This window comes from Marmota monax, unplaced genomic scaffold (assembly GCF_021218885.2).
Source record: "Marmota monax isolate L192 unplaced genomic scaffold, Marmota_monax_Labrador192_F-V1.1 WCK01_AAM20220418_F8-fsc00029, whole genome shotgun sequence".
In the NCBI taxonomy this organism is placed as follows: domain Eukaryota; kingdom Metazoa; phylum Chordata; class Mammalia; order Rodentia; family Sciuridae; genus Marmota; species Marmota monax.
In genome coordinates, this window is record NW_026693024.1 from 9,502,154 (window position 1) to 9,574,242 (window position 72,089).

General features: G+C 36.7%; 1 long non-coding RNA gene across 2 annotated transcripts; it reads left to right on the forward strand.

Annotated features, from left to right (window-relative positions):
- Positions 1-36,252: 36,252 nt before the first annotated feature.
- On the forward strand, positions 36,253-55,736 carry LOC124098624 (uncharacterized). 2 transcript variants are annotated; one of them, XR_009227649.1, is made up of 4 exons: positions 36,253-39,560; positions 44,009-44,153; positions 47,462-47,647; positions 51,161-55,736. It is a non-coding gene; the product is annotated as an uncharacterized LOC124098624 (long non-coding RNA). The 2 variants fall into 2 exon arrangements; XR_006853641.2 differs by having other exon boundaries at positions 36,256-37,191.
- The last annotated feature ends 16,353 nt before the right edge of the window (positions 55,737-72,089 follow it).

Sequence of the window (72,089 nt, forward strand, 5' to 3'; positions counted from 1 at the left end):
GGGAAAGCCCCATGTTTTGCTGCCAATAACTTGTTTTCTTTGGAAAGTTTTTTTCTTTTAACAGCACAGCAGTACCGTCTTTTTCACATTCTTAGATTAATTCTTAAAGGAATATTGAGTTTTTGACTATTGCTCAATGGTGTATCTACTGCTTAAAACAAAAATGTCCTTATTCTTTACAAGTTGGACAATAGCTAAAGTAATGGAATCTAGTGAATACTCTCTTTGTTTTTTTTTCTAAGGATGTTTGAGAAACATTGACTTTTAAGAAATGTACAGCCTTGGGGTGTTCTGACAAGACAGACCATGGCATGAGCTGGGGTCCGGGAAGCAGGGGTCCTGGGCCCTTGATCAGCTCATGACTTTGATTGGGGCTGTGCACAAACTCATCATCTCTGTAATTACTTTTCCTTCAACTTCCAGTGAGAAGTTGAAGTTATTCTTTCTGGTTCTAAAGATCTGGGATTCTTGATGAAGTCAGCAAAGTGATTTCTGTTTTTGAATCCATGTAGCAAAACTTGCAAGCAGAGGTATGATAAGGAACTGCAATTACTTTTTCGTGATAGGAATGGTGATTGCTTTTTTTTATTACTAATTATTCAGAACCGAAAATCATATTTCCTCACTATGCACTTGGAAAAGTTGGCCTTTTTATGGACAGACATTGTGTGTGCTGCAAAGTGTCAGCTTGATAAGTGACTTTAAGTGTGTCCCAGCTTCCTTGGCCCTGTCTAGTATGACAGATGGCCCTGTCATCTTCTGGACAGATTCCCTAACGTTATCACAGAGACCTGGTTTGCAGAGAGGAGATTTCCTGGCCCTGAGAGTCATTGGTGGACTGAAAGTAGAAATAGTCAAATTAAGTGAACAAGAATCCAGTTCATCCCAGCTTTGCATCTAAGAGAGACCTGCTCTTCTGCTCCATTAAGTCTTGATTATAATTTTGGTATTTAGCAAATTATTTTGCTCAAAGAATAGATATCCTTTTTTGTGGTTCTAATTAGTTATACATGACAGTAGAATGCATTTTGACACATCATATATAAATGGAGTACAACTTCTTCTTTTGGTTGTACATGATGTAGAATCACAGTTGTCATGTAATCCTATATGGCAATAAGGTCATAATGTCTGATTCATTCTATTATCCTACTTACTTCCATACCCCCTTCTCCTTCCATCACTATCCTCTGTCTAATCCAAAGTACCTCTATTCTTCCCTCCCCTCTCTTATTGTGAATTAGCATCGGAATATTAGAGAAAACATTTGACCTTTGTTTCTCTGAGATTGCCTTATTTTGCTTACCTTGATAATTATCTTGCTCCATCCATTTACCAGCAAATGCCATCATTTGATTCTTCTTTAAGGCTGAGTGATATTCCATTGTGTATATATATCACATTTTCTTTATCCATTCATCTATTGAAGGGCATCTAGGTTGGTTCCATAGTTTAGCTATAGTGAATTGAGCTGCTATAAACATTATGTGGCTGTGTCCCTGTAGTATGCTGTTTATAAGTCCTTTGGGTATAAACCAAGAAGTGGGATAGCTGGGACAAATGGTGGTTAGATATACTTTTTTGATTATATTACCGCTTAGGAAATATCATTTCACAATATCAATAATGAGAACATAATATGCCATCTGAAGATAAATATGTGCTCTCTAAAGTAGTGGTCCTCCTGTTTGCATATGTTCCCAGGGTTTGTATTTCTTCCCCAGCTCTGTGTTTTTGTGTGTCAACACTGTGGAACTAAGTTCACAGTAGCAATGCAATTAGCAAGCTCTCTGAAAAACTACCTCCGTTTGTGGCCGCTAATGTATTTGGTATAGATTTTAGTGACAGAAATACTGATATTAATGTTGTCAACATCTATGTCACTGCTTGCAGGCATCATGTAAACCAAAAGGTTACATTTTAAATTATGAAAGGCTGAGGTAAAAAAAAAAAAAAGTCCTTCATTTTTCTGACTTGTCACATTAGAGTTTAAGATTATGTTATAGGTGCTCAAAATTAATCATAACACGTTAGTTTAGGTAGAAATAATATATAATCTGAAAGTCTATAGGACTGATATAAAGTATTTAAAATGTTATGTTATCATCTTGATAATAAGATAAAATTATCTTTTATGAATAGTCTCAACACTTATCCAGGTGATTTGTTTTACTATCAGATGTAACCTTATTTCTCTGTACATTTCTTTGCTTTGAAATAAAAAAAAATGCAAGAATAAAAGGGCAGATTTTAGGGAGAAAACTATTTAAATTTCACAGACACACACATGGTAGAAAGTGTATAAATTTTACACTTTCTAAGTGCCTGGCTATGTATGGAGTTGGTATTACTCTGCCCACTTAAAGTGAGGAAATCAAGTCTTAAGTAATTAAGTAACTTACTCAAGATCATGTGATTCTAATGTAGCACACTGGAGTGAAGTGAAGGATTATCAGTTTCCAAAGTCAATAGTCTTATTTATGATTTATATCTACACTCATGACTGTATTTATAGCTGTAGTTTATAACTATTATTTATATGGTTTTTGACACCGATTTCTCTTTATGGGAGTATACAAGCTTTTGCTGTTTTATTTGCTTCAGGATAAGGTTGAAAAGCAGTGAAAACAGATCTTTTCAGTGTTACCTGTGTGTGTGGTGGAAGAAGGGATAATCATCTACCGTGAATCCTAAAACTGATGGTCTTCTCTGTGTAGCTGCTGCCCATGGTCTTTGTCATATTAAGATGATGCTTTGAAATCAAAAGCATAGTGTCTTTCAGCTTCTTCCTTTTGGTAATCTCTCCTTAAACTATAGAGTACTAAAATAATTGGTTGGTGAGATTATGATGCTCAGAAAGATTGAATATTGGACCTAAATATTTTTTTAAATAGGAGAAATTTAAAACTCAGTGTTTGAAGTTCTGCTCTACATGGTTAGATTCCTGTTTTGCTCTTAAACTTATTTCTCTATCATGGATTAGTTTAAGTAAACCACTTTCCCATTCCCACATTAAATAGGGAGATCATATCCTCTGCATTTGTTAGAACGTCTTCTTTTCAAGGATGTGACTTTTGAAAAATCTGTCTATCACTTAATAATGACCAAGGTTAAAAGCAATGTTTACTCATTTACTTATATGCTTATTCATTATCAATTGGTACATACCAAGTACCAATTACAAGTCAGACACCCTCCTAGATCCCAAAAATACATAGCATTAAAACAAAAATGATCAGAGAAAGCTGGTTAGATGCATTTTGTTACTTAGAAGTACAAAGTTCTTTAAAACGTAAGTCCTATTTACTGAAACAGAGAGGAATTTCTGCAGCTTTGTACAGAAACCACTGAAAGACATGTTTTAACTGTAACTCAATGTCATCTCCAGTAGGCAGGCTCATTCCCACATCATTAGGGGATCTGGAAGGATTTATTATATTAGAGAGTGAGATCTGCATATATTTGCCTTTAAAATTGATGTTAAGTTCTGTTTTGATTTTTTAAAATAGAATATACACGAGAAAGCAGAAGTGCTTTTGGTTTGGAGGAAGATTACATTTAACTCAGGTTTCAAGTCAAACTTGAGGGAATGATGAAGATAGTTCAGTATACAGTTTGGATTCTTGCAGTGGATCCTACTTATTTTTAATGAGATTGGTTTCAAATAAGGTGATCATGGACTTCATACAATGAGATTTTTTTTGACTCTGTTGTTTTATTATGTAACTCAGCTATTAAAAGAATGTATGAATTTTGTGACTGTAATCACTCCATATTGAGAGAAAAATCATTTGTGGAACCATTCAAATGCCATTGATTTTAGTATTTTCCAGCTCTAAAATAAGAAACAAATACTATCAAATCACTAACTAGAATTTTTCTGAAATTCCCAGGTACTTAACAAGTGATATTTTATGGGTTACTTTGGAAGTCAAACAATAATGGAGATCATATCATTTGGTAACACAATGTTTATTAAGTTTTGGCTGTGACACAGATTTTACTAAATCAATAAGATTTTTTTATGCAGAACTTGCCAAAAAAAGTTAGCATGGAATTTATTCATTAGTTTTTATCTTCTCCCCTACACTAAAGATTTACAAATGCAAAGGTTGGTTCTGGTTGGAGTTGATTTGGGTACATTCCTTGGGATGGCGTCTGCATTGCTGAATGCCTAAATTTGGAAGAATTCAGCCTCATTGATTTTGTCTTTTGTTGATTTACACTGAGATACGGTGGTCTATAAGGCCAGACATACAAAAAAAATCATTTCAAGCCCTACTGAAGGGCCACAGCTTTCAATCAAGTCTAATCCACAGGCAAGTTACCAGAGAAATAGTTTTATTGCTTTGTAAATACTTATTTTGTTGTTGTTTGTTTGTTTTTACCATTTACCATGTACTGTTTTCTCAGTCATTGCATTTCACTCCTCATTAAATCACTTTCCACAAGGCTTTTGCCAACAATGAAGGGAAGTACCATATTAGTCTGGGTTTCTTTGTTTGAGTTAGAAATGACAAATTTCACTTTTTTTCCCTTCCTTTCTTTTTTTTGTTTAAGTTATATTGGTTGACTCTCAAAAATTATTATTTTTGAAAATGCTTTTCTTCTATCTGATGATTTCAGAAGTAGCCTGGGCAGTGGGGAGGAGAGGATCCTAAAGATATTCTTGATGTGTGTGGTTGAATGGAGGCTGATATCTGTCAGTCCTTAATTTACCAAATTCAATTTAAACTATTACATCCTTTCTTTTCTGGACTAACATCAATTCAGTAAAACCTTTCATTTTCATAGTGATAGTATGTTTAGTTTAGGAATGCTACATTTTTCTGGGAAAAAAAAGAGGAATGTTGTTAGATTTGTCTTTATACCTCAGTCTTATTGAGGGTGAAGGAGGGAAACATCAATAATTGCAGCCCATTTTATTTTATCATATTTTTTAGAAAACTTTTTTGCTGCTGGATATTGAACCCAGGACTTTGGGCATGCTGAGTACATGCCCTATCACTGAATTTCACTTCCAGCTCAATTCTACTTCAGACAAGTAGAAAGAGTAAGCCGTCCCCAGTCCAACTCAGTTGATAGATTTAGAAAATAGACCAGAGAGAATTAATCCCCAGTGGAGGCTCAGCCCACTTGGATCTTGTGGGCAAAGGCTTCATATTAGAAGATAGAAGCACAGTGCAGAGAAACTTACAGCTAAAGGCAGATTTCCATCCACCAGATGGAGTCAAAGACAGAGGAAAAAGGACCAAGAGGTTCGCCTCCTTCAGGGTTGGATCCTGGAACCCAGGCTTGTCTGGCCTGTTTTCTGACCTCACCGTACCCAGTTACCGGGAACCAGAGAAGAAAAAATGGAAAAGGAAATTGGGTGGGTCTGAAATTCCATCAAATGCAGTAGAGTTGGTCAGGATTGCAAAATCCTAGTTTTGAATTAAACGGAATAACAAAGAATTATTTTTCTTTGTACTTCTGTAACTGAAAATAGCTGTGTTTATTTGAACAAGAGTTGGTATGGGAGAACTTTCAAGGTCCTGGATCTTCTTGGGAATACTGGTGTGCTGTGGATTTCGGTGATTCAGAAATACAGCCTACTGTTCTCAGCCCCTTGTCTTCAATTTGTCTGCAGATAGTAACTGATGTAAATAATGCTAAAGTTTTAAAGGAAAGCCCATTTCACAAGAAAAAACAAACCAACCCCTAAACACTGAAATGACAGAAGAGTCCCCAAACAGAGTGGAAAGCCCCGGAGTGGTGGCCTCACTATGCTAAAACTAAATCATTGGTACCAGCAGGTTCTAATAAACCATTCAGTGTGATAAAGGGACACTATTATGTTACAAAGCCCAGAAGGCTCGGCCACTGCTACTACCATGAAGTGAATAGGTTAAAAGACTTTAAATGGGATTGCCATGGCTTTCTACAGCAAAAATGCCAGGATACCGGCAGATAATATGCCTTTATTAATGTGTACAATGGGACACTAATACAAATTACGAGTATCTATGATGTTAGACAATCTGGTTTGCTTCATCTGAAACATCAAGGAGCCATGGCCAGAAAGAAAACAAGTTTTAAAAGAAAGGATTCCAATAAAAGCCTTTTGGGATAATGGAATTAAATTTTCTTATTGAATAGAAGCATCAAAAAGAAAAGCTGCTGGTCAATTAATGTTCATTTAATAACATTTTTTTTGGGGGGGGTGCTTGTGATAGATACTGCTCATTACTCTTGTCCTTGAAAAAGTCACTGTGTTTGTTTTCCATGCAGTCTGCTAGGCACCACACAGTTATTCGGTCTCACATTCTTGGTATAAGAACCAAGAAAAGTTTCTAAGTAAAAAAGGCCACTCTTTAGAAAAAGTTTTACATTCACTCTTTTGATATTACCCTCATTTTTTTTAATCTGTATGATTCTAAGAAGTTTTTGACCTTTGGCTCAGGAAGGTTAAATAAAAAAGAAATAAAGTTCAAGAAATCATAACCCTGGTAAATCTGAGATGCTATTCTTACCAGCATGATGTGAAAAAATTGGTATCTCTTAAGCTGATTACTGATATTAGTAATGTTATAAATATCACTTGATGAATTGATGTGAGATTTAGTAACAACAGTTGAAAATGTAAATTTAAAAGGATGTGGAATACTCTATTATTTTTATATAATCTCTTGGCACTATATCCTTGACACTGTGTTCCTTTCATGCTTTCAATTATATTCATTTAAGTCTAATGGAAAATGAACATTATTCCCAGGGCACCCTGTTCTATTGTTTCCTAAATGGGAGTCAAGAATAAAGATGCAAACTTGAATGGAAAAAATATAATTTATGGTATTATACTCTTCTTTTTGTGCTTTCTCACATAAAGATAAATGCTGTTGTTTTTATGTCTTTTTAATTTGGGCATACTTTATTTTAATAGTTGAAATGCACTTCATCATAATGACACTTTCCTGGTGTGACTCATAATATTGTCAAGCTTCTCTTAGGGCAAAAGTTGGTACAACTTACCATTCCCCCTGAAGGCAGTCATACATTTATTTTCTTGGGGCATCTTAATGAGATTGGGTTTTGCAATGGATTGAATGTGTTAATAATCCTGGCTTTGTTGGATGAATTTGTAATTAACTCTAAAACTTGTTTGCCCAACTAATGGTGTTTATGTATGCACATGTGTGCTTTTGTATAGTTTTGTGTGTGTACAGGAGATGGGTGGGACCGGGGGAGAGGGAGAAGCCACCAGATCATTCTTGAATCTTAATCTTTTCCTAGAACTGGTATGAGGTTAAAATTCGACCATATGTTATGAAGTGATACAGTCAAAGGGTCTTTTCAAGAGCACACAAAGGTACAATCTAAGGGAGAAACATATTTTTATTACTTTCATCATAAGCCTTTAGCTTTGTGGGTTTGGGTAGTCATTGGACAGCAAGGTGCCTCCTGTATTTAGACCTGATTATGGATGGCTTTCAGAATGAGCTCTGTTCACACAAATTTTAACTAATTTATATATTAGCTTATAGTTAACAGGCTTTTTTCAATCACAAGAGTCAATGATGTTATTTTATATATATATATATATATATATATATATATATATATAATTTTTTTTGTTTTTCAGGTTTAAAATAGCACCTGGCTCCCAGCCCTTAGCATAACCCTTTATACATTTCTATCAAGGTATTGAAACATCAAAATTCCCAACAGAAAAATAATACACACACACACACACACACACACATGCACATACACGCACACACACGTACACACCACAAAAACAAGCAGACAACATATCAGCAACTCACTTTCAGAATCTGCAATGATGTTGTAATAGCTATAAAGATGATAGAAGTATACTGAAAGAAGCCACCATGGTCCAACCTTTATAGACACCATTCCTTCAAGATGGGAAGAACTATTTTCCTCCAATGGCTACTTCCTTGTTTGTGAGATGATTGTTCTGCAGGACCAGGACTCTTTCAGGAAGAGTATTGGCCAACTGTTTTGTTCATCTTCTAGTCAAAAATAGGGAGCCCCATAAAATTATCAGGTGAAAAGAAGCATGGGAACTGGAGAACTGGTGGCAGTACATTGTGTTCTGGGTGGTAAAGTTTCCTAAGAAAATATTGGGTGTGTTGGGTGGGTGACAATTTGTACTGACAATTACAGCTTTCTATGACCTTCATCTATCCATGGTGCAAAGAATCAGGCAGTGAATGTGAAGGATAGAAAGGCCTCACCCTCACTGGAAAGCCATTCACTGGAAAGCAGCAGTTGGTCCTCATTTATTCAAGAGGAGTATACAAGAGTCCATAAGTGCACACAGAGTTAGTTGCCTGGTAGGTAGAATACCTCTGCTATTCACTGGTACACAGTGAATGAGTCTGGCCAGATCTCTCCCAATTCCTGGATGAATCAACAGAAAGCAACAATAAGAAAAGTTGTAAGGACAGCATGAAAATGATTTGTGATTTGTGTGAGGAACTAAAAAAACAGAAACGAGTTAGGCGTCAATAATAAGATGCATAATGATTCAGCTTTTCTGGAATCATCAATGAACATTGAAAGAAAAGATTCCTTGAAAGGAAAATGGTGCAGGTAGGAGATGGAAAAGGTAGAGATGAATTTTGGTGCCGTGATAAATTCAAGAGGAGAGTTAAAGTCTGTACTGGAGGCTAGGAAGAGCAGAGCAGACCCTCGGAAAATCACCAGGGAGATAAGCACAAATTTAGAAGGAACTTCCAGAAAGCAGGTGAACAAGCAACAACAAAATACACACTCTGTACAATAGAGAACGGATAGTTGAATCTTAGAACCATACTGGTAAAGCAAACAGATGTTCCGTCATTGTTGACAACTTTACTAGCAGAAATATAATCTCAACAGGCAAGTCTGAGAGCTCTGCCTGTCTCAGTTAATTTTAACAAGGGAGATCATAGATAAGAATAGAGACTGGTCAAACTATCTCAGCTATATCAAGGCAAGTAAACGTTTAACAAGAAAAGTTGCATGTGTTAATCATGTACAGCATGATGATTTGGTATGCACAAATTAATTGAAAATAAATCTTTAGAGCATCCAGGAAGAATAACAACAACAAAAAACCAAACCAAACAACAACATAAAAAGGACCAAAATCAAGCTGATTTTGACATATCCGCAAGGCAAAGTAACCGAAGATTGAGACATATCTGTCATTGATCTTTATTTTTACTTATTTATTTACATGCGGTGCTGAGAATTGAACCCAGTGCCTCACACATGTGAGGCAAGCACTCTACCACTGAGCCACAACCCCATCCCCTGCCGTTGATCTTTAACCAGAAAATATTTGGCCCCAGCAATTGTACACTTGGCTATTGTTATTTTTTTGTGAAAGAAAAATTGTACACTTGGCTATTGTTATTTTTTTGTGAAGGATATCTTTTATTACACAAGTGTTTAAATATATTATCTATACAAGAGTGAATTAGATACTCTTATGTTGATTAAGAACTATTTCCATTGATGATAGGATGAATCTACATTGAAATCTAAACAACAGGACGTTTCTACACTCCATCCAAGAAAGCACTACAACATGTGAACAATGCTGTGTGTCTTATCTACTTCCTCATCATAAAAATCATAAATATTCTTCATTAGAAAAAATTTTCCCATTTTGAGAAATGCCAAGATAAAACTATCATCACAAAGCAGCTTTCTATGTCTTAGGAAAATGCTTGCTATACAATGAATAGACAGTGAACTTCACAAAGACAACACCCTGTTAGTTCCATTCATGTTTGAATCCTTGGCACTTGGCATGATTTCTAACACAATATTTGAGCATGTTAAATGGAAAATGATTATAAAATATAAAAGTGTATGTAGTATATCATCTTAATTATGCTTATCACTGGTAAAAAAAAAAAAAACCTGGGCAAGTTTACCTTCCTTTAGCCCTTGGTTTGGGTGGATATAACAGCAGCTGAGGAACATCTACTTGTGGCTAGTGGGAAGAGCAGAAATCACAACCTTGGTCTTGCTCCTACAGTAATATCGTAATGGACTTCCACAGAGCACTGTCATGCCTATCATTGCACTTAGCAATTATATCTAGATCATTCTAGAATGTTCAGCTCCTCAAGTTCTTCTGGCATTAAGAAGGCAATCAATATTGGAATTAAACAGAGTTGAGTAGAACTGAGTTTAATCAACTTTAATGAGACTCTGCAAAACAGAAGACAATAGCAAATCAGCTATAGATCTTTGACAAGAAAATATTCTGTTTCAACAATTGTACATCTAGCTGTGTTATCCTTATTTTGTAAAAGACTTTCTCCATCATATGCTTAAAATATATTATCTCATGTAGATTAAAAATGATGTGCTGCCATTGATTGCAGAATATTCAGGATGAAGAAGAGTTCATTAGGCATGATTTTTGTAATCTAAATGTGTTTGATATCTGAATTAATATTATGGATTGAATGTATGTGTTTTTACACAATTTGAAGGTTGAACCCTTAACTCCCAAAGTGACTGTATTTAGTGGGAGGGGCCTATGGGAAGGAGCTAACGTTAAAATTAATTTCTATGAATGGAGTGTCTAATCAGATAGAGCTGGTACTCTCATAAGAAGAGGAAGAGAATATTTTAAAACAGCGTTTCTTAATTTGTCAATTAAAAAATAAATAAGCACTCCATGTTTGTTGTAGCACTAATTATTCCCAATAGCCAAGAAGGGGAAACAACCTAAGTGTCCATCAACTGATGAATGGATAAAGAAATCATGGTACATACACACAATGGAATGCTATGCCACCATAAGAATAAAATCCTGTCACTTGTGACAACATGCAAAGTGAAATAAGCCAGGTACAGAAAGAAAGATTCTGCATGATCCCACTCATATGTAGAATCTAAAACTCTCTACTCACAGAAGTTGAGGGCAGAATGGTACTTAGCAGAGATTGGAGAGTATTGGGGAAGGTTAACCCACAGGTACTAAATTACAGTTAGTAGCAAGAAGTTCTGATATGCTACTATATAGCCAAGGTGTATATAGAGAGCAATAATGCACTGTATATTTTAAAGTTAGATTAAAAGAGTTTGAATGCCTTTATCACGTAGGGAGAAATACATGTTTGAGGAGAGAGATTTGTTTAACCCAATGTAAACATTACATAAGGTACACATGTATGAACACGTCACATGGTAACCCATTAGTATGTAGAATTTTTTGTTAATGTATCAGTGGTAATGAATTTAATATAAAATTAAAACAAAATAAATAAAAGACAGTTTCTTAAAATATAAGAATGATGCACACTGCAGTTTGTTCTTCCTCCATGGGAAAACATTGAGGAAAAGTCAGATGAACTCACAGAGGGAAGGTGACCTCTTCAAGCCAGGTTTCAGAACCCTCATCAGCAACTGAATTGGTCAGCACCTTGGTCTTGGGCTTCCATCCTCCTAACTGTGAGCTATGCGGCCAGGTCCTGCCTTGGCCTTCTCCCTGCCCATCCTCCCAGCTGTACCACCGAGTTTCTGACTTTAGAGGAAGGAGAAGGGAGCAGAAGAGGACTGGGGACCTGTGTGTGGTATGTAGCCTAAGATATGAGAACCTCTCTGACCTCTTGGATCCTCCTCTTCAAAGGACAATTTGAAAACAGAGGATATGATTTGAAAATCTGTCCACAGATTTAGGTACATAAAACTTGTGGTAGTTTTAAAGTTCTGTCTCCATTATATTTCTGCTTAAGTGTTGGCTGGGTATTAATTTCTAAACTCTTATCTATAAAATTAATCTATATACTAATTATGTTGACTTTCCATATCCAGCTCATTGCTGATATAAAAATCACCCTTTTTGGCTTTTAAGGGCTCCAATGGCCTCATGGATGATCTTCCTTCCACCGTGACTAACATAAACCTTCTCTCTCATTTTCTTTTCCCGATTGTGGAATTCGAATTGAGAATATTTTCTTCTGTATCTCTTTATTTGTATTAGTTGTCATTACATCTGATCCTTTTGTTACTTTATAAGTAAAATAACTCTTTTTCTATTCTCTCCTTAATTTCTGTTTCACCTTTTATTTCATATTTTAATAAGATTTATGTCCACATTTCAATAGTTTGTGGCACAGACCATCATAACTCATCCAAAATTGAATTTTTTAAGTTTAATTTGGCTACTATAATTGGGGATATTTTATGGATAAAATTATCACATAATCAAAAAATGTTTTAAGTGGGTAACTTTGTTTTAACTTAAATTGACATAAGGGAGCCTACGAGCTGGCCTAAGATTCATAGCATTTTTTTTCTCCAAGAGAATCCCAAGAGGTCAGTTCATAAACAAGTAATTATTGAACACACCCAAGAGAATCTGGATCTTATTCCCAGATCTGCCATTAAGCAGATTGCTTAATACCCTTGTCTTCATTTGTACAAGGTTGCACTGAGGATAAAGTTAGAAACAATAGAGGAGAGAATACCTTAGAAAGCTAGAGCACTCTGTGATTTTAATTTGTCATTATTGTTAATAATAAAAGTGTTACATAATGCCCATCATGCATAATTTACACAATGTGAAGCTAAATTATGTTTTCATTGTGAAAAATCTGTACAAAGCTAAGGGACCTATTGCTACCCACTTAATGGAGATTTTAGGATTTCATGAACAGTTTTTATAGTATAGTCAGCATGTATTAGACAGGCTTTGGCTTAAAGGGAATCACTTTGTCCCCTTATGTCAGGTGAAGACTACTTTGTTACAGATACTGCAATTTTTTAAATTTACTTTTGTCATAACTACGAATCAGGGGATAAATGTATAAATGAAATGATACTTACCATGTGAGTGATCCTAGGTAAAAACGGGAAAGGTGCACCTATCTCATCAGCTGCTGGCCTTCTCTCAGTCCTGGGACCCTGAATTGTGGATTTGCCCTTACAGTCGAGATTGTTCATGCCTGGTTCTCCTGTTACTTCCTGTCTCTCTCTCTCTCCCAATAAGCACATTCTTCTCAGAGAGAGAGGGCACTGCCTGTGGTTCCCCACAGTCTTTGCTTATCTTTATCCTGTACCATTTCTATGGGGTGTAAAAATGTCACCAGGCAGAACCTTGATTGCTAGGGAGCCACTCTGTGGTCAACGGGTGAACAGAGATTTTTTTCGTATTTTAGGAATGAAATCTTGTTGGAGGTGATGTGAGATGTGGCTCATTGCATTTGGTCATTGTGTTCAACATTTCTTAAGCAAAATACTTTAGTCATTAAACCTAGCAAACTTATTTAATGTGTGTGTATACACAAATGTATGCACACAACTAACACATGCGTGCGTGCGTGCGCGCGCGCACACACACACACACATAAAACATAGTGCTTGAGGAGTTTCAGCAGTCAATTCTGGAACCAAATCACTCAGCTTTGCAAAACTTTGCACAGAGCAACACAAACATACTTCCAAAATGTGGGAAGATCTGAATTTTTAGATCTATTTTTTTCCCCAAGGGGTTGTCAAATATTCCTAAGCCTCAGTAGGCAGTTTCACAAATATGTCTGAAAATCAGCCTAAATCTGTAAATCTTCAGCCTATCTGCTTAGAATTTGTTGAGCACAGTCTTTACATTGAATAGGCAACTGAAAAGTGAGAAGAGCATATGTCTCATGGAACACTTTAGGGTACAGATAATTCATAGGATGGAATGAATAACTTGATTAGTTACAAGGTAATATTATAAAAATAAGTTTAGTTTATTTTTCCCCAATGGGTCACTATTCCTGATATTTTTTTTCACATCAGAGGATGACCAATCTAGCAGTTCTTTGGTTTCTTCATTCATTCATCCCACAAATATTTATTGACTGCCAATCCTGTGCCAGGCACTGTGACAGATTCTTTAATGAAAGGATCCCTACTATATTTTCACATCCCTTGTAGCTTAAGAGAGAAGTACAAGTACAAATTAGTGCTATGGTAGGGTAAATTCAAGTGCTGTGTAAATGTTTAGAAAGAGAAGCAAATTTGGATTTGTATGAGTCCACAGAGATGATCTAGAGAAAGTTACATATAATCTCAGACCAGAAAAGTGAATAAAGGACAAAGAGCAGAAGAGAATGTTTATATCAAAGATATCGCTTTCCCAAAAATAGCAGAGGAAAGGCACAACACATAGAGAAACTTTAGAAGGTTCCTTATTACCAAAGAATGAAATTCCCAGAAAGAAATGCAAAAGGCAAAGAACAGGGATCCCAGTATGTATTTGGAGTGTTATATATAACCAGGGCCTGGAGAGCAATGAGGGTCGTTGAAAAAATTGAGAGAATACGTAACACAGGTGCTGTTGTCCTAGAAAGTTTATTCTTGTGATTGCACAGGGAATGTACAGGGTGGGGGAACGGGAGTTAGGGATAGAAGCCTGATGCAGTAATCCAGAGGACTGGTAATATCAGCCTGAACTAGGGAGGGAGAGAGAGAATAGTGAGAAACAGAAAGATGTGAGAAGGATCAGAAAACAGACTCTGAGCCTGTTCTCCAACTGTAAATAGGTAAGTAAACGAAAAGAAAGACTCAGCAATGATAATAGGGTTCCAGCTAGAGTAAATTTGGTTGAATATTAGTGCTGCTTCTGAGAATAAGGAATAGAACCGGTTTAGGTGGAAGGATCATGAGCTAAAGAGGTCAGTTTTGCATCTGTTGAGTCTGATTTACTTGTCGGTGGCTCAGCATGGATTTACAACTGGCGGGTTGAAAAGCAGAGGTTAAGATGGAAGATTTGATTGGAGTAATATCCATGGTTTTCTGTAGCTACTGTACGGTAAATAAAGTCTTGGAAATGAGGAGATAGCTCAAGGAGAATTGCTAAAGTACAAAGAGAAGATGATAGAGGGAAAGATCTGGGAAAATCTGTAATAACTTAAGTCTTAAAAAATATAAAAATAAAACAATGTAGAGAATAAAATATTCTTGAGTCAAAGACAATAGTGAGTTATTTTTTTCCTGTGTGCACCAATGATGTATAAACCATTTTATAAATCAGAATGACCGCACATCAAGTTTCTTAAAGCCAGAACACTAAACATATCGCTGTGGTTTAGATATGATTTGAGTGTGTCCTTCCAGGCTTGCCCTTGTGTGTCCTGATGTGTTGGATGCTTTGTTGTCATCAGTGTGACAGTGAGAGATGGTGGACCTTTAAGAGGTGGAGCCTGGTGTGAGGTTAGGAGACCATTGGAGGTGTGTCCTCAGAAGAGTCTGGAAGCGACTCTGTGGGAGCCCAAACCCTCTGGCTTCTTGTCTTGAGATGTGATTTCTTTTACCCACACATCATTGTCATCACCATAAGATGATATAACCAAGGGAAAGCTTTTGCTGGAAAATGCACCATGCAATTTTGACTTTCCCCATCAAAAACTGGGATCTAAATAAACCTCATTTCTTTATAAAAATTAGCCTGCCTCAGGCATTTCATTGTAGTAATGAAAATCAGACTAATATACATGCATTGAATAATTGACATATTGCAAATTCATTCCGATTTTTTAGTAAATCATGTTTGACCATTTCTGATTGGAGTAGACATGTGGTTTAGACACAACTTCTGCTTTCAATAAGTTACTTTCTGGTGTGGAGAATAGACTCATAGAGAAAAAGACCCGTGTAGTGTAGAATGGGCTCCAACAACCATAGAGGAGGGGTGTGGAATTATTTTTATAAAGTGGTCCTGATGTTGACAAATGAGGAGGACTTGTAGGTTACACAAATGAGTGATGATGTTGATGATGTTGCAGAAGAGTCACTGAAGCCTCATTCCACTTCTCTTTCAAGTGCTTTTTCATCTTTTCTGCATCAGGGATGTCTGCTTTCTTAGAATATTCAGACTTGACAGTGTGTGTGTGTGTGGGGGGGGGGGGGGCTATTAGTAAGAGCCTGGTCCTACTAATGTAAACTTAATTTCTAATGGAATTAAGTTTCTCCAGATTTCACTGGAGGTATAATAATTATACTTACCTGGTTGCTTATTTATCCCAAGGTAAAATGGCTCTGCAATAAAACAGAAATTTTGTTATTGTTTTCTTGTCTAAGTCAATCTTTTATTTTGAAAGGACAGGGGAGCTCCCTGGAGACTCTCTAACTATCATTAATAATATTCTTGGGCTCATAACTTTGGATGATGGTCCCCATAATTCTAGTGGAGGGAAGTCTAGATTTAGGGAAACTGTTAAAAGTATAATGTGAGTAGATTAATATCAATTTTTCAAATGAGAGACCAACTATAACTGGTTCTCAGTACCCATGGTTCTGTATCTGTGGATCCAAACTAGAGATCAAAACCACTTGAAAAGAAGTATGTATACTGGACATGTAAATTTTTTTCTTCTCATTTTTTCTCTCAAAAATATTGTGTAGTCAGGCACTGTGGTGCATACCTGTAATCCCAGCAGCTCAGGAGGCTGAGGCAGGAGGATACCAAGTTCAAAACCAGCCTCAGCAACTTAGTGAGGCCCTAAGCAACTTAGCAAGACCCAGTCTCAAAATAAAATGATAAAAAGTTCTGGAGATGTGGCTAAGTGGTAAAGTGCCCCTGGATTAAATCCTCAATACCAAATATATGTGTGTGTATACACACACACACACACATATAATATATATACACAATATATATATATATATATATATATATACATATATACACACATTATATATACACATATATACACATTTATATACATATATTTGTATATATGTATATATATTATATATATAGTATCATATGTAGAATAATGACTATTTTTATAGCATTTACATCGTGTTAGGTGTTGTAGATGATCTAGAAATGATCTAAAATATATGGAAGAATGTCTGTAGGTTAGATGCAAATGCTAGCCTTTTTAGATACTGCACTTGAGAATCTGTGAGTTTTGGTACCCATGTAGTTCTAGAACCAATTCCCTCAAGTTTTGGGGATCCCACTTTCTCTTCAATGGTGTCTATTTTTTTTTAGGTTGTTGAGATTCTTTTCATCTCCAAAGTTGACTTGTATGTTTAGCATTTTTTAAGTTATAAATTTTATTTTTGAAAATGCTTCTTTAAAAAAGTGAAGAATGTGTTGTTGGGTCGGCTGAGCCTCTGTTATTGGTGATGACTACGGGACTTCATCCTCTCTTCCCATTGAAGACTATTCAGGGAGGTAGAGAAACACAAAAGCATGTCTGTGCTTTCATGGGCTCTTTCCATTCAAATTTCCAGGATAGAAAAAATTTGATTTTCACTAACTTTAAAACTTTTATTATATTATATCAGTTTCCATAAGAAACATAAATAATTTCTAAAATTTTTTCTTCAGAATCAGTGATGTAAAACCTCTCAGAATATCACAATAGTGAATTGTACCCTGGTTCATGATACACATTCTTGTTAAATGCCTCACAGTCATAAAATGTATTTCCAATAATCTTTTGGTCCTTTAGGATGGAAGAAAAATTCTACATTGCCTTCATTATACACTTTCTAAACTCCTTTCTGACATTCTTCATGAACTGCTTTTATGAACAGAGATTTTGAATATGTGATCAACACTCTAGGAACACAGTATCTCTGGCGGACAAGGATTCAATTTCCATTAAGAATTAAACTTAGGTCATTTCTGGCCCAATGTGCATTATGGATGTATAATCCTCCAAATTCATTGTCCTCATCATTGAGAATTATTTGCAAACTGACAAAACAGGACTATGTTCTTTTAAAGCCTTTCAACAGGGCATTTGATCTAAAAGGTTCTTGTTCCCAGATGGACTTCATTGAGTCAAAACCTCTTCTATCAAGTGATTTCCTTCTGATTCTTAATTAAAGGTGGGCAGCAACCCAATTGAGTCAAATGTATGAAAGATGATATATCATGAGCTTTGTAATGTTTTGAACAACCAATAAAAAAAAAATTAAAAAAAAGACACCCAATAAACAGCAAAAAAAAAAAAAAAAAAAAGGTGGGCAGCAAAGTAATTTGGACCTTTTTCTGTAGAATTCCTGCCAAACTCATTCAAGCTCTAGTTTTTTTCTTCTGTATTTTCAGAAGTGAGTCTTCATCTAGAAGTTCCATGTTTTTTGTAATATTAGAGATGAATGGAAAGGGTCTGCAGGCAGTTCCTGAACTGCTGATGTGCCATCCTTTCCCATTCTGCCCTATTCCCCTCTAGATGGGATTCCGTTGGTAAATGTCCCTTCCAAGAATACTACCTAAAAATGAGACATGGTGCCGACTCAGTGCTCTGTCCACTGGAGACTCCCTATGCTGGGCAAACGTGACTTCTGTCAAGCCATTCTTAAAAGATAACATAGGGATCGGGTCTTTATTTTATAAAAAGTTTGATGGCATCTCTTTATTTACCCACACATCTAGAGTAAATGCCTACAATATAGCAGGTTGTTCTTCAACAAAATGAACAAAACAGTCTCTGGTCTCTTGGATCATACTTTCTTGTAGATGACAAAATTGAAAAAAATAAAAGTGTGCTACATGTGGAAATGATAAAAAATAATTCTCAAGAAAATACAGGTGGATGAACCATAGAGAGTGATGTGGGGCAGATGATTCTGAGGGATATTTGAAATAGTGTAGCCCTTGTGTAGAAGGACAGAAGGAACAGAAAAGAAATTCTGCTTGGGTGCAACCATTTCTGGGCTTCTGGATAAATACCCCATGCCTTTCTTCCTCAACAGAGAGAACTCTGAGATAGTTTCAGGGAGCATCTTTCGGGGTTCCCCCTAGGATTAAAACATCTACAGTCCCATCTACTTGACAAAGCTCACTGTAATCACCTCCTACCAATCCTTATCTCATTTCTCCACCTCCTAAATAAAGTATTTACTGTTGAATTCTTGTTTCTAGGGCAATCTAAGGTAAAATAGTAAGGGAGAAATCTGAAGAGGTGTATGAAATTTTCAGTTCATTTTTTCTAAATGTTTCAACTGTTCTCTAGGCCCTCAGTATAATTTTTGGTGAGAGGAATAACTGTATCACAGAGTAGCTTAATTGGTGGTAGAATGTCAGCCACGTATCTGGGCTCCTTGGCCTTTCTTTGCCTTCGTTATTTCTGGCCCTACACAGTCTGGTTACATGGAAATGCAGGAAGAAAAATCAATTCTGCCTCACATCATGTCTGCCTCTCTCATCTGGAGCCAGGCTATGACATATAAAATCCTTTCCTTGACATGTAAGATTAAGTCTGTCCAGCTCCTAACTCTGAATTTAAGAAATTGGAAGAATAATTTTACTACTTTCTATCCACCCCATTGGTGAAGGAGGAATCTCCCCATTCCTAAATTTTAGGAATGACAAACATATGACAACCAACACTGGACAGATGAGATTGACAGCAGCTTTGTAGAAGCATCTACTCACAGTTCAGGAGAGGGGGCTGTGCGGAGCCTCAGGAGATTGAGCTCAGGAACCCAGTAAACCACAAGGGGTGGTGGAGAAAAGTCCCTGTACTAGCAACAGGCTGAGGTGACTCCTGGCTCCTTTGGGGGTATGTGGTTGGCTTCAGTAGTTTAGAGAAACAAAATCTGTTAACTGAAGACCAACTAGGGTGCTACTGGTCCAGCTGGTGGGAGATGGGCCAGGCAGGGATGCTCACCCAGTAGGAGGAAGGGATAAAAGATAAAAAAACTCACGAGAGGACCTTGAAGCCTTGTGAACCTCAAAGATGTCTAGGTAGCATGGGGAATTTTCAGGCTTACAATACAGAAAGCTGTTAAAGCTTTGGCCAAACTATAAATAAATGGAAGCAAACAATGCCCAGTTGACTAATAGCTTGCAAGAAGTGAGGTGTGACTCTAAAAAGTTCACGTGGAAAATTTAAATTTTTTTCCACATCTGTTCGTTTTTTTAAAGCAAATCACCATGCAGAGGTGGTTTGATATTGCACTTTAATATAAAGTGTTTCTTTATCTGAAGAAAACGGGTTTAACACATACTTGTAAATATTTGATATTGTAGGTAATCATGACTCTCTGTGTTTTCTAATTTTAGGCTTAAGATCCATAGAGATTAGACTTTATGACATTGAGAAATTGTTAGGGCCTCCAGGGATGTTTCAGATATAAGAAAGTGCAGTGAGCTTGTCCATATAACTGATCACACCTCAACTTGGCTGCTTATTCAGAAATCAATGCCACACGCAGATACAGCGGCACAATTTCTGACGAGAAGGGGACGGGATGTAATATATGCTGTAGGTATTTACTGGCATTAAGTTTTCAGATCACATAAGACAATTGAAATGGATGTTTTCATATTCTACAGTGAGAAAGTGAAAGGAAGTCGATGTCATTGTCCCCTTTGCATGAAATGGTTTATTTGCATAGATGCATTCATCAGTAGAAAAGAAGGATCTTCGAGGGACAAAAAAAATCCCTTCAAAGTCTTTACCACAATATTACAATCACATAAATGGAGCTCTCTGAAGAGAGCAGATTTAAACACCTAAATCTACTTATTTCCTGATAGAGTGATCACTAATGTATTCGAAACCTTGGAGCATTCAGGGCAGTCAATTGTCAATAAATGTTACACGGTACTCCTTTCTTCCTCTTCTTAATTCCAGTAGATTCTGACTCCAGAGCCTCTACTGTATTTGCTGATACTATAGTACACATTTGTATCCATTTCATTGCATGGGATCTAACATTCCAGTGTATATGCAAACCTTGCTTTGCATAACAAATGTGCTTCTGGGAAATTATGGATTAAATGATATCTAAAATGCAATCCAATTATTTGAAAGCCCACTGTGGTGAATTCTTTTGTAATCCAAGTGTTATGTAATTTTGTGTTACTGTGGATTGCATTTTATTAAAATAGGACCCTTCTTTGTACTAGCACTGATGAGAGAAATCCTTCCCACAGACTATCAATGTTCAATGGAAGTAACTGAGTGCAGATTATTTAAATAGGAAAAGGAAATTTTCACCTTTAAAGTGTATTTAAACACCTTCTTGTATCATAAACAAACTTAAAGTTGAGTGCAGGTTGGTATTTATTCTTCCTGATTTTGAGAATTTCTCTCTCTCTAGTTGGGCTTAGTGTAATCCTCCCAAGACACAGAGATTGCCTAAGTGATTTTATTCTAAGGCTTTTTGTAATTCTTTTAATCACAATTCAGAAAAAGAAATTTTTAAAAAGCTTTATTCTTTTCTACACAAGGTGAAAAGCTATGCACCAACCTCTGAAATGGCAATTAAAATAAAAAATAGAAACAAAAAACAATCCTTTAAAAATCATTGTTCCCATAATTCTTATTTCATTCCTAGTTTATTGAATAAATTTATGTTTTGTTGCAATGAGATTGCAAAATCCTTTACAAAAAAAAAATAACAACGTGTTTTTTTTCACCAAACAGACTGAAAAACATTAACTAATTTGTAAAACACCACCACAAAGGACAATGGATTTAGGGAAGATGTCTTAAAAACTATAAGTAGATCTTTCCAGATTTATCTTACCCACAAAACGGAAGAAATACAAACACATTATAATGCCAAACCAGGAGTTCAATTTACTTGCAAACATTTCAGCTTAAAATTTCTTTCTAAGGGAGATCATAGCAATCCATCTAATGAGGATTTATTTATGTCTACCCTACTATCTCTAAAGTGTTGTCAGTCGCACAATGATAATATGGTGGTCCTACTTTCAGAGAGTGGATCAAGGAAAAGAAAACAAATAACAAATGTGCAAATAAGGAAGTGTTGCTGCTATCATAAGATGCAAATAGAATGCCTAAGAAAGGAGAAATTACCTACATCTGTAGAACATGGGAAGACGTTCACAAGCCTATGGTGGAACACAGTGACTGTGGAGAAAAGCCCAAGGGCAGAGACTTGGGGTAGACAGGCAGACTCCCTTTGGAGACAGTGTGTTCTTCTGGGAAAATGGGAGAATATCCAGACTGGGTGGGGCCTTGGAAGCCAGGCTGAACAATTTTACTTTAATTTTCTATGTAGTGAGAAGTTATAAAGGGTTTTTGAGCCAGGCTTTGTAGCTTATGACTGTTATCCCAGTGGTTTGTGAGGCTGAGGCGGGAGGAATACACATTCTAGCCACCCTGGGCAACTTAGGGAGACCCTATCTAAAAATAATAAAAAAGTCTGGGGATAGAGCTGAGTGGCAGAGTGCCCTTGGGTTCAATCACCAGTGCTGCAATAAATAAATGAATACACAAATAAATAACAAACAAAAAGTTTTTGCAGGGGAGGATTATGGAACAATTTGTTTAAAAATATTAATCTTACACTGGTGTGTAACATGGACTGAGAGAAGCACTCAGAGGTGAGGAGACAGTTCAGGAGTGTCACATTCGTTCAGGAGTGACAGGAGTGAGGGAATGAGAATTTGAACAGGGAAAAGCAGATGAGTCCAGGAACAGCATCAGAACAATCACATGTAGTAAAAGACAAATAATTTTTTAAAAAAGCTTTATATTCTCTGCATGAGGTGAAAAGCCATGTTTCAAACTCCAAAGTGGCATTTAAAATAGGAAGTAGGAAAAAAAAAGAGTCTAGCCATGGTGGCACATGCCTGTAATCCCAGTGGCTTGGGAGGCTGAGGCAGGAGTATCACAAGTTCAAAGCCAGCCTCAGCAAAAGCAAGGCACTAAGCAACTCAGTGAAACCCTGTCTCTGAATAAAATACAAAATAGGGCTGGGATGTTACTCAGTGGTCAGTCGAGTGCCTTGAGTTCAATCTCCGGTATCTGCCCCCCAAAAATGTTCTGTAAAAATTATATAAAGGTTTATTAAATTCTCTAAAATTATATGACTGAAACATGTCAATTCCCCAATACTGGAAAATGCTATTCTTGCCTTTCATAGGTATTCATCGCCTTTTAGCTCTCCAAATCATGGCAACTAAATTGTTGAGAAAATCTTGCAACGAGTGTACATCACTTTCTTCTCTTTGAAATTTTAGAATTTGATGTGTTATGATCTCTCATTTTAGAGTTTTTAAAATGATATGCCTAAGACACAGAAGAAGCTTCTGATGTGTGAATGTGCCGTAGACTCAGGGTATATTTCAGTGGAATTTTTCTGAAAAAGGACTCATTTTGACTGAAATTTTTTGATGAGTGAAGAAATAGGATACAAGGTTGATGGTTTTGAATATAAATGCAATATCAGGTTGCTGTATAATTATCAATTAACCGGATGGTCACTGATGCTACTGTGGTCGGTCTGAACCCTGGACATGAATTTGTACGTTACTTTGTACAAAACTAGTAAAGAAAATAGTATGCATCTTTCAGCAAAAGCCCAAAGAGCTATTTAAAATTGTTGGCTAAACCTATTCGTAAGGACAAATTAATGCTTTTAAATGCCCTTGTGAATAACTTCAGTATAATTAAGTAAATCAGAAGTATTGGGATTATGTTTATCCATTTTAATTCATCTACTAAAACTCGGATCAATCAATAGGCTTCACTCATCTGACGGGCTGTCATTCCTTTTTTAAAAACTTTTCTTTTTTCCTCTTCTCATTTGTTTTTAAAGCATTTTTTTTTAAATGATCATGTATTGACTTCAAAGGACTAGATTCTAACTGTGGCTCCTTTGTAGGAAATAGACGTAAATTATGAGACTTTTACTAATCCCATCCCTGATTTATAGACCAAGAACTACAGCTAAAGGGTCTATGGTGAACCATTAGACAACACAGTCTGAGCCACATGGCTGAAATTTACAGGATTCCCTTAGATTCCCTTAGTAATCTTACAGTGTGAAGACAGTACCTGACTGAGCAATGGTAATTTGTGATAGCTGATTCAATCTCCTATATTTACAGCTGGGCCTGGAGCATCTTTGCTTGGATTTCTTGAAAAGTTACAGCTATTCCACAATTAACTTCATGGGGAGAATATGGAAACATGACAACGTATTTTACAAATATCCTTTAGGTAACTGGGATTATTGGGTCACTTTGAATATAGATGCATTCTCTTTATTAAGAAAAAAAGCCCCTCATCATCGTGCTTAATTTTGTTGAGTGTTAACTATGAACAAATAAAAACCATAACAACAAAACTTACCTCAAGCTGAAAAGTTTAGAGCTACTCTAGTATTGAGCATAGTCCAATGTGTTCCATAGATGATGTATTTCCTTGCTGAAACTCAGTTGATCTTACTGAGAATAATCCAATGAATTTAATGCCATTTTCTACTGCATCAATTATATTTTAATATTGGAAGGAAAGTATGAGACTTAGTCAATTCTGCCCTGAGTAAAAATTTAATTCCAGATATTAATAGCCATTGCATTCTATTAAATCTGGTAGAAAAGATTTATGTCGTCATTTGTTTCCATTTTTTATCATTAGAAAAAAATTAGTGTACTTCTTAAAATACCCTTAGATAATGAATTAAATAGAAAATTGTGAGTTTACAGTAGGATGTTCTTAAATAGTTTACCATAAAAATTAACAAGAATGAAACAGTGATGGTCTGAGGTTTGATTGTTTTTATTTTTTCTCTCTTTCCCTGAAAATCATTTAAAATTATTTCACAATGGTATGTAGTGCAGTCTGGAAGCAATGAACATTATATTATTTAGCTATTACTTCATCAACATGCAAAAATAATTGTGCTTGTATTTAGACACACACTGAAGAATAAAGTAATGAGATTATTGAGGCCACATACAATTTTTTGTAGTTTTTCCTTTGAGAGAATTATAGGTTTGCATACAACCTAAGTTGCAATATGCAGAGATCCTACATACCCTCTGTCCCGTTTCCTACAATGGCAATGCCTTATAAAATCATAGTACTGCCTCACATCCAGGATATTGATATCAATGCAGTGAAGATAAAGAACAATGCCACCACCATGAAGTTCCCTCCTATGCTGGTATTGTCACCTCCAATCCCTCCTTAATCCCAGGCCGTCATTATAATGCATTCATTTCCATAGTATTTTCATTTCAACCACGTTAGGTAAAATGAATTACATAGGGAATCACCTCTTTTGATTGGCTTTTCTTTATCAGCATGATTTTCTGGAGATTCACCCAGGTTGTTTCATGAATTAATAGTTTACATTTTTTTAATTGATTGCAGTTTTTATACATATGACAGAGGAATGCATTACAATTCTTACTACACATATACAGCACAATTTTTCATATCTCTGTGTATAAAGTATGTTCACACCAATTCATGTCTTCATACATGTACTTTGGATAATAATGTCTACCACATTCCACCATCATTTCTAACCCCCTGCCCCCTCTCTTCCCCTCCCTCCCCTCTTCCCTATCTAGAGTTCGTCTTTTCCTCCCATGTTCCCCCTCCCTACCCCACTATGAGTCAGACTCCTTATATCAGAGAAAACATTCTGCATTTGTTTTTTTGGGGATTGGCTAACTTCACTTACCATTATCTTCTCCAACTCCATCCATTGGCCTACAAAATGCCATGATTTTATTCTCTTGTGTTGCTGAGTAATAGTTTACATTTTTATTGCAAATATGGCATATGTGGTCTGGGTGGGCTACAATTCCATCACCATTCCCTTTGAAGAACATCTGGGTTGTTTCCAGGCTACTTGTGTAAAGCTGCATGAACAATTCATGCTTTGATGTAGATATGTTGTCATGTCTTCTAGATGAAGCTTCCAGAGTAAAACTGCTGGATCATAGGGGCACTGAATGTGTAGTTTCTAAGGGCCTACGAACTGTTGTCCTGGATAGAGGTACCACTTTACCTTCCCACCTGCAAGTAGGTATTACCTAGTCACTCCACATCCTTGCCAGAAATTTGTCTTGTCACTTTATTTCATTTAAACCATCTTGATAAATTTGATATCTAATTTTGATTTTAATTTGAGTATCATGAATGGTGAGAGGCATCTGGATTCTCTTCGGTGAAATGTCTTTTCATGTCGTTGGCCCATTTTTAAATTGTATCACTTGATTATACTTCCAACTGTTGAATTTTGAGAGATTTTTATTACATTCTAGATAGTGGTCCTTTGTCAGAGATGTGGTTTTCAAATATTTTTACCTAGTCTGTAATTTAATTTTCCACCTTTGTAGCTGGATATTCTGCAGAGCATAAGTTTTTACTTTATTTTGACATAATTTAAAAAATCATTTTTAAGATTTTACTTTTGCTGAAGTCTGAGCCTTGGGTTGATGTTCTCTGGCTCTCTTTGTCTTCCTCTCTCATTTTGCTTTAGGATGCTCAATTGCTCCCCTACCCCTTGTTGAAAAAGTTATCTTTACTGCATTGAATTGCTTTTGCATCTTTGCAAAACTCAACTGGGCAAATACATGTGTATCTATATTTGAGATATCTGTTCTACTCCAGTGGTCTGTGTTCCATATGATCTGCCAGTGTCACAATCTTTTTTTTTTTTTTCAATGTACCAGGGATTGAATCCAGGGGCACCTACAGAATTATCTTGTTTATGCCATATCCCCAGCTCCCCCTCACTTTTTTTTTTAATTTTGAGAGACAGGGTGTCACTAAGTTTCCTAGTTTATAAGGCTGGCTTTGAACTTGTGATCCTCCTGCTTCAGCCTCCTGAGCTTTTGGGAGTACAGGTGTGCACCACTGTGGCTGGCTAGTCTTAATTACTGTAGCTATTAAGATGAGTTTTGAAATCCAGCAAAACTATTGTTCTCACTTTCTTCTTTTTCCAAAATTGTTTTAGCTTCTTTGGGTTTCTTTTCCCTTCCCATATATATGTGAAAATTATCTTGTCTATGCCTACAAACATTTTTTTTGCTAGGATTTGGATAGGATTGCATCTCAGTTTGGTGAAAATTGACTCCTTAGCTATATTTAATCTTCCATTCCATAAATATGGTATTTCTATCCATTTATTTATCCTCTTTGATTTCTGTCATTAATTTTCTGTAGTTTCCAACATACAATTTACAATATACACATTTTATTACATTAATACCTAAATATTTACTTTGATCAATGATAAGTTATATCATAAATTTTATTGTTTTTTTAAATATTTGTGTTCACTGCTAGTGCATAAAAGTACAATCGATTTTTAGAATATTTATCTTATATCCTGAAACCCTACTAAATTCATTAGTCTTAGAAAGGTTTACTATGGGCTTGTGGTTTTTCTACTTGCCCCATGTTTTTTTCTGGTTTTGATGGTAATACTCGTTTCCTACAATGAATTAGGGCATGTTTTCTTCTATTTTTCTGATAGATGTTATGTATAATTGCTATTAAATTTCTTTAAACACTTAGTGGACTTCTCAAGTAAAACTGTCTAAGTCTGGGGATTTCTGCTTTGAAAATTTTAAAATGAAATTAAAAATTAAAAATTTCTTAGTTATAAAACTATTCCAATTCTTTAATTTATATTGGGTTAGTTGTGGCAGTTTGTATTAATTGGGAAATTGTTCCATTTCATCTAAGTGATTAAACCTGCGTGTGTAGAGTTGTCCCTGGCAATCCCTTATTAGCCTTTTTATGTCTGCGATAGTCTTTGATTCTTAATATTGATATTTTGTGGTTTTTTTCTCTTTTTCTCCTTGTTACTCCTTCTAGAAGTTTTTAGATTTTATTGATCATTCCAAGTAATAGGTTCTGTGGAAATCATTGTGTAAATTTCTTAGATCCCATTTGGGCCTCTGTTGCCCAGTTTCTCTTTGACACTCCATCAGGCATGCAGTGGGCCCATAATCAAAGTGTGCAGATTGCCATATCTCATCACGTAAATGTCTAGGAAAGAATATTTACCACAGAGGACATGCCCAACAGGCACCCAACAGGACGCTTTATCCCGGGGGTGTCAGGCAGTTTATCCTCTGCAATGGGCCCGCTATGAAGATAGCCATGGTTGTGCAGATGAACATTCCACATGAGACCAACATCATGGACGCTCTCCCTAAGTAGATTCTGTTTCTGTCACTGGTGAATGTACAACCTGCCAATAACCAGGAGGGGGTTGACACTAAGGCCTCAACCTGACACGGACTTCAGAATACTAGTCACTTTGCAGTTGGTTGGTCATTTCAAATCCCTTTTACCCTGGAAGAACAGCGATCTTATCCTTCCTGGATGGCTATACATTTTTGAATGACTTTGTTTTCACTTCCCACAGTGCCCAGAAAGACCAACGGGCCATTGAGAGCTGTGGTAGATGACAGATGGGGTCGTAACTCTCTACCCATCCTGCTATCAACATCCTTTACCATTTATTTTTGTGTAGCCTTTTGGGCTAGGCTTGTGACTTGCTTTGTTAAAGAAAACGTGAAGTGATTCAGCGGCAGTTCTAAGACCCGGCTTTAGGGGGTGTTGCTCTGTTGAAATTCAGGGCAAGCCACTTTGTGAACAGGCCTATGAGAGACTGCCAGAGGGTGAGGGGGATGTGGAAGTGAGTAGAACCAATTAGCAGCGATCCCCCTTCTGCACGAGACGCGTCCCAGCCATGGACAGCACCAACCCAATGTACTATTTTGGGGGTGTTTTTCCTACCCAAACAGACCTATGATGATGTTTTAGATGTATCTATCTATATATGTATACACATGCACATATACACACATCTCACAGAAAACAACCTCAATTAATAATAAAAAGAACAACTACAATAATATATTGGAATAAAATTATGTGAATGTGTTCTTCTTTCTTTCTCAAAATACAGAATTTCCCATTTAGTATTGAAGTCATTTTAACTATTCTTCTTTCAATTATAAAAGATAACACATCCACTTTTCAGGGAGCAGGTACGGGGGATGGAATTCAGGGGACTTAACCACTGAACCACATCCCCAGCCCTATTTTGTATTTTATTTAGAGACAGGGTCTCACTGAGCTGCTTAGCATCTCACTGTTGCTGAGGCTGGCTTTGAACTTGAATCTTCCTGCCTCAGCCTCCCGAGCTGCTGGGATTACAGGCACGTACAATTGTGCCTGGCTCCATTTTTTTAAATGACATCATTGTACATGTCTTTGACTTTTGTGATGAGGAATACATCAGTTTCAATTAAGTTTCACCTTCCCTGAAGTCATCAGGTACCCAGGTCCCTTTACCTTCCTGCCTTGCCATTCTTCCCATGTGACTTCAATTTTCATGGTTGCATTTCAGTTCTAAGTGATGGCTGGAGATCCAGCTGCAGCATCCACACTGAAGGCACCTGGAAGGGAAAGAGAAACAAAAACCAAAGCAAACAGGAAATAAAACCAGCACAAAACGCCTTCTGAGTAAGCTCCCTATATAATGAGACTTTTCAGCAGTTTCACCTGCCAAATGATCGAATGATCAATGACCTGCGCTGAGGCTTGGAGTCAGTCATTTGCCCAAGTGTAGCTGCAAAACATATTTCGGAGGCAAAACATTCCCAGTTCAATCACTCAGGAGAAAGGGGTGACTAGCATTCTCTGACCATGAATATGTGTAAGTGATTCACATACATATTTTTGCTCAGATCTAGAAATATCCGCGTGTACTGATTGGCACATATATTATGAATACAATTTAGAGAGCAATACAGATTCATATTTCCAGATTCCTATAGTTTCTACACGTTCTGATTTGATGTTTGACCAAGATAACACTGATAACTCACAGCAACTCCGTGAGACCCTGAATCTAAATGAAATATAACAATAGACTGGGGATGCGGCTCAATGTTTAAGTGCCCTAAGGTTCAATCCCTGGCACAAACAAACAAACAAACAAAAGAAACCTATGGAAAAAATTAAAGGCTTTCGTGTGTTTGTGATTTGCCTTAAATGAGCTAAAATATTTTTCCCCTTGGTTGTTGGCCATTGTTGAAGCAATTAAATTGTTACAAACTTATCCATCACGTGACATATTTGGATTTATAGGAGAGTATAGGCACTCAGATGATAGTTGAATACCAATTTTAAAAGAGCAAAAATAACAATCACCTGATTGCTATTGGCCATCTGAATATAGTTTTCTATAAATTGTTCACTGTGATCAAGACAAAAAAGTAAAATGAATCCTACTGTGTAAAAAGTGAAAAAAAAAATTAAATTTTAAGTGTTTTTCAGATATCTGTAACTAGAGACTACTTTTACAGGAACATTTAGGTGTTTTTGATTTTTCTTCCAGTTCTCAAATGATGCTTTTAAAGACCTCATGCAAGATGCAGTGGCACTCAATAATTTCATATTGTTCAACTAGAAATTTAAAGACAGCAGCAAGTATTTTTTTTTCTTTTTCCAAAGAAGGACTAATATTTCCATTGACTGACAAAAGGGATTCTTCTGAGCAGGGATGATGCCTCTAGGCTTCCAAGATGATGCCTTTTTAGTGTCTATACACAAACTTTAGTTGAAATTATGACCCTAATTGACAAGATTTTTAAATTGAGAACCCACAGGCCACATTGCTACATAGTACATCGTCATTTTCTTCTCCATTGAATTAATTTCCAATCAACATTGTTAGAAAAAATGAGCCAAAGTAGAAACTGGCTACCAATACTCTGAAGCTATTTCAAATCCCGAAGCACAAAGATTAATTAAGAACCAATTAATACAAGGCGTATACGTCAAAAGATGATAAAGAAGATATGATGGGGTCAGGGTAAAAGTCGTTACTGTTTTCTTCTTTTGATGCTTGAAAATACCGAATGGTAAAAGAGAAGAGAAAATAAAACATATTAAGTTGTCAAGTCTGTATCGTTTTAAAGAAAAACAAATGTTTGAGGTTACCAACCCATAACCGTGTTTCAGAAGAGAAAGCATCAGAAGCATTCAAGAAATAGCCCCTATAATTTCTTAGGGAATCAGCATAGTAGATAAAATTATAACCCTTTGGGTGAAGCTGCCTTAAAAACTGACTCTGTCTGTGTGATCTGGAGCAAGTAACTTAACCTCTCTGTGCACTGGCTTTTTTACATGCTAAATGTGATTGGGGCTGGGGATGTGGCTCAATCTGTAACTGCTTTCCTGGCATGCTTGGGGCGCTGGATTCAATCCTCAGCACCACATAAAATAAAGATGTTGTGTCCACCGACTCTGAAAAATAAATATTAAAAAATTCTCTCTCTCTCTCTCTTAAAAAAAAATGTGATTATAGCAATACTTAACCAAATAGAGATTTGGTGAAATTCAGTAAAATGTTTTATGTCACATATTTTAAAAAAATCTAAAATATAGTGAAAAAAATCAGTAAATATTATCCTCATTATTAATTAATTCTAAATGTGGACTTAATGAGAACTATATAAAGATGTTACGTGGAACTGAAGCAATTGTATAAATTTAATACTAAGAATATAAATTTAACACTATTTTATTGAAATTTGAGTGTAAAATATCAGGTTATCTAGTGTCTTCTTGTCACATTTAGGCAAATGAATAAGCAAATGGTCAAGTGTATTAGCAAACACACTTCTTTTGTTATTGTTTATAAGTCAATTATTCACACTAAACCACAAAACTGATTAATTGAGTCTCAGATAAGGATATCATGCATGACTACAATGTGAAAGGTACCTTTGAATGCAAAAAGGTATGGCAAAGTCATCATTTTAAAAGAAGGAAACAAAAAAAGAGCTCATTGAGGTAATATTGATAAAACCTGTGAAAGAAAACTTCACGTGGGTATTTAGTTTTTAGCAAAAAAATGCAAAAGCTTTCGATGTTAAATGACTATAGAAGGTAAACCAGTTGATATTCTGTCTCCATGAGAAGAATGTTGAACTAAACAGTCTGGGGATCTGATATTTTATTATTTAGCTGTGAATCTGTTGATAATTCTGCAGTTTGAACCTCAGATTTTTTTTATCTGTAAGGTAAAATTATTTCATTTGATAATGTCCAAGGTTTAATATTCAACTAGAAGATAAATAGCAGAAACATAGATGTGTGATCGAATTCTTATTTCAATTTTTTCCTTGAAGGCATCCATCTTGAAGATGATCTTTCCAGATTTACAGTCTCATGAATGGCCTATAAGGGCAAAGGCTCCCACCCTTACTGGGTCCCAGAGGAGTACAAGGGTTGTGGTAGGAGACGGGGTCAGAGGTTGCCGAGAAATGTCAAGAATCAGAAGGTGCCATATTCAATCACTGTATGGATGCTCTACTTTGAGGCAGCTGTGGCTCTGGGTCCAGTCTGTAGATGAGACCTTTGTGCTGAAATATGCTTAAATTGATTTCCATAGACAACCCCTGTTCAGTGCCTGTTGACATACGTTTACATGGTGTTAGCCAGGGAGGGTTTTACTCCCTCAGTTACTTTTTCCTTCATAATGCATTGATGCCTGATTAGAAATCATGCAATGATCTTGCAGAAAAGCCATCTCTCGGCTACATTTGCGTCTGCATCTGCCATGACCTTGGCTTATGCCCTTCTATCTTCTCATCTTCAGCTAGTGCTGCCTAGCTTCCTGTTTTTATATCTTCCTTTTTCTAAGTAGCATGTTGTCTAAGGCAGCCATCACAATACAACCTGCAGAGTGCAGTAGCTGTAAAACAGAAAGAGCTGTAGAGACGGCAAGCCTGGATAAAGCATGTGATTATTTTCAGAAAACTTTTTTTGCCAATCCCTTCATTAAATTGATGACTACAAGACTCAATTCAGACCTTTAATACTGCCCAGTTATCAAACTGAGTTTGATAACTGGGCAGTATTAAACCCTAGTCCATTTATTCTCTGACTTCCCTAGACAACTCTTTTGGACCTTCTGTGAGATCTTTAACCCTCACGACATCTTTATGTTCCTCATGATCTGGCCTTATTTTCCCTCTCCAGGTGGTTTTTCTTGTAAATAACCACTTCCTATCCCCCTCAACCTGGTTTCAGGACTATATTCATTTACTGAGCATATCATGCTCTTTATAAGCCTCTGTGGTTTTGCCTGCACCTTAAATGCTACCTCCACACCCCAGTGGCTAACCAAGAGCCTTGTTCCAACAGGTGTTCAATGAATGCTTGCTCAAGAAATTGGAGTCATAAATTGATTCTTGCTCTTGTCATTCCATAAAGAAGTTTAAAATATTTCAGTTCAATTTTATACAGGATCATATGGGAATATTGCTAAAATTCTGAGAAGCTATACAAGCAGAAACAGGAATGTGCAGTTATTTTTAACATTGTGGATATATATTTTTGTTCTTTTTAATGAGTTTGAACTTAACCAGGTGCAAACTATCTGCTGTTTTTATTTGGAAACGATGGAACATCCAGCTGTTTGGAGAAGAAATGTGTTTGAATCACATTGATTTTTCTTTAACATGCCAATATAAACTTAAGATTTTCTTTTTGCAATAAGTTGAGTTCTTTTTATGGTGGATTATCACATTATTAATTTTAATATAGCACTTTTGCCCAAATAGTTCCCCGAAAGTAGCATTTGTTTGATTTTAAATGAACTTTCATGTTGCACCAGCAAGACACAAAGAGGTGATAGCATTAGACTCATTATGCTTTTATTTTACTATAATACTCTTTGTAAGAGATGATAAAGCTCATCCTGAACTTATAATTAGAGCATTTGAGGTAATCCATGCTTTGATGTGATTTTAAATGATAAGTACCAGTTACAACACACATGTCACTGTTCCTTTTTACTCTTATGAATTTCTTTTTTTTTCCATGATGTTTTAATTTTGATACCAATCAGCAAAAATCCAGAGTTCGTACAGACCAGTAATATCTATGGGTCTGAACACATTTGGAAGAACAGGTGGTCTTCTAGCTTCAGGGTAAAAATATATACTGTAAATTCACATATTTCATATATAAATGATTTTTATTTTCATATTCCCATTATTACAACTTAGGTCTGGAATAATTCCCACTTATTGTCTTGAACTCAGAAAAATTTTCCATGGTTACTCATACTGTATCTTGCCTGTGTTTCCATGCGCCATTCATTTTAGACAATGGGAATTACGTCTTTAATTGATCTCTTCTTCATTTAGCCACAAGATGAAGATCCAAACTGATCTTACTTTTTTTCCCACCATTATATAATTGGCTTTTTGGCACAACATTGATGTAGCCAAAAAATGTTCAAACCTTTCTCTAAGACACATCTGTTTAGCTTTCCAGTGTGAAACTTGACTTGATCATTTCATTTACTTATATTTTTTAGGTGTTTAATTTCCTTTAAACATTTATTCCTTCCATAAATGCTTTTTGACCTCCTGGTATATGCTGGTGGACATTCGGCTGGATACAGTTGCTTTAGAAATAAAGGGCAACACATTTTCTTTAAAAAAGTAGATAGAAAGGTTAAAAAAATTTAACATATAATGCAGTCAGTAGGGAAATGAAGATACATATAAAAATTACCTGACCTGACCTTCTCATTTATCTCTTTTAGGTCTCCTATAGGGTTTGAATTAATTTATTATGCTCAGCATGGTTTATGGTTCCACATAGACAACAGTGATTAATAGCTACACACAGTTGAAATAGGAAAGAGAAGGGGTACATGGCTGAGACGTTTCAGAAATGTCTAGAATGGTGGTGGTGGAGTGCAGCCTGACTTTGGGACCCAGGGTCTCCTTATCCTATGTCAGTGGTGCTCCAAGTGTGTGCTAGGGACCATCACCTGGGAAGTTGTTAGAAATGCAAACACCAGTCCCCTCCCTAGACCTACTGAGCCGGAGACTGAGCCAGGACTGAGCAACTTGTGTCTAAAAGACCCTCCCTGGGGTTCAGAGGCCCACATTCTGACCTCAGTGATCACTGGTATTAATGTTGTTCCAACATCTTCCCCAGTGCACATCTCCATCTGAAAAACTATCAAATCCAGAGTCAAACCTGCCTTCGCTATAGTTATGAGGCCCAAGAACCAGCCTGCAGCCACATAGCTCCTTGAGTGGTGGGAGGTTATATCACTAGGTGACCCCTTTAGGGAGAGCCTGCCCCAGACTAACCCTTCAAGCCCTGTCTAGATTCCCCCAGCTTCCCGTGTGTTCCTATTTTGTGTCACCAAAATCTCATAGGTAAACCAACTTAAATTATATCATATTTAGTCCTATCTAATTGGTGGTAGGATAAATAGAACACGTGAGTTCAAGGAGAGTGATAGGAATTAAGAATAAATTTAATTTTAGATATTTTCATCGAGAAGCATGCTGGTGATGTTAGTGACATGACTTTGAATCCATGAAAGGCCGTTTTCTGTGCTTGATCAATTCCATTTCTAATGCTAGCATCCTGAAAGTGTGTGACCGTCATCGGCCTGGTAATCTGCATACACCAACTTGATTTTTTACTTCCTAGAATGTTTAGCATGTACACACACCTGTACAACTATTTTGTTAATATAGAATTTACTTTTAAAATGTATTTCTAAGTTGTTTTTAAAAATTTTTAAACATGTTTGCTTGGTAATAGGAGGACTACACACCTTAGCTTAATCAAGAAACTCTGGCTCTTCCCTGGCCTCTTAATTTTCTTCTGAGAGAAAAGGAAGGCTTGCTGTTTTCCAGCTCAAAGTAAATACACTGATCTTATTTTTTTTATTTTGTATGCCTTCTCAAAAAACAACTTTGATCACAGTGCAAATACTTCTCAAAAATTAAAATACCGGGAAGTTTTTTGTGAGCCTTTTTCTATTTATTAGGATGTTATTTAAAGTTGAAAAAATTAGTGTAAATGCTCTCTGGAGAATATAAATGCTTCCATGAAGATAGTTGGCATTTCCTAGGAAACTCCAAAGACTATCATCTATCAATCCATCTTTCCACAAATGTTTGAGAAATGCCAACTGCATGAAAGGTCTAGATTCTAGATGGATTGGAGGTGACACATTGATAAATACATATGAGAAGTTAGATGATGAGATTAATGATAGTTTCCTGTTGTATATCTTATTTTTAAGTTTAATTTTATTATGGTCTATTTGATGATTAAAAAACATATGTATCTAAGGTGTACAATTGGATGACTTCATGTACATGTACAATTTGAAATAATCACCAAAATCCAAACTAATCATGTATCCATCATTTCTTTCCTTCCTTCCTTCCTTCTCTCCTTTCCTCCTTTTCTTTTATGTTTTCTGATGGAGGGATGGTTAAGTCATATCCTCTTAGCAATCCTCAAATTGTATAGCATACAATTTGATACTCTTTCAACCTGATGCAGGAGTGGAAAGAATCATCACCCTCATTTTTGAACAGTGAAAGCGAGACTTGAGTTTTGCAGACGAGTGACTTACCCAAGGTCGTGCATCCCTGTCCTAAGTTGGCAGAATCATGTTGAAGACAGGCCCTCAGGACTCCTGAGATAGAATTTGCTTAGAATGATTTCACATTACCCCTTATAAAACAAAACAACCACTAAAGACGGTGCTTGATGAATCTGTGAGCAATATAACTATATAGCAGAATGATGCTTTGTGGCAGTGAAAGTTTGGAAATTCCCTTATGAAGGAGAAAATGATGCATCTGGTTTGGAACCAACTTATCTACACTTGAAAGAGCCTGCTGTTGGGGGAAATGATCTCACCAGTGATAAAAGGAGGAAGTGGGTGGGGGAGGCCCACAGTAGATCAATCATCCCCACCCTTGGACTTGGACAGGCTCCCTGACACTGTCTAGCCCTGACCACTTATTTGCCTAGATTCTTGTTAGCTGTCAACACATTGATGCTAAGGAAATTCAGTTAGTTCAAGACAGGTTGTTTTTCCTCTTTTAATTTTTTTTTTAAAATGTGTTCTTTTCAGATACACGCGGCAGGGAGACGACGATTCTCAGTCAAGATCTCTTGAGTCTATTTTCCTTGGATGTTTTTGCTGGTTCTCATTAAAAAAAAACAAAAAACAAAAAAAAAAAACAAAAAAAAAAACAAGGATGTTACCTATTTATTTATTTATGCATGGGGTTAAATATTCTGGTTTTGGTCTACACAGTGAAAAATAGCATTATTGCTGAATGTCAAAACAATCAGACCTGATTACCATTCAAGTCTTACTGTGCAAAGGCAGCACATGACTGTTGCCTGGGACTCCTGAAGATCTCAATGTCTGGCTCCTTCCTTTTTCTTCAGAGCCCTGCACCTTAAACAGTAGATGGCAGTGTGAGATGGGGAATTTAAACCTTGGCAGCTGTTTGCTTGAAACTAGCCCAGGAAAAATGGCTTTTTGACTTGGAAGCATTTATGAAATGAACTTTCAGGCAGAGTTTTGTCTGGCCGCCAGGATCTCGCCCTGGAAGGTGCTGGCAACCCACAGGTGAGCCTGCGCGAGGGCTTTGTTTGAACTGGAGCTGTTGCCCTGCTCGGAAGCAAGATGGGGTGCATTTGGGCACAATGCATTGTCACTGAGCCAAGGAAACCGCTGTTTCACCGTCCAGGCAAGCCTGCACCCCAACCCGCCCCTTCCTGGGGGAGGTACACCTCCTCCTTTTCCTTTCTGGGAAATTCATGGTGTTTAAATCTATGAAATAGAGACTTTGATGTATCTAATGTATTAATGCTGCTTCAGGTTTTCAGTTAATCATCACTTTCCTTTCTATCCTAAACCTGTTAAAAATCAGAGGCTTTTTAAACGGAAAAGAAAATTAAATTATTTATGGGAGAATTTCTCAGTAAGTTTGAAAGGACACCACTCCTCGTGGCTTATCAGATATGGATTTTGTTTAGAATCTTGAATAAATTATGGAAAAGAGGACAGCACTGAAGCTGGTTTGAGTTTCTCTTCTGTTATGGGCTCTTAGCAATCGCAGTATTTTGTATCTGTGGTTTACCCAAACATGTTTCCCTCTAGAACACTTTATAACAAAGTACGTTTAAAGAAGGGAAAAACATTTGACTCACTCAATATTTTATTTAATAGAGAAGGAATTAATAATTCTAAGAGGATGCTTGTATTGCAGGCAGTAATTATAGAATTTAAATCGGGTGCATAATCTGTGTATCCTAAGGTTGGTGATTCTTCTTCTTCTTAGACCTATGTAAAAACTCCATTTCCTTACTTTTGGATATAATTTCTAGACCTGTTAAATCTCAACTCTTGTGTAATGCAACCCACATTATTCCACAGTGTTAAGCTCCACTTTCTTCAGCCGTAAAAGTGGAAAATAGTTTTTATTTGCTTCACAGAGCCCGATATACAGTAAGTGTTGGCCATTTATAATTTATCCAGATATGCAAACTCATTAGCTATGATTGTTATTATACAGAAATTAGTGTAGGCATATTGTCAAACAAAATTGCTTTTCCTACTTTACAAAATAATTCAAAAAGATAGAGAATATTAACACTACTCTAAACCAAGCAAAATTAGGCAGGTAAATTTTCTGTTCAAAATATAATTATAGAAAAGTGCAGAAAAATTTGGAACCACTAGTAAGAACACTCATTATCGTAAATATGGTTAAAGTGAGAAAAATAGAGTCTTACACAAGTCTCCATACACATGGTATGTGTGTGTGTGTGTGTGTGTGTACACACACATGTATTTTAATACATTACTTCAACAAGTACTTTGGTTAATGAGGGGCATTTTCAGGATGTAGGGCAAATAGAAGCAGGAAAATAAAGTATGAGCAGAAGTCACACCCATCTCTTCCTTTAAATAGGCAGGCCTTCCTTTTGTTACATGAGGCTGGGGCAGAGTGTGAAAGGGTAGAAGGGAGTTTGGACTTAAAAATAGTAATCACCTTCATGAATCCAAAACCTTCCCTTGAGAAAACCGTTTAGTGAGCAGCTCGTTGTGGATTTGGTGAATGTGAACTGAGAGCAGTTGCCCCACAGGGTCGTGGTGAATTATCAAGATATTTTTTTCTGTCATAGGTGAACTTGTCATTAAATGTGGTACCCACATTTAATCCCAGTGACTCAGGAGACTGAGGCAGGAAGATCGCTAGTTCGAAGACAGTTTTGGCAAATCAGCAAGACCCTGCCTCTAACAACAACAACAATAACATTTAAAGAGATGGGGCAGTGGTCAGTGGAGAGTCCCTGGGTTCAATCTCAGTAACACACACACACACACACACACACACACACACGAACCAAAAAATAACAAAACCAGAAGTTATTTTCCAACACTATCTCTTTTACTTTTTCACATTTTCTTCAAGTTGTTCATTGATTTTGCTTTTGTTAAACATTAACTTTGCTAAGGTCCAGTTTCTTCTCCTGATTCTTCCAAGATTTGAGATCTTGGGCAATTTGCTGAACATCTGTGTTCTTGCCTGCAAAACAAAAAAGAAAAATAAAAGAATGATAACATCTCAGGTGACTGTGAGAAGAAAGTAGTTAATACATATAACACCCTTTAGCTCAGTGTTGGGCACAGAGTACGTTTTCATTCAATAGGCAGCCAGAGTTAAAAAAAAAAAGGATGCTTTGACATTTAGAGAATTAGAAAACTATTGCATATTCTGACTAAAAACAGCTCAGAATTCATTATCTTCCTCCCCTCTTTTTATACTTGAGGAACATCAAGCTAGAAGATTTAAGTAAACCTTGGTAATATGGAATGAATTAGTCAGAGGCCTTTAATGATAAAGATTGACTCACACAATTATGGACACTGAGAAATCTCAAGATCTGCAGTCACAAGCTGGAATCCAAGATCGCTGCTGGGTAGCTCTGGTAAGAAGTTTGGCAGGCTCAGGACCCAGGGAGAGCCCATGTTTCAGTTGAACCTGAAGCAAGAGAAGACTGACAATGTCACTGAAAGCAGTCAGGCAGGAGGAGTGCCTATTACTAATAGGAGGACTAGCCTATTCAGGCCTTCCACTGATTGGATAAGGCCCACCCACTTGGGGGGGCAACCTGATTCACTGGGTCTATAAATTCAAATATTATCTCATCTAAAGATATTCTCACAGGAACACTCAGAATTATATTTGTTCAAATGTTGGGACCCCCTTGACCCTGTCAGGTTGACATATAAAATTGATCATCACACTGATATTTATGTTGACATGTAAACTTCCAAAATAGTCAAAGAAAATTTGACAGGACTTTGTTGTCCTATTTGCTAAAGTATAACATTTGTATTTTATCTTAAACAAGTTTAGGCTTTTCTTTTGCTTCAGATAAATTCACATTCTTCAGGTATCGCAATGAATGCTGTTCTGTCAATACCTTCCTAGGGTTTTGCTGGGGTAATGTGGACTTGAAACCAAGCAGATCCACATGCAGAGCTATTTCCTACAAGAACCCTATTTGTGGCAGGGCATGGTGGTGCATACCTGTAATCTCAGTGTCTGGGGAGGCTGAGGCAGGAGAATCATGAGTTCAAAGCCAGCCTCAGCAATTTTAATGAGGCTCTAAGCAACTTAGAAAGACCCTGTCTGTAAATTTAAAAAATACATATTAAAAAGGGCTGGGGATGTGGCTTGCTCAGTAGTTAAGCACCCCTGAGTTCAATCTCCTGTACAAAAAACCCCCACACCCTTATTTGTACTTTCCTGGTATTGTCTCTGCCTTTAAAGCAGAGTAAGGAGGGCACAACCTTTACCTTTTTCTCTGCCTTATGGAAAACTAGAAATTGTGACCTGTCTTGAGAGAACTCTGGGATGAGAGCTCAGAGAAACCATAAATCTCATCACCTGGATTTGAGAACCCATTTGACAGTGGGGAATGGGGAGAAGGGGTGTGTTCAGCTTTGCCAAAGGAAATGCACTGTGGTGACATTGGGCTCTAGAAGTATAAGTTAGGGACAAAAATCAGTAGGGGATGTATGATGAATTACCAGAGCTAACAGGTGATCAATGTTATTCATCACAAGACCAGAGAACATAACCCAGGGGCCTTGGTCGCACCTCAGGGCAGTGAACACAGCTCCAGATTCTTTAAGGGGAAGGAATCCAATGTCCTAACAGAGGTTGACTTGCTTGGCAAGAGTGGAGGCCAAGTTCTACACCAGGCTTTTCTGAATATCTTCTTTTCAACCCTGTGGGTGTTGGGCTATATTCTGTCAGTGTCTTCAGACTGAAAGAGTTTTTAATTATTAATTCTTTTTCCATGTTATCATTCCTACTGGTAATAAAAATGAATTGTATACCTACATTAACACATTTCTTGGCATTTTGGAGTTTTGATCATGTTTCTACTTAGTAGGAAGACTTATTGTCAGAATACATATAGAAATGTATTTAAAAGGTTTAAATACATTTATCTAATGAGTCATAGTTCTTTAAACCTATTGGGAATATTCTTGCTATATTTTCTGTAACTTTATTTTTGATCCTTGTTCATTTGATATTTATTGTTTTTATCTTGTGGGTCTCACTAACAATACATAATCAAAATTGGAATCCATTTTAATAATGAACAGAGACAGTAAATTCTTAGATTGTTAAAACACTTTAGAAAATCATTCCATTATTTTGAATACTTTTAAAGTACAATTATTTCAACTGAGATAATGATAAAGTAATGATACCACTGTGAATGATTCCTATAAAATCCATTTGAATTTTTTACCAATATCTATCCAGGTACTTAAATTAATTCCATCAGTTAAATATATACATATAAACATGTTTGAATATATAGAATGAAATGATAAATGTAAGATATTATATAGACATTTATTAAAATACATTGCTTTAGGATTTTCAGAGTGTTTAAATACTCTCACATGTGTTTATTGCATGCTTGAGATAAGAGTCATTTATTTTTTCCAAACTCTACCCTATGAAACTGAGTAAAAGACATTGTTCCTGCCTTTAAGGGGCTCATATTCCACTACTGCAGACAGAGGAGTAAGGAAATAATTGAGATGTAAGAAGACTGGTATGATAATAGATGCAGAAATACAGTTCTTCCCAAGCAGAGGAGGAAGCCATAAATTCTGTGTGGTGCAGTGGTCGTGAGTCAAGGAAGCCTCTGAAGGCAATTTAGTATCCTGAGCTAAATAGCAAAACTGAGGAGTTACCCAGGAGGAACAATTGGGGAAAAAAAAATTCCAGGGAGAGGAATCAGCAGGATGTAGAGGTATTGGAAAAATTAAAATTTGGAAACAAAAGGGGAATCAAGATTCAAATCTGGAAAACAAGTACCAGAGCCAGAGAGTAGAAGGCCTTAGTCAAGATGAATTTCCTATGGGAAATGGGCATCCAGGGGTGGCTGAATCTCATTTATCATCTTGCTACTTAAAGAAGGTAGGAAATGCAAACAATCTCACGTTTACCAAAGGTCACCCAGTTAAAGAACTATCCAGCTTAGTGCTGGTCTTCTAGTTCACCATCCTGTGTAGATCCGTTATCTCAGAATGCTGGGCTGACTTGAATTAGTGTTCCAGTGAGTCAAATAATGAACAAGAGTGGGATGGAAAGACCAGATTTCTGCTGCTGTACCTTCAGTTTCAAAAACAGCACCAAGTTCCAAACTGTTGTAACCAACAAATAACAAACATTTTATTGGGCAGTTCCCAAGTATCAGATACTCTTTCAAATTCTTTCACATGGATTAGAGGATTAAAGCACACACTCTTAGAGGATCACGTTACATTTTTGATGCAGTATTTTAAAAATTATTGCTAGTCAAGGAAAAGGTAATATGATCTTGAAGGTTCTGGAGAATTTCATCTAATGTGCTCAAATGACACATTTTGATGAGAAGAGATTTAGAGAATGAGGGAATGGGTTTGTCTTCAAATATTTGAAAACCTATCAGGTAAAAGAATGGACCTATTTTTTTGAGAATAACTTACAGAAAGTTTACCTGGGGTCAATGGGAGTGTATTATGAAGAGTTCTGATTTGACTCATATATAAAAACCATTTTCTGACAATTTGATTTTACCAACAATAAAACAGGTTGGTTTAGGATGAGATAAGCTCCCATTTACCCACGATATTTACCCAAGAGCTAGAGGGTCATGGATCCTTTAGGAAAAGATCGATTCCTTCCTTCCTTCCTTCCTTCCTTCCTTCCTTCCTTCCTTCCTTCCTTCCTTCCTTCCTTCCTTCCTTTTCTCCATTTGATATTGGGGACTAAAACCAGGAGCACTCTATCATTGAGGTACACTCCAGCCCTTTTTATTTTATTTTGAGACAGGGTCCAGCTAAGTTGCTAAGGCTGTCTTTGAATCTGTGATGCTCCTGCCTCTGACTCCCGAGTAGCTGGGGTTACAGGTGTGTGCCACTCTGATCAGCCATATTCATTCTTTGAAAGTCAGATTGAATGATGTCATACCAATGGCTCTGTGAGACCAGTTGGAATTTTCAAGAGAGGCATACACCCATACGTTAGTCCCCAATATGTTTGAAAGCACTTGGCCTGTTTCCAATCAGTTGGAACATCCGTTAAAGCGGGGGAGGGGGCTCGTTGTCCTTTTCTCGATGTCCTTTCCAAGTCAAAGCAGATTATTGATAGTTTCCTATACTGTCTGTTCTTCTGTTTATGAGGAATGACTCAAAGGAAGGTTTGCTTTAATTCAAAACAAGCAGATTGCTGTGTGTGGAATGGGCTGCCCATGCTTAGATGTGGCCCAAGAGTGCTCACTGGTCCTCAGTGATGCTCATCAGGTGTTGCTTTATCTGAACACCTGGTGATTCGGGCCAGGAACTCTGGCTACAGACTTTCAGATCACTCTATGGATGGATTATAAATTTTCCAGGAAAAAAAATCATTATAAGGCACCCAGAGAAACTGATAGTTTAGCAAACCATTAAATTGCAGAGTGGAGTCTCTGGCTTGGGATACTCATCGCAGGACAATTACACCTCTGAAGCAGGAGCCCCTCTTGGGGGAGGCTCTGCCTCTAGATGACATAGCTCTGTTTTTCTGAGGAGGTACACAAACTAAGGGCTATGAAACATTAAGTTTGGAGGACACTTTTGTTCTATCTCCTCTTTTCTCATTTGAAATGTGATGGACGTACCTAACCTGCTCCCATTCCTGGATAAAGGGAATTAAAGATAAAAAAAACCCTGTAGTCATTAAATGATGTGGATGCCTGAGAGGGTGACCCTGGCTGGACACATGTCCTTCTGTTCTCCACCACGCTGTTGAATGTAGAACTGAGACGTTCTAATCAGACCTGCTAAAGCTCAAATACTGGTGTTTTTGTTCTTTTACTGGTAGAAAGTAGAAGAGAATTCAATTGTCTTGGAGCTAGAGGGTTTAAGACCATCTGATGGAGTGAAGGTCTCCATCTTCTTTGGTACATTGGACAAGCGGCGCTGGAACGTCATTCATGGTTTTCTTGACATGGAAACTAAATTGTTAGGTGAGAAAATTTTTAATTCTTGAATGTCTTTCTTCTAATATTCTAAGCAGGGTTTACAGAGGAAAAAATAGGCTTTCAATATTGGGGATTTACAAAAATTTGAATAAGATTTTTATTTGGATTCATTTATATTCAAAACCAGAAACTAAAGCTCTATATCTTTAAAGCAATGGGTTTATTATGCCATGGATTGCATCAAAGGTTTATAGGTGGGGTTGTAAAAAGACTTATCTTTGGCTACTATGTTACAAAATGAGCAATCTTTTAAAACATATGTTTTCTGAGCAGTATTTCTATACACATAATCTTCACCTGTTTGTTCCTACAAATAAGCTGCTTCATTTTAAAATGTTATGTGGTAAATCCCTAGCTTTCTATTCTAGAAAGGGTCTGGTAATAAGTTTATCTTCTCCTTTTGGGGAAAGGAGAATATTCTTTCCTGAGTCCAATTTCGCTGAAGTTCAAGATTGTTAGCAAATAGTGGAGTGGCTACAGCCTTGGGCATGGATTCCGTATACATGGGTTCCAATGTCCTCTCTGCCACTAACAGCCTGGGTAACAGGATACAAATCACTACCTTGATGGGCTAGGTTTTCCTTTCTTTTCTTTCTTTTTTTTTTTTTGTTTTTCATCAGTAAGAATTGAAAAGTGGTTTCTACTCTCCCTGCAAACCCTAACGTCTATGTTATTATATTGACAATATCTTCAGAATCTTACGCTTGAATAGAATGTATTATATGACATTTAGGGCAATAAAAAGAAAGAAGGATATAGCTATCCCTAAGTCATATTTAAACATATACTGCCTCTCCTAGTGGAAAAATAATATCAAAGTAATTTACATACGGAAATATAGCTTCACAAGCTTTTTATTTGTTTTGTGGATTTTTTCTCAAAACCATTTTTAGCAAAACGTGCTGGTTAAAAAGAAATGGGGAAAGGTCAGTGTCCTTTTAGAATATGTCATTTGTCTAAGTTCTGGCCAAGAGTTGATGATTTCTTGAGGTTTTCTGCTTTTGCTGCTTTTAGAGATTTTTGTTTACTTATTTATTTTAGGTTTATTCTCCTAGGCTTTTCTTCCTGGGGAGAAAAAAAGAAATCAAAAGGAATAGATAATTATCTAGGTAACAAATTCCCATTTTCTAAATGCTGTAATAGATTATTTTGCATCCTTTCCTTTTTCAAATATACCTTTGGTTTTCATAGCAAGGATCTACCTTGAAGCTCTTTGTTTCTTCTGCTTTCAGCCCAAATTATCATTTAGTATCAATGGCAGAGCCCCTCTACCCCAACCCCTTGGAGGAAGTTGGTTTGTAAATGTTGCAGCAATCACATGCATTAAGCTGTAGATGCTGAACCTGAGAAGCACCTAACAATTTCTAGCCCTTGGGGACTTTTTCTGGCCTTCCTCTGTGACTTTGTTTCCTCTTGAATTTAAGTCATGCTCTTTCTATTTCCATATCCTGATTCCTCTTTGAGAGTCAATTGATGCGCAGATGCTTAGGCTCATTTGCAAACCCAAGGATCACCTGTGGGATGAGATGTGCCTGCATCACCTGGCTTTCTGTCATCCTCACCCGGTGTTGCCACCAACACCCTGTTTCTCTGCCTTCACTCTCCCTGATTCACTCCAAGTTCACATTCCTGCTCACTGCATCTGTTTTTACTACTTGGAAAAGAACAAAGTAATCGTTCTGATCCCCATAGGGGTCAATTACCTTTCCTTGGTTCACCATCACATATTTCATCTCCAACCCAAGCTGCCATTTTGCACGTGGCTTGTTCAATTGCAAAAGGGGAAGGGTGGGTGGACTGGAGTCAGAGGGGAAGCAAATATTTTGAATAGATTTATACAAATCCATCGGTGCACCTGGAAAAACTGTATAGCAGAATAGACAGAGCATAGGTATTAGAATTAGAAACCAGCATTTGAATGTAGGCTTTGAAACACATTAACTGTTTGCCCTTAGGAAATTTTGTAACTACTATTAAGAACTTGTTTTTTTATGTATAAAATATACATAGTAATAAAAATATTATTGGATTACTGTATTAAACAAAGAAAATAGATAATATATCGAAAGTCCCTAGAACTTGAGAAGGGCACTAAATAAATCATATCAATTAGTATTGTTGATGCTGTAATAAGTTAGTCATATTCCTTTATTCATGAGAAAATAGTTTCATCCTCAAAGCAATTTGACAATCATTCACTAAACACTATGCAGATTCTCTAGTCTGGGTAGGGAATATAAAAGTGGAATGAATTATAACTTTTAATCTTCCTGACATCTTCTGCTCTGAAAAATCCAGTATTTTAGCAAGATATTCAAAGCTTTGTTAATTTGTTCTCAGCCAGTTTTCCAGCCTCCACTCCCACCCCCCAAGATAGTTTGCTTTCAAAGGGGGGATTCTCATATACATGTGATTCCTTGTGTTTTGGGGGGCTGAAGATGGGTCAGAAGGAGGCAAATTCTAACTCACTGTAAGACCTAACATAAATGGAACCTTCCCTCTGCATTCTTTCTTGACCTGCCCTTCTATGCCATCCTCACAAGAAGAATGGTTTACATCAGATACACAGCATTGCAAGCCCTTCATAAATTTTGCTCCCCTGCTTTGTGTCTCTCTAATCTGTCCCTGCTGTAAATTTCAGCTAGCAAGATCTCTATCTCAAAAAACCTACCTACAAGAAGCAAGAAGAGAATTCAAGCTCCATTACAGATGTTCCTATATTTACATAGGGTTATACCTGGATAAACAGATTGTTAGTTTAAAATATAATTATAAGTTGAACATTCATTGCATACACTTCATCTACCAAACACACTAGCTTTGCAGAAGCACTCTGTAGAGTGCCAGTTGTTTTCCCTAGTGACCACAGGGCTGGCTGCTAGGGAGCTGCAGCTCACTGCCATTGCTCAGCGTCACCAGAGAGAATCGGAAGTGCATTTGGCTAGCCCAGGAAGAGGTCTAAGTTAAAATTCTAAATACAAATTCTACTACTGTATTGTTTTTGCACAACTATGAGACTTCTTCAGTTGAATCATGATTAAGTCAGGGATGGTCTATAATTTTTTCTTTGACTTGGACAAGTTCAGAATCTGTTTTTTTTTTTGTTTGTTTGTTTTTGTTTTTGTTTTTGTTTTGTCTGTAAATGGAAGTTGTCAATGAGGTATATAACTGAGCAGATCTTTTGTATAAAGCTTTAGCATATAACAGGAGATGGCTTTTAAAACATGATCATAGTGCTCCATCTCCTCCTATAAAAGACGTCTCCTTTTTGATTCTCTAACTGGGATTTATAGGTCTAATGATATACCTCCCATCTCATGGAAACCTAAAGCTACAGGCTGCAGTGAAGAGTTACAATACAAGATAACAAAATAAAGGATAAAGCAGACCGATTGATTATTCCAGTTCATTATGATAGAAATTTCAGGACAAGGTTCCAACACAACAAGAAAGGAACACAGCGTTCTTCATTCTGGCTGGTGAGTTTTATGTTTCTGTTTGGCTTTTGGAGAGTAAAACTGCTAATCTATTGGAAGAATGAGTCCAAATGGAGAAATGAGGAAAATATTTGTTAAAAAAAAAAAAAAAAAAAAGTAAATTTGAGCCAAGATGTTAAATACAGAGTTTGTGTCTGGGTCTGAGGTGCCTGGTTCAAGCATTTGAATGGGGTCGTGCATTTTAGGAGATCACATGTCTTTCTTATAAATGGAGTGAACTGCAAGGTGTGGGGATCTAAAAACCTCTGGTAGTTTTCAGTTGCATGCTTTTCATCAAAGGATTGGAGTTGATTCAATTAATATGGCCCCCCACTGAGTTCCATTTTCATCTGAACCCACGTGGCAAAGCTGTAAATGATACGTGCAAATAAGGATTTATCTCTGGGGAAAGGCTTCTTCACAGCAGCGCCTGCTCTCGCTCTGTGAGCTGCGAACCCTGTGCTGAGCTGGGTTTCAGGGCTGTGACCCCAAGAAAGGGCACTCGTCTTGTCTTTTTCAATGTTAGTGTCAAAATATTCCACTTTCCAAATATTTGAAGAACAAGATGAGACTGTGAGTGATGGACTTCTGTTAAAAATCAAAAGAGAGATTGTCTATTTTAAGAATTCTGCAGAAAGCATATACTGTTCTCTTAATTTTGGTGGAGGGGATGCATCAGAATGTCTGTTGACTCAGGTGCCATCAGACCCAAGCAAACGTCTTACACTCAGCTCAAATTGTTGTAGCTATTGTATTTCGATTAAAATTAAATTTCACAAAAAAAAAATGAAGTTAGAGTGGATTTTACCTCAAAATGATTCATTTCTCTCTATGGAAAAATATTTGTCAAGACTCAGATAAGATTTTACATTAGTTTTGTAAACAAAGAAAATGTAATGCCAAATGAATATTTTTTATATGGTTCATGAGTCTTTAATTTCTTTGGTGTTAGGCAGTACATCTAATCATGACATAGAGCCTCCTGAGAGTCAGTGTGCTTTTGGGTTTTTTGCATTTGTAATCTGAAATATCACAGTCATGTAGAAATTTCACTGGGGGCCAATGTCTGTCTAAGGCATCAATTCATATTTGCCACTGAATTTAAGGTGAGAAAGCATTTTGACACACAGTGTATATGATAATGGGCTCTAGGACAGGCAAATTAAGGCTCAAACTCAGTTCTGTTCCTAGGGAACTCTGCTATCTTGATAAGGTTCCTTATCTTCTCTGGTCTTCACCTTGACCATCATAAAGGGGCATTCTGATGCTACCTTGCTGGGTGATTTTGAGAATTACGTATCTTACGAAGCTTAAGTGTCCTCAAACACTACCTGGCCCATAGAAACAACTTCTGAGTTACAGGGTGGTCTTTGAACCAGCAGCATGAGCTTTACTGGAAAAATTGTTAGAAGTGCCAGTTCTCCACCCTACATCAGACCTACTGAAACAGAAATCTGGAGCGGGGTCCAAATCTTTTCATTTTAACAAAACTTCCAGATGATTATGATGCACACTCAAGTTTGAGACACCTACATTGTGTGGTGAACTGTATGAGGACAGTTATGTTTAATGTTCAACGGTGATGTTGAGTTATCCCAGGAACTTGGTATATGAGGTGGCTCGTATTTTAAACGTGTCGAAATGGGAAGAACAATATTCCTTATATAATCTTCAGTGATGGATAAATGTAACTAAGGATTATTAATAGTTTAATTACCTTCAGAGGTGTTGTACATTATATATCTTGTTTAATGCTTACAATAACTTCAAAAGAGAGGTGCTGTTGCCAATCATGTTGTTCTAAGCAAGGAATGAGGATTATTGAAGCTGCCTCCACAAAAACGTCATAGAACTGAGCTTCAGACCCAAGTTTCAGAAACCTCATAGTTTGTGACACTGACCATCACAATGTTTTATTTTGATAGGATTGATGAACAGACATTCACAATTATGTTCCAATATAACACACACACACGCACACAAACATGTATGCACATGCACATGAAGGTATGTATCACTTCCACAGGTGGTCTTCTGTGAACATCCTCCCTGTCTTCTTCCTTATTCTGGGCCACATAAACCTTTCTCACCTTCCCTCTGGAATTGATCACTATTTGTATTGTATATGAGTATTTACACCCACAGACACTCACAAATACACAGGTATATATGGATATCAATTTCATGAGGGTAGAAATCACATCCGTCTTACTCATCTTTTGTAGCCCTGTGCTTACAACAGTCCCTGACCCATCATTTGAACCTTGTAATTGCTAATTGAATGATGAATGAATGAATGAATGAATCTCTATTAGTGCTGGGAAAAATTTCATCCTCACAGTTCTAGAAACTAGATTCTTTTTTTCTAGTTCTAGTGAGCTGAAGAAATGATGGCTAACCCTTTTTATTTATTTATTTTTTAAATTAAATTATTTATTTATTCTAATTTGTTATACTTGATGGCAGAATGCAATTCATTTCATATTACACATATAGAGCACATTTTTTCAAGTCCCTGTTGTACACAAAGTATTTTCACACTATTCATGTCTTTAGCCATGTACTGAGGGTAATGATGTCTAACTCATTCCTACCCCGTTGAACCCTCCCTTCCCCTCCTCCCCTTTACCCTATCTAAAGTTGCTAACTCTTTATTTGGAAGGCAGATGCATTCACTTTTGCAGTTTTCTTAATATTAATTGATCAACACGTGTAGAAGTCATGGGATCGATGTGACATTTCATTTAACTGTCAATCATATAGACGTAAATTTTTAAGTTGAAGAAGACTATGGAGAACAACTAATCTCTGTGCACATTGGGAATGTGGGCGAAGGGGTTAAGTGATTGTTCATGGTTAAATGCAGGTTAGAGGCTGGACAGAAAGTGAGGCAGGAAGTCCAGTTTGGCTGATGTCTGGGCAGCTTTTTTCTTACCCAAGAGAAAGTGCACCAGCTGTGACTGAGTAGGTCATGCAGCATCTGCAAGGCCTTATGGTCTCTACCCTCCCATAACATCATGTTGAATATTCTGGAAAAATTTACATGGGATATTCTTCTAAACTGACTTTGCCACTAACAAATTGCACAATCGTCAGTAAGTTACTTTAACGTTGTGCCTCAGTTTCCTCATCTCTAAGTTTTTTGGGGAAAAAATAATGTCTACTCCTCAAGCTAATTATGAGGATTGAAAGAGATAAAACAAAACAGTGCCTGACAGATAATAAGTGCCTTATAACTGTCAGCAATTCTCTTACTCATGAAATTGGGGGGAAGAAACTTTGTTATAGGACATTTTCTTTAGAGTTGGAGTGATCAATGGCTAAAGTAAAAAGCCACCTCAATGGTGAAGTTTGCATAGAACTCAGGTAAACAGTATCTTTATGCAGATAAGCAACGTCTTCCCAATTCTCCTCCATGAGTAGACGAGAAGGTAATATTTTTATGATTTACCTCCTCTTGACTTTTATGAGTTGGGAGTATTAGCTCATATTATTTATTGAACATTTCTGGCCTAGGCAAAATGGATTAAGCCCAACAAAGCTGAGGAGATGGAGTGACAAAAGTTCTTACCAAGAATTTTGAGTTGTAATTACAGATTCCATTTAAAATAATCAGTCCACTTTAAAGGAAGCCATTTGACTGACATTATGTACTTGACACCTGGAGAAGAGAAGTTCAATGACTTTTTAGGTAAGTACATCATTGTCTATGATGAGGAATGTAAATGAAGGTGAAAGCTGTTTGAGAAAATTGATATGGTTCTGAAAATTTATGTAAATATAATCTTTAAAAAATATTAAAATTCTAATATACCTGTGAAGCTATTTACTTACTAAAAATCAGTAAAAGTACATGCTGCTAGTCTTCTCTTCACTCTAGAGCTAAATCTAATTTAATTTTAAAGATGAAAGTACCCTATGGAGAGTATGCCTAGCCTATACATGCAGTATACACATTACGTACTGAGCTGTCTATGCAAACACACCTACATATTTACATATATACATTTGATGCATTTGTATCATATTTAAAAAAATGTATCATGTCCATTGCAAAATAAATTGCTAAACTGACCTGAGGCGATGGGTTTATGTTATTCACTGATCACTAAGCAGTTAGATTTACAGCAGACATAACAGATTGATCAGGTTGAATTGGCAGGAAACAGGCTAAAGCACTCGGGTGGCATTTGCCACTTCCGTTATATTCTCCTAATTAGAGGATTTTAACTAAGCCATTTGCAGGATGGTCAATAAAGGCATTCACATCAGGACTTATTCAAAAATGAGAAGTGTATTTGGAGCATAGCATGGTTGGTCAGAATCTGGCATGATTTTTTTTTTCTTTTAAAAACAAAGAGACAAATCGGGTTTGCTTGTTTGTTTATGTTTTGACGCTGGGTAGACACTTGATTTTCTTTTGAGAATCCAGGAAAATAACACACTCATTTTTATAGGCAGGTCAAGTTTACTTTCAAGATAAAGAGAAAAGACCTACGTTTGAAGGCTGAGCTTGGCTGCCAAGGCACAAAACAAGAACTTGAGAATTGGTTCTGCAGCTTTTGTTTTCTTTTTTTTTTTTTTTAGCAGAAATTGTCAATTACCCATAATTAATATTTACTGAGGACTCGAGGGGTTGCATCAGGTCTGAAGGAATGTCAAACACACCCACAAAAAGTTATGTTATTTCAAGTTAAATATAGATTTGACTGCAGTGTTTTCCCACTAGGACCATATTTTTTCATTCCTTTAGAAATCTTGTTATATATTTTTAAAGAAGGGTCGGCCATATATTCTTTAACTTGTTTCTTTTTTTTTTAACTTCTCCCTGAGGCAAAAAGAAGCAGCGACGACAAAAATAAAAGTTTTTATGATCCTGCTGAATCAAGATACTAAAACATGAGTTAAATGAAGAGGCGTGGTGGTTTTAATGAAGAAAAATAAAACAATTTAAGCGTTGCCAGGTGGAAAATGAGACAATCTCTTTACATGGAATGTGTAGAAGGGGAGGAGGCTCATGGATGCTGGGAAGGCAGTTTCCAATGTCAGGAATTTTTTGCCATGGTCTTTGATCTGCAGTCCAATTTTAGTCTTGGTCTAAAAGGGAAAAAAAAATGAAGAGGAAAACTATTACTTGCTTTAATGAAAAAAGTCTCAGTGAACCAAGGCTAACTATGGGAAAAACAAGCCAGGAAAAAGGGTGTTGATTCACAAAAGCAAGCAAATCTTAAAAACAAAAATCAAAGCAATACAAAAATCCGCTCCCCCCACCCCCTGCTACAAACCAATCCTTGAATAGCTTCACCATTAAATACTTCATGTGCTGTCCATCCAATGTCACATGATTTTGGCTTCATCTGAGTGTCTTTTCAATGAGTACGACCTTCTGTGTTTTGAAGGAGTAGCCATTGGTTCCATCTGCAACCTTTATTAGTCCCTGACTTCAATTTCTACAATCATGGAAGGAATCCTCTGCTGCATTCAAGAATATACTATTTTTTTAACATTCTGTGGATCTTGGTTGATAAAGATTTTGTTCTGACATAAAAGACGTGTTAGAACTGGAAATAAATCTTAGGTTTCTGATTCCGGTGTAGGAAGTAGATAAACATTGCTACCATAGCAAATCCGGTAAGGGAAAGAGATCACATATTTTTTAAACATGCTAAGACTCATAATAATTAAAAATAGAAAGTAAATGGGCTTTGGATGCAGCTGTGTGATAGAGCAGTTGCCTGACATTCATGAAGCCTTGGGTTCAATCTCCACCAAAGCAAAAAAACAAAAAGGAAGCAAACAATACATTTTTTTAACAATGATTGTTACTTGAAAGTATATACTTAGATAAATGACTAATACTATTAAATATTATTTTATTTGGAATCTAAAGACATACTTAGTTGCTTTGATGACTATTTTGCTTATTTGAATCAACAGAATAGATATTGTGATGCTAGTTTTATCAAGGGATGGAGTGGGGAGCTTTTTGTGTGTGATCTTTGCAATTTGTTTCTTTAAGACTTGTGGAGCTGGACGTCTCTGCTGCCATCTTTTGTAATCTTGTTGCTTTTTCACATCACTGCAGTTATCATGACCCAGGAAGGCTGGATGCTTGAGAAGAGGTTTGTTTCTCCCATATTCCATTCACAAATCCTCGTTTTCCCATTTTACTATTTAGCATCAAAGTTTGTCTCTTGGCCTCCAGAGGAACAATTTGGTAGGACCTATGTCATGATGAGAAATTCCTATAGGTCTAAAGTGGTCCATTTTTCTTGGTTTTATCTGAGAGCTGGGTGTCGTGTCGTTTCTCCTTTCAGTTTACTGTAGAAATATGCTCAAGAGTCTACTCCTCATCAGTTCTTCAGGTATTATTTTTCTGTTCTTTTCCAAAGAAAACTTCAATTTCTACAATTAAAAATAATAGCAAATTTGCTGTTTGCAAATTTCCTGACTCTGCGTATGAAAATTCTATTATACCCATTTGTATAGAAAAGGTTCCCACCTTACCCACGCTCGGATCTATACTGCCATCAAAGTAGAAAACCTTCCTCTAACACAGTTACACGGTTTGCAGTCTCTTTTTTCATGTTATTTTTGAGGTTGTAGTTGTTTATCTTCAGGCAGATTCCAGAGTCCGCTCTCACTTCTCTGAATACTCATAGGTTCACTCTAAACAACATAATGTCATTTTCCCTGAACGTCAATAAATCTGATATATTTTGACTATTTATCTCACAGGCAATAAAGATCCTTTGACAAAGTGCATTTCATGAATTAGCTCAAATTACATTTGGGCTCCTTTAGAGCTTCAGAGAAAGGTGCCAAACATTTGATACAACACGACATTCTATTTAACTTCAGGGGAGAACAGAACTTCTGATTCTCTCATTAAAAGAAAAGATAAAAAAGTCTGTTTTGTTAAAAAAAAAATCTTCAGGCCATTTATTTTAATTTATCCGTCACTTTTATTAAAGCATTTCAAGGTGATGTATGTTTCCTGAAGTTTAGGTATGAATCAAAATGAGTCAATATGTCTAAAATGCACATACTTCATTTTTTGAGATCATTTATTGTCCACTATTGATTATGAAGTATTAAAATGAACATGAAAAATCATGAAATACTGCTATAAGCCTTGGCTGCAGCACATTTTACCTTAATTCCTTTTATCTGTCTTCTTTTCCACTTACTAGATGTTTTCTGCCTCCCACAAAACATTTTAGCTCATAGTAAGGATAAGTAAATTACCTGCCAGTTGGAAAAATTAAAACTTGATCTCATTATGATTTCAGTACAGAAGAGTTGTTAGTCAGCTTCAATTACTGTAATAAAATACCTACGCTGATCAACTTGTAAAGATGAAAGGTTTATTTTTGGCTCAGTTTGGGAAGTTGCGGTCCATGCTTCTTTTGGACCTGTGATGGAATATCATGGAAGACCAAAGTTGCTTATGTCCTGGCTAGGATCTGAAGAAAGAGGAAGATCATGCCCCAAATGCTGAAGACCCCTGACTATCACAACCTTTTAAAGGTTCCTCCACCACCTCACAATGCCAGTCTGGTGACTAAGGCTTTAAAACATGGGCCTTTGGATGATGTTGCAGACCAAAGTATAGCAAGGGCTTAATAGCTTCTCCCACCCAGCTTTTCCTGTATCTGACTGTTAAGGTTTGGTTATAAGAAGTTCTCTTACGAGTAAAGCTCTGAATATGGGGGAGGTATGCATTGTTCAGCCAATTTATTGAGTTTTCTTGTGTGTATTTTTCCTAATAACTAGAGCCCTCGAACCAAAACATTAGCCAATGGCATTTCTTGGGAAAGAGGAATTCAAAAATGTGTTCTCTTGTGATGTTTGTCTGCACTCTTTAGAGTTCACAGGACTTTTATAATCAGTACTTTCCTTCTTCTGTCATCATGATCCTCAAATATATTGACAGTAATGGACTAGCAAACTTGTATATGAGTCAGCCTGTTCTTCTAAACTTTGCAAAAAAGTAAGCATAAAAATCTTGACTGGTTTTATTACAGTTTACTCAAATGGCATGCTGTTTTTCTTTTCCTCAAGAAGCTAATAAAAATTTGTTGGGCATCTACCCTGTGGAAATCACTGTGTTTGTTACTGCAGAGGAATTTGGGTTGATGTCATCTCTGGTTCCACCTGTCATCCACTTTCCTGCATATGGGGGTCTCTGCATTTTACACTGTGACTGTGATTGAGGACAGTCCCTCTATGCTGGGAAGAATAAGTCAGTCATTTGTGCACAGGCTTTATCTGGATTAAGAGTTCTGTTTAAAAGAACACATTCCACAGTTGGGAATAGCTAGATATTCTCACCATCTTTACATCCTTGCATGCCATTTTTATGAAAACCACCGTCTGCAAAGCTTGCATTCAGGGGCATTTTCCAGGTCACTAGTAAGATTGAATGTGATTATGAGGGAGTCTCTGGGGACCTTTGCCACAATTTCTTGCTGATTTCTTTCTGGTATAAATATTATTGAACAAATTGGTTAGCTGTTTTTCTTTTTCTGTTATCTGGAAGAGTTTACTCAGAAAAGGCTTATTTCTTTCTTAAATGTTGGAATGAATTCACAGGTGAAGGCTTCTTCTCAGCCGGGATACTTCCTTTGGTGAAGTATTTTAGTAGGAGCCTCAAATTTTTAGCCAAATACAAACTGTCACTTATTCTTCTGTTATTTTCAGGAATCTGTTTTATCAAAAATTTCAAATTCAGTGGCACATAGGATACTGACTCATATTCTGTAGTATATTTTTACTATTCATAGGATTGTTGTGACATACCGTTTTTTTATTCTGGCATTTCTTTAATTTATTTTCTTGTGTATTCTATTGCATTTATTTTATATTTATATATTTAGTATTTTTATATATTAGTTTTATATTTATGTTTTTATATTATTTTTTGTTTTACATATTTTACATATACATTAGCAGAGCAAAGAAAAATCGATTATCTAAATATCTATATTAACAATCCTTACAAAGTATACACCTGAAATATATACATATATAAATACATGCAATATTAACACACACACATATATATATAAATATATACATATAAATATATGTAATATAAATATATATATATATATATATACACATCTATATGCATATATGTGTGAATACATATATTTATATAGGTTTACACACACACACACATAGAGAGTGTGCACTTGTGTCAGGCAAGGGGAACTTTTACTGGTTCCAATCAAGGATTGCATTGCCTTGAGTACAACTTCAGTTTTTCTCAGGCTCCTTTTAACTCTGGTTCTCAATCTCCAAGGAGAAGTCCCCAGAGATTGGGGGATTAACTAAGGTCCCAACCCATTGATGGATTCTGAAACTCTAACATTTATTTTCTAAGTGCTACACAATTGCTGAGATTTCAGTTCTGATGCTTTGCTTCTTTGCCTCTTGCCTCACAGCTGAAGAATTTGGTAAAGGCCTTGAGGGGAAAACCCCAGGAGTCAGGCTCACTGCATTATCTGTTTTGGTCTTCGGATCTCAGCTGCTTTGGAGACTTGGAATTCCAATGTTTGTCCCTTTATTGCTGGGAGGAGGACAGAAGTCAGCTGGCCTTTCAGCCTCCTGTCCTAGGTCTTGCACTCAGATTTTTAACATTTCACCTAAGGCCCCAAATCAGCAAATGCCCCAAGGGAAACGTGGGTCAAAGAAGTTTCTAGTCCCTGGTTCCTTTGTCTACAACAGCGTGGCTCCCCATTTCCTGGTTGTCTCAGCCATGTTGGGATGCCTTCCTATTCACAGCTCTGCATTTTCTCTAACTTTTGTAACTGTTCTCAGCAGGAGCACTGTTGACCTGCCATGGATTCAACACAGCCAGTGGTAAAAATGCTAGCATGAGATGAGGTGTCCCCTAGAAGCTCACATGCCAGACAATGCAGAAGATTTGGAGGAAAAATGACTGGGTTGTAACCTTGACCTAATCAGTGGGTTAATTCCTGGTGGGATCAACTGAGTGGTAACTGGAGGCAGGTGGGGTGTGGCTGGAGGAAGTGGTTCACTGGGGACGTGGCTAGGGAGAGAGTGGAGACTCTCTCTCTCTGCTTTCTGATCATCATGTGAGCTTCTTACCTCCTCCACTCTCTTCCACCACGGTGTCCTACCTCACCTCCAGCTGGGGGCTGAAGAAACTTGGTCTTTGCCACTGAGCCACATCCTTAGTCTTGCCTAAAATTTTTAAAAACTTTTTTTTTATTTATTTTGAGGTCTTGCTAAGTTGCTTAGGGCCTCCCTTAGTTGCTGAGGCCTGCCTGGATGTTATGATCCTTCTGCCTCGGCCACGATGTCACTGGGATTATGGACTTGTGCTGCTGCACCTGGCATGACTGACATTTTTTATTCAGCTTTTCTGAGTGTTGTTTTGTAATGTTAAGACCTCTTTTTAATTTCCAGAAGGTGATTTTGTTGTCTGGCAATTATAATTTCAATGAGTATTGTATTATACATAATAACAGTGAACATAGATTGTGGAAGCGAACTTATTCACGGATAGGTTTCAAAGATACAAAATACAATATACTCTCACATTCATAAGATCCTAATCTATATATTGAAGCCATTCTTGTTACATAACTAATTTTATGAAAACTAATTTTTATTAACAATCCACATATATACTTTTTATATGGGGCTAATCTCATTAAAATAATATTGTTATTACCAAGCCTCTTCCTTTTCCAGTGTCACTTTCAGTAAGTCACTTCATATCTAAATCAATCAGTACATATTTGTCTCACTGATATACAAATTATTTATTCATGTTACTTTAAATAACTTGGAGGAATAGAAAACACTTCAGACCCTGATACTTGATATAGTAATTCACTAACTACACTTTGCCTACATAAATGAGGTATCTTTCACAGGTTCACTGATAAATTCTGAGATCCTCAGAAAAGTGATAATGGAGGAATCAATTGGATTTTCGAGCCAATTAAATATAAACCTAGAACCTACAGATAAAACTGGTGGCTAAGATTAAACAGCTCCATGTTAATTCAGCCAGTAGCAAAATCTCTACTGCCTTTGTTTGAAAAATATTGATTAAATCTGATTGATGGGCTTCATGGATGGAAAGAGAAACCGATTATGGGAATTGGATAGATCAACTCACGAAGCTAGGCTCATTCATTAGGGAGAAGTAAATAAAGTGCTGTTTATATGTAGGCTGCCTGGTTTGCTTTATATATGTTTTTATTTAGAATTTTCAGATTTTTTTCTATTTCCAGTGTACTGGAAGAGTAGATGCTGAAATGTTACCTCTGTATAGAAAATAAAGGGGGAATGGTAATGATTGTATATTCAGTTGTTCCTTTAAGTCAGTTAAATACCACTGCGGGAGGTGTCTCCTTTATGCTCCTGAATGGTTGCACTACATGTGCATTCATCAACATGTATCTCTGAACTTTGTTATTTCATTGACATCATTGCAGCAAATACAAATAATTTATTGATAGAGCTGTTAACAGCATTTTGAGTAAACACAACATGTTATTCTTATTATATGCACTAATGTGACCAATACTGATAGATTCTGGAGCAAGCATCTATGATATGTAGAAGATCATGCAGATATTGGAAAATAAAATAAAATAAAATGCAAATAAAAGCTAACTGTGTCTACCAGGAACCTATGAATGCTTGCCTTACATATCAAAACCCCATCTTCTTCTTTAAGGAAACTACAAGGAAAAAAAAAATCCAGATGTGAATGCTTATTTATTCCTATTCTTTCTTCTCAGCATGTGATGCCATTGTTATTGAAGAATAGCAGAGAACTGAGCCAAATAAATTCAATTGCATCTAAATCACAAAGTCTATTTCTTTTTTTTTTTTTTTTTGCTTCATTTGTACATTGAGAATATGACCACAAGTGGATGGTTAAGGAAGGGACAGGAATGAGCTTCTGATAAAAGAGGGAAGAAAGATCTCGTACGATCTTTCACTTTGTGCGTACTACATCTCACCTTGTTCAGCAGTATGCACGTGAGGCAGCCTTACTGTCTTTCCTTGGTCTATTCCTTCCACCTCTGTGGTAGCTGCCCTGTTCCACTTTCCACTCCATCATGAATGATTCCCCCGTAGAAAGCTACTTTAGTTAATGCAAAATTGTGTTCTGATTGAGGATGTAGGCAAACATAAAAAACACCAGACAACAAATTTTACCAGGAAGTAAGGAGATGAGTCTCTTCTTCCCTTATGCATCTTATAGCACATATAACTTCAGGATAAGCCTTAGATGAAACTCACTGCAAAGGTACAGAAAGTGACTCTCACAACCATGTTTTCTTTCTAAATCCAACACAAGGCCCACTAGCACTCCAGAAAACCTTCTTCCACCTTTATGTCCCTTGATACCACTCACAAGCATGCCCAGAATCTCCGGACACACCTGGAGAGGTTTCTGGCCTGGAGGACCACAGCTTGAAGGATCTGACTGGCACTATTCGTTCAACTGATGCTTAAGAAGAAGACACAAAGACCCATGGATGAGAGGCAGGAAATGCAAACCCTGTCAAGGGTCCACTGATGTGTGGTGTAGTCTGCAGTGTTACTTTGGCAAATGAAATTTGCATGAGATTAGATTTTTTTTCTATGGGCTTGGGTTGTTAGTGGGTGGCCTTCAATTAATTGCAAGTGTAAGGAGCACAGAGGACAAACTACTTTGAGGACTTTCTGGGGTAGATCAGAGCGTGCAGTGAACTGAATGCTTGTGTGTCCCCCTCCCTCCAATTCGAGTGTTGATTCTTGACTCCCAAGAAGAGGTCTAGGAGGTAAGGCCCTGGGAGATGATTAGGTCATGAGCGTCCCTTGTGAATGGGAATAGTGCCCTTATCAGAGAGCCCCCAGAGACCTCCCTTAGATTTTTCTAACATGTGTGAACCTAGCAAGTCTCACCAGACTCCAAATCTGCTGGCACCTCCATCTTGGTCTTCCAGCCTCTAGAACTGGAAAAATAATTGTCTTCTATTTCAGCCACCTTGTCTATGACATTTTTTTGTGATAGCATCCCAAACAGACTAACAGTCACATGGAGGTTAGGTTCAAGTATATGCCTGTCGTTTTATTTAATAAACACTTGAATAGAGCTGTTGTTATTTCTGCTCCAAAACACTATAAACTCTAATAACTAATTTAGGAGATTGGTTCTGTTCTTGCCCCTATGTATTAAAGGAAACTGGTGAGTGTATGGTAGTTCTACTTACAATTTTATTTTTTTGAGAAACATCACATGGTATCCATTATTATAGACAGTTTTTATGATTCCATGTCAGTTAAAAAGAAAACTTAATCCACTGAGTATAAAAGAGTAATATCTGGCAATTAGAGGAGTAAATAAGAATAATAACAACAAAACAATAATGCTGCCTGTATTGTCATTGTTGCAATTACTATTATTTAATAGCCACCTTTATAAATATTTACCAAAAAGTGTCAAGACACTTCACAGCTACTCTTCATAATAACCCCAGTATGAGGCACACTCTGTGTATCCAATGAAGAGACTAAAGATTAGAGTTTAAAACAACTTCCCCGGGTGCAAGTGGATAAGTCACATTGGAATTTGGTATCAATTTATTCCATAGATGTTGCTCTCAACCACTAGGTTATACCAATTCAGTTTTGACTGAATATCCCTGGATACATGAGACTTCTGTTTTAAAGTGAAATTGTTAATTATTTCTATTAGTATGAATCTAGTTTTCATCTAACTTGGAAAAACTGTCCTAACTTGGAACAGCTCCATTTATTACTAAATAGTTTTTTTCTTTCCTCCAATTTAGAAAAAAAAAAAACAACAACAAATGGATGTTTCAATTTCAACTCAAAATCTGTATACTGGTTGCTATCTATTTATTTACTTGTTGGATTTTAGGAGTCAGAAATTCTACCACTGGAAGTAGAAAAGTAAAATCCAAAAGAAAAGTTCAATAAAAATAATTTGTATTCAGACTTTTAATTTTGTTGAGCAGAATTTGAAGTTTCTACTCAGCAGTTCTCAGAGATCTCACACTGGGATTATTTCCCTGAGTCCAGTCCTACTCCTTGGCTAGCAAATCACCCTCCCAATCAACTTGACTTTCTAAGTGGAAGGCCATGAGGTGTGGGCCATAGACCACGGGAATCTGCAACCACCTAGTCCTGGATGGCGGCTCCTTTCTTGCTGAATTTGACCCAAATCCAGGAAAGCCCTTTATTTCCTGCTAAGCACTGTTTTCACTCCTCTCTCCCCTCTTTGGGATGGTGTGAAATGCCTTTCAAAGCAGAAGTTAGTTTTCAAATTGTTTTCTGCAGAATCCAGTAAATCTAACAAATTTTGACTGATGCCTGCTACGGACAAATGGTACGAGCAGCATGTGAATCCCAAGATTTTCAAAAAGGGATTTTGCAGTTAGCATGTGGTCCTGTTTTCTTCCAGCAGGTAGTAAAAAAGAGAAACATCTAACAGTGGGGTTTATATCTCACCAAATGATCAAGCAGACCTAAATTACGCATTAGAATTTTGGCTTCTCTTTAATTTGTGGGGGGAGATTTTTGTACATCTTCCTCCTGGGCATGGCAAAGAACCACTCTCCTTCCCAGGGAGAAGCTAAGGCCCTGGTGACTGTGGCTTTGCCTGGGGCTAGCTGTGAGGCAGGAAGGAGCCAGCCCCCACTGGGTTCACAGGATGCTCAGAAGCACGCAGCGTAGACAGAAAAGGACAGATTTGGAAGCTGCATATGGAACTCTATTCCTTGTAATTCTAAACCATGCTTCCTTGATTCTTCAAATCCCCTTCTGAAAATACAGTGAGTCATTGCCTCTGACCGTGGCTTGTCTGCTCTGACACTGTGAAACTGCTTGCATCTTGGAGGAGAAGAGGAATGAGTGCCAGGTTGGTTCTAATTAAATTTTGAAAAAGATTCAACCAGAGCCTGCTTCTTCCTTCCATCAGGGATCCTACAATTATTAAATTAGGCTGGTGGTGTCTACTTTCAGAATCATGAATTTTTACCAGCAGTTAATTTCTCTTTTCTATTGTTGGCTATTTTCTTGGTGCATTTTACGGCTATTATCTTTGGCAGAGCTAATCTGGTTTTCTTCAGCCACAGTTCTGCTCGTTAATCCATTTAGGGATTTTTACATAGTTTCTCCTTGGTTAGTAAGTATATTACCTTCAAGGATTCCTTTCAAGCCACTTAGTAGAGCTGGTTCCTTTTTTTTTCTTGTCCTTACTATGTGTTCATACTACTGTGGCCATATTAACCTTCTTGAAATTCATTTCAGGTCCCAGTCAGGATGGTGGTAGACATGAGTAGATACATATAGTAGGTGTATTTCCAAAATGTTTTCTCTTTGCCGATTTACTTAAAAAAAATTAAATGGCTACATATTTTTCCATACTTTTAAAACTTTTTTTCCTGCCTGTTACTTTGCTAAGTACAAGCAAGTTACACCAGCAAACACACACATTCACACAGAGAGACACATACCCCCAAAATGAAAAATTATGATGCTGATTATACATGAACAGGAATTCAGTGGATTAGATAAAGGGGAATAAAGGGAAGGGGAGTGGGATAGGAATAGGAAAGAGAGTGGAATGAATCTAACGTGACCTTCCTATGTCCATATATGAATGCACCACAGTGAATCTCAGCATCATGTACATATATAAGACTGGGATCCTAATCAGAAAAAGATATACTCCATGTGTGTATAAATATGTCCAAAATAGGCTCTACTGTCATGTATAACTAAAAAGAACAAATAAAATTAAAGATAGAAATTATTAAAAAATTCTTGACAAAAAAATCAGAAGAGGAAACACTTTTTATTCCATGAGTCCAGCAGTACCTTGATATCAAAGCCAGGGAAAAACATCATAGGAAACTAAACTATAGACCCATATATATTTTTTTTAATAAAGAGGCAAGAAACCTCAACAATAATAATACTAAATAAGTTCCAGTAGTCTATTAAAAGGATCATACTATATGACCAAGTAGGATTCATCCCAGGAACACATGGGTGCTTCAAGTCATGAGCATCCATCAGTGTGGCACTCTATCTTAATAGAATGAAGGGGGGCGGGGAACACAATCTTCTCAATTGTACTGAAAAATATCTGACAAAATATAATTTTGCCTTATGTTTTTAAAAAAAGATACCTAAACTTTTCTAAATAAAGGAACTTCCTGAATCTGATAAGGAACATTTGTGAAAAATCGGTACCCAACTTTACATTTAACAACTAAAGAGCAAAATCTCTCCACTTAAGATCAGGAATGAGACAAGGATGTTCAGTCTTATTCCTTGCATTCATCACAGTCCTGGAAGTTCTAACCAGAGCAATTAGGCAAGAGAAGGAATATGGAAAATCCTAAAGAATCCACCAATAAAGCTACTGGGACCGATAAACTAATAAAACTCATAAAAGCTTCAATAAGATCAATATATAAAAACCAATTCTATTTATTCATAGTAGCAAGAAACCATCCAAAAGTACAATTAGGAAAACTATTCCATTTACAGTAGCATCAAAAAGAATTATCTACTCAGAAGTGACTTTAACAAAAGATGTACAACATTTGCACAGTGAAAATTATAAAATTATTGTTGAAAGAAGTAAAGGTAAATCTATATTATGTTAATGGACTTAAGACTTAATATTGTGAGGTAAAAATACTATCAAAATTTAATTGTAGGTTCAATGCAATCCTGACCAAAATTCAGTGTCCCTTTTTACTCCTAGCTATAGACAACTAACCTTAAAATTCATTTAAAATTACAAGAGACCCCAATTAGCCAAAAAATTTTTTGAAAAGTGAGAAAGACGGAGGACTCATAGCTCAATTTCAAACTCACTACTAAGCCATAGTAATGGAAGTAGTGTAGACAAGAATAAACACATAAATGGATTAAGAGTTAAGATTTTGGAAATAAACCCCTATATCTATAGCCATTTGAATTTGAAAACAGTGACCAAAACGTTCAATGGTAAAGCATGGGTTCCTCAACATTTGGTCCTGGGACTAGTGAATACCCACATGCTAAAGAATGAGTTTGTATCTTTCCCTTACACCATACACAAAAAAAGTAACTTGAAATGGATTAAAGACTTAAATATAAGAACTAAAATTATATCTCTTAGAAGAAAACATAGGGGTACATGTTCCTTACCTTGGACTTGGCAATAGTTTCCTATGCACGATGCCCAAAACAGAAAGAAAACAATTTAAAATATTTAAATTGAACCACATCAAATTTAAAACTGGTTGTGTTCCAAATGATACTCTCAAGCAAGTGAAAAGACAATCAATAGGATGGCAGAAAGAACTTTAAACTTATGGAATTGACAGAGGTCATTCATTCACATTATTAAAAGAGCCCTTACTCAAGAGCAAAATGGAAATGACTCAATTAAAAATATGCAAAGAACTTGAATAGATAATCATCCAGCATTACAGAGAGGCACCCAAGTACATGAAAAGATGTTTAACATCATTAGTTATTAGAGAAATGCAAATCTACCATCAAAAGACTTGAAAGCAATAGTACAATCAATGATATGGAGAAAGAAGGCCCCTCAGACGTTGCTGGTGGAGATGTAAAATGGTACAGCTGCTGTGGGAAGTAGTTGGTGTTTTCTCAAAAATTTAAACATAGAATGACCCTATTACTCAATAATTCCACTCTAGGTATCAATCCAAGAGAATGGAAAACATACATTCAAACATACATGCACACAAATGTTCACAGCAGCCCTGTTTACAACCAAAAGATGGGAGCCATATCCAATATCTAATGAATGGACACAAAAACACACAATATATATTCAACCACAGAAAGGAATAAGTTCTAATCTGTGCTTTAAAATAGATAAACCTTGAAAGCAATATGGTAAGTGAAATAAGCTACACACACACACACACACATAACCATATAGTGGATGGTACCATTTTTATGACATGTCCAGAGGAGTCAAACCTACAGATACCTAAAGTAGATGAGTGGCTGGTAGGGGCAGGGAGGATGGGAAAGTGCAGAGTGACTGGTGAGTGGTTAGGATGCCTCCTTTGGGATAATGTGACTATACCACATTATCACTGATGTAAACTCATAAGTCATACACTTTAAAATGGTGAAAATGGTGAATTTTTATTATATGAGTTACTTCAATAATATGTGCAAAAGGTATTCTCAAATAGTGCACAACCTAGATGAGAAGGGGATGGAACTAACACACATAAAAAGTCCTGCACAGGCAGTCCCCACTGTGTATGGTAGTGTTGAACCCTGATATGACTATGCAGGCTGCAACCATACAGGAGGCTCTCAGTAACAATGGGAAAAATCGGTATTTCAGTAGCTTTAGGAATCCCTGTTAAAACATTAAGAATTCTTTTACCACTCATTGCAAATGTAAAAAACATTTAAAAAACTGAAAGAAATGATAAACCAATATTTATTTAGTATAGCATAATTTAAAATATTAAGAACATTAAAAATTAAAGCTTAATTTCTTTACAAAAAAGCATATCAAGAGTAGTTTGAAGAGCACTCACCTTGTTCTCTGTATAACTTCTGCTAAAGAAAACATATTCTTTATGCACTGGCAAATATTCCGATCCTTTCTCAGTTTGATCAGCTTCTGACATTTTATCCTTTGCCTATATAAAGTTATGAAATACCTATGAAATTATGTAGAACATTTTCTTTTTTATTTTCCTTTCTTTTTCTTTGCCAGCACCTTCACCTTTTCCAATCCAACCATATTCTTCATTTACAGAAATAAGTTCACCTTCTCTGACTCCCTCTGGCTGCACCTGTTGAATCTCAAAAGCATGGGGTGGGAGGAGGATTAACACTCCCACAATCCGCTATTTCTTTCTTGACTCCACATACAGCTGATTCTACTTTCTCTTCCAGTATTACCACTTTTTATTTATTTCCTACATTTCCATCTTTGTAGACTGATTACCTTTTTTGATAACCCACTGTTGTTAAAATGTTTCTGGAGTTCACTGCAAGAAGCCAAGGCAACTCTGAGCTCTGCTATCTTGGTATGAGCTAACAGGCGCAGTGACCAATCACTAACACGGTTTGAAGGAAGTGACGTGGCTCATGGTGAACATCTTTACCTAAACTTGAACTGAAGAGTTAGCAGCACAGTTTTCCTTCATGCAATTATTCATGGTTAATATTCCATGGTAACTGAAATTGGAACCATGTTGTTGGGGAATTGATGTTATTTAACTAAACCATGATAATTGTAATGTGTGCAAATTGGAGCCGTGCAAAGTGAGGATTGTATGTATGTACTAAAATCATGCTGTATTGAGTAATGTTGAAATAGAATTTTAAAGTAAGATTAACTAGCTTTCAAATGATAACTTGGGTTTACTTAAGAATTAAGGCATTTCTCATAGGGAGATGATATGAATATAAGCTTTCAAGAGGGAAAAAAATTGGGTACATAGGTCATTGAGCAGGATGACCTGAATATAACAGAGAAACTACAGTCTTAGAGTGGACAAGCAGAAAATGGAAAGGTTGTGACAGGAAGTGAAGTACAGAATCAGAAAATATTCTACTAAATTATTTTCCAGAAATGGAAACTGGAAAAAATCCTACTAAAATAAAAAAATCTCAACTAACAGAGGCAGAAAAGCTACACTTTCAATGTAGACTTGTGTCATTCATCCCATTTCTAAACTTGGGCAATTCATGAGCATGAGTTTCATCATTTGGAAAATGGCTGTGTCTGAAATTTTTTAAAAACTGAAGGAATCTTACAACTGTACCCATTCTTCAACCAATAGTTTCTAAGTGCCTACTTTGAGACAGGAACTAGCTATTGTTGCTATCCATTGTTGCCACAGAGATGATGGGGGCATGGTCTAATATAGTAAGGGTTGGAGGATGAGGGGAAGAAATCAATGAATGAACATACAAATCACTCATTAAGCTGGTAGATGCTGTAAAAGAGGACTAGTAAAAAGTTGGACAGGGAGCAATCATAATAAAATATCACGACATTTTAGGAAGAAATCTATGGTAGCTCTTTACAGGGTGAATTAAAGAGGGAGGGAAGTCTCCTTTTAGGGAAGAGTTTGTATCTCTGTCTCTATTAATCCCAGGTCTAAAGCCAAACCTTTGGAGTGAGAGGCTGAATTAGATTGTAAAAACATGTGGCATTAAAGAGATCAAGATCCTCAAAGTCTGGAGTGCTCCATGAATCATTATATGCATGGTGAAATTCACAGTAATTAATGGTAAAATTAATCCTCATTAAAAACTATAAATCACATATGGAAATAAGTCCTTGTTAATTAAAGGGATTACCTCCAATTCTTGACCAGTTACGATAGTCTTGAAGATAGATTTCAGGAAGCAGAGTATTTATTACCTATAGTGTGTTACATCACTACTTCTCAAACTCTAACGTCCATAAAAACCACCTGGAATCTTGTAAAAACGCTGATTCTGATTCCATAATTCTGGAGTAGGACCTGAGAGTCTACATTTCTCAAACATCTCACAGGCAGTCCACTGGCTTAGCTGCAATGGAGTTGCCAGATGCTCCACTATTCAGATATTTTTCAGTTTAGCCACTTCTCTTCCTCAGATCCAAGTGAAGGATGTGCTCATCAGATGGTAGCTCCATGCTGTTTGATCTTTTCCGTCACCAGAATCATGAGACAAATATCTTTTCTTTTACCTTACTCAGTATCCAGTATTCTGTTAAAGCTACATGAAATGAGCTAATACCATTTTAAATTCTAAAATTCTCCAGGGCTTTAGAGAATCGTATGTAGTTCCTATCACTTATAGTGAAGGAAGATCTTGAGGAACTACTGAAGAGGATGAAGAAAGAGACTTAGGAGAGATAAAGGGAATCAAGATGGTTTTAGGCATGTGCGAAGGGAGGGACCCTCAAGGATGAGGTAGTATTCAATTCAAAGAACAAATGAAAGAGAAAATAGGGGGATAGTAATTTTATTTTGTAACTGTGTATTCGATCAACCCAGTGAATGGAGTGGTGTAGGTGGAATACCTCCAATACTGGGTTGACTGGAGAGACGATTCATCTGGGATAGCTACTCATAGAAAAGCCAGTAACTAGTATGAGCAGTACTTGATCACAAAGTTTTACAGTGACAGGAAGGAGGAGGTATTGGCTTCATCATGAAGAAGTTCTCTACCATGTATCTAGAATGTCCCTCAAAGGCCCATGTTTTCAGGTCTTGGTTCCCAGCCTGGTGTTAAATGGGAGAAGGTGAGAACTTCTCACCATAATGGGAGGTTTTAGGTCAATTGGGAGCAAGTCCTCAAAGGGGACTATGTGACCTTGGTCTCCTGTATTTAATTTCCCCACCTTGTAGTGAACAGCTTGTTCCACCACTCACTTCTGTCATGATGTACTGCCTCATCGGAGACCCCAAAGCAACAGGGATAGCTGGCCATGGACAAATCCTCCAAAACCACAAGTTAAAAATAAAGCTTTTATCTTCATAAGCTGATTACCTCAGGCATTTGATACAGTAGCAGAAAGCTGACTAACACAATAGGTTCAAGGAAAGACATTTCTATTAAGTTACAGGGGAGTTAAACCTGTTTATAGGCAGAGGAGAAGAATTCTGGAAATCAGCAAGGACATAAAGATATAAGCAAGAGAAGATAATTTTGGAAAAAATTTTAGGTGTAAATAACAGCAAACAAAAATATTGTCAAAACCAAGCATAAGGATGATTTTCTCATTAGGTTTCCAAGATGTACTGTTGTTTATTATACCAAGGGCTCTGATTTGTGAGTGGACTCAAAGTTTTAGTAGAATCTTCCAGCAACAGATTCAGAATCAAGGTGAATACAGCAACATATTTGTTTCCAAACATTTTGGAAATGCTCCTTTTCTTAGCAAAGGCACTTTGAGCTGATTTTATAGTGACAATGTGGATTTGCCATGAGGCGGCCACAATTTCTTATTCAATTTCTCTTTAGATTATAAGCATGCATTTTTCAAATAATTTCCAGAAAATTTTGGTACACTCCATCATCATGGAAGAGAAAAGAGAGCATTCATTGTATGTACACTGATCCCAGGAACATGATGTCTTATCACGAGAGAAGTTAAATTTTCAGGATCTCACTTTGATAACTCTTGACTATGTCAGCCAGAATCATTATTTAACAGAAACTTGCTTTTCAATTAAAATAATAAACTAAGTGCTTCACTCATTTTCTATAAATCTAGTATGCTGAAGACAATCTCTCATCTTCCTCGACTCTAGATTTTAACTTTAACCGTGTGATCAATGGCTAATTCTGGTTGAAATATTTACCTCTGCAGTTCGAGTGCACAATTCATATGCATTCAAAGAACAAAAATGTTATTGGAGAACATTTTCATGAATAAGAACTATCTTTTTTCTCCTGAGACTTGACTTCCTATGTATTAAATATTTCTGTTCTGAGTTTGTGGGAGAGAAAAGCTCTCCTGGTTGTGATTTTTTTCCCCTCTGGCTCAATTACCTGTATTCCAAGAGAATTCCAGGATCCAGAAATGACTCACTGGAAAGAAAGTAGTCTTATACCTTCTCTCCAGCAGAGATAGAAAACTTATTGAGAAGGCAATGGCCTCAGACACATTTTAAACCATCTAGTGATCTATAGGAATCACAGAGGATATAAAGATAAACTGTGAGTGGTGTGGTCTTCTTTTCCCACTAACTTTACTCATTTCTCTTCAGTCAGTTTGAGCTGAAGCAGCTAGTGGGGTTAATTCCTTGACTGTTCTGTCAAATGTGAGGCTCCAGTACACCTACTTGTGTATATATGAACAACTGTTTTTTAATAACCTGCCAAGAAGCTATAATCTTCCATTGCAGTCCCCCCTGGGATTTAATTAGAATGGTTTTCCACAGCCTGACATGTTTATGGGGCATAGGTAAGGAGACAGTTCATAAAACTGTCAATTTTCTGAGAAATTAAAGAAAAATTGGGCTGCTTAGTGCTTTGGCAATTCTGTGCTGCTGATACGAGCATTGCAAGCAATGAAATCAAAGGAAACATAACAAGATACTGATGCATTAGGTACGGGTGGGTTAAAAATAATGTACAAGGACATTTGTCAATTTGAATGCATAAAGAGGCAAGAGGAGAAAGCAAAGCATAAACTGGAATAGCCCAACTTTGGAGTGTTTATGAACAAGGAGGTGAACACTGAACAGCAGTTTATTTGCATCTAGAAGACTTATAATTTTGCTTTGTCATAGACAAGATCAAGAAACGAATGCTAAGGAGGATGTGGAGTCCCCCTAGGGCAATGGTAATGCAATGAGCTCTCCTTTCATTTGAGGATTCTTCATTTAAGCTCTCTTCCCCTCCTTTGGGTAAGTAAAAGTTATTAATTTCACATAGACTCTGTCTTAGGAGAACCCAGGTCTGTTAAAATTAATGAGCCAAACATAAACTGGTCAGGCTCTTTTTTGCAAGCTGTCTTTCACAAACTTATCCACTGTCTTTTACTGGGCCCTACTGTGGCAAATAGTTATGATCATGGCACTTAATTTGAGTGGGTACTCCACCTGGTTTGCAATAGGAACAAGAGCAATGTGACCGTGGCACGTGAGCTTCACTACTAGGCACAGCCAAGGAATGTTGTTAGGGTCACTAGGGTGGGACTAAAATTCAAGGAAGACCAACTTTACCTCAGGGATGTATTGGGCAATCTTCATGTGTTTCTCCAAAAAATATTCCCAGATACCTTCTAAAGTACATGTCATCAATATCATTAAAAAAAAATAAAAAAATTAAAAGGACACACAGACTTGTTAAGCAATCTACCCGAACTCATTCAGCAAGGAGAAGGTAGAAAGAGCTAAGATACAGGAATCACTACCTATATTCTTTCTCTAACATCATATTGCCTTTTAGAAAAGAAACTATAAAATGGTAGAAAAGTGCAATATATAATACATATGTTGAGAAGAAGAGAAAGTTCAAAACATTGTATCCAAAATAGAAGTGACTTGAGCCACAATAACCACCCTTGAGTAATGAGCCTCTCAGGAGTGGTCTCATGGAAGTGAATGACATCATTATCTGTCACTCAGTGCAGAGTGGGGGCTAGTGAAAGGTGGAGTTTGAAAATAGCTACTATGGTGTTTTTCACCTTATTCCTGGAATTTTCTAACCCCTACCACATCTATGTAATATAATTATGTCCTATGAATTTTATTCATCCATGTATCATTTGTTTATTATTATTTTTCTAGACATTGGGCAAAGGATGTGGGACTCAAAATGAACTAAGACACAGTATTGTTTGCATAGTGGAAAGAAATAGGACTTAGAATTGGCTCAACTTGGGTTTGAGATTCTTACTCTGTCACTTGGTAATGGGATGATCTTGATT